At 45.9% G+C, this 72,089-nt stretch overlaps 2 non-coding genes across 2 annotated transcripts; both read left to right on the top strand.

Annotated features, from left to right (window-relative positions):
• The first annotated feature begins 1,588 nt into the window (after positions 1–1,588).
• On the top strand, positions 1,589–1,660 carry TRNAA-CGC (transfer RNA alanine (anticodon CGC)). Its single transcript has one exon. It is a non-coding gene; the product is annotated as a tRNA-Ala (tRNA).
• A 20,543-nt stretch (positions 1,661–22,203) lies between these two features.
• TRNAA-CGC (transfer RNA alanine (anticodon CGC)) lies at positions 22,204–22,275 on the top strand. Its single transcript has one exon. It is a non-coding gene; the product is annotated as a tRNA-Ala (tRNA).
• The last annotated feature ends 49,814 nt before the right edge of the window (positions 22,276–72,089 follow it).

Consider the following 72,089-nt stretch of genomic DNA (forward strand, 5'->3'; position numbering starts at 1 on the left):
TTATTAAAAAGTCATTGATTGAGTTCACGAGAGTAACAGATGGTTTTTTTTTTGCGTTTGAGCAGCTAGAATGTCTCCCATAAGCGACGCGTAGGGTTCTCCTTCAGGGAGAGAGCAAAGATTCGTCGCAGCGCTTTCCTCACTATTGTGTGAATACATGAGGCTGACTATGCCCGCATAATAATAATATTGTCGCGAGAGGAAACGATAGACAGGAACTTGAAGTGCACGGAGGACTGTTTACTCAGCCACAGCTGCGATTCACTTCTTCGCTCTCGTCTTCTGCCACCAACACAGCGTGTCAATATTGTTATGTGGGCGTGTTACTCCCCAAACCAAGATCTGAATGTGAGAGACGCCGTAAGGGAGGGCTCCGGAAAATTTGACCATGTGGTGTTATTGACATGCACTCACAACCTACAGCCCACGGGTCTTTGCAATTTCACTTCCACCATAATGCGACCGCTACGGCCGTGATTGAACCCGCGACCTGCGGGCCAGCAGTCTAGCACCCTGTAGCCACTGATCTACCGAGGCGAGCAGGCTATGCCCGGAGGAGACGGCGTCTTCTGGTCGTACAATTGGTCCGAGCTCACTGTCGTTTCACAAGCAAATAAAACCTTCGTAATGGTGAAACCTGTGGCGGCAGCAGTAATTACTGTTCACTATAATCTGCAACAACTATTCTGAAAATTAAGAGGAGTATAGCCATCACCACGCATTAGCACCAACCTGTTTGTACATAAAATGACAAATGATTGCTCGTTGGTACATTAGGCCTAACAGTTTAACACGAGAACAGCTGGTGTGAATAATCCCCATCACTAAATGAGACCTGGTGGAGGATAATTATTACCAGTCATATTGTCACATCGTTGTGACATTGACGAAGAAATAAATCGGCTTTCTTAAGCTGAAACTTTATTTGGGCGAACCTGCGTCCGTGGAACAAATCTCAAACTACGGTGTTACACCCGTAACACTTATAGCGGCAACCAGAGCATAGACCACCAATAAAACTGACAAGCACTTAAGGGCGCCGGCTTTCATACATGTGCTAGCAGAGGTTTCGCCGTTATCACTTGTGGCCACATAAAGACTGTTCGCGTGCTGCGCGAATTCTTAGCGGAATGAAGTTAAACAATCGCGAGGCTTCTGAAACAATGCCGCGTGGTCCACGCCGAGCATCGCAAACAGTCCTAATTCGGATGCACCAAAATAAACAAGTTTCAATATCTTTCAACGTTGGCTGCCAAATAGCGAGGCGTATACGTTTGCATGGAATACCATATAAGATACCCACGTTTCCATACTATAACGTGCCCACGTGTTCCTAAACTCAATGCTGTCTAGAATTATTTTTGTAAGTAGAGCCCCTATGAGAGAAAGAGGAAACGTATGCTTGCTAGTATGCATCAATATCCGACATTGACCGAGGATATATATTTCCATTTGATATCTGTAATGGCAGGTTGCCGCGAATTCTTTGCGTACATGAGTGCTTCAACCTGACCTCACACTTCACTAAATAAAAAGGCAAAATTCTAACTATTATGACACGGCACGCTGTGACAGCATTTTCTGTTCTGGGGGTGTAGCTCAGTGGTAGAGCGCTCGCTTCGCATGTGAGAAGTCCCGGGTTCGAACCCCGGCACCTCCAGCCGTCTTTTTTTTTTTCAAGCCTCTCTTTTTTTGCGTAGCGTCCAACTAATTTGAATGATCTTTCCACTCACTGCCAGTTCGATCTCATGCGCCGACAAGTATTGGCTGCATATACAGGCAAAGCTCAAATCACTGAAGATTCTGTTCACTCGCTTTTAAGGGAAGCTTTCGTGAGTTGAATATTTCATTGTACGTGAAAAACAGGGCTCCAGCGAATCTACTTAATATTCAGGTGCGCAAAAATGCTATCCTACCCTTGGAGGCGTCCATCGGAACGTGACTTTTTATCCCCCCATATTACAATAATTCATGCAGCCGTGGCTTTCAGGGTTGCCCGGTCAAAAAGGCGAGAATCATCCGTGAAATAGGAAAAACGAGCCAAGATGCCAGCTTGAGCCAAAAGTAGCTGCCCGTGTGCGAACAAAACATGTGACGTTTCTTTATAAAGAGTCAATTCAGGTGCGTCTTGTTGGAAGTGTAAAAAGATTGCCCGCAGCTTCCCTCGGGGGAACACTGAGGAGGATGCGGAGCATATAATTGGTTAACGGGGTGTTAAAGTGCGACTTACTTGGGTCGATGGCTAAATTGGTTAACGTGGTTGTGAAATGGGGTGTTAAATTGCGACTTACTTGGGTCGATGGCTAAATTGGTTAACGTGGTTGTAGGAGGGGGTGTTAAATGAGTGAACACGTACACACGTATGCGAAAGGGCGGCGCTGGTCGAAGGGACGTCGATCATTGTGTTTGTGGATTCGTTGGAATTCATTTCACCGCGACCTTGGACGTCGACGCGCCGTACAAACCAACCGACGAGCGGCAACTGAGCGAGCGAGCGCCGACCTTGAGTATATATACAGCACGACGGCGCATGCACTGTCAGCTGTTGAATGTTCTCGAAGCGCGACGCCACATGCGCGTCCACTGGAGAATCAGGAGAATTGTAGATGTCGAACGCGGTGTGTAGAGGAGGAAGGGTGCACAGATGGTGGAGGAGTGAAGCGCGCGCGGTGTGTAGAGGAGGAAGGGATGCACAGATGGTGGAAGAGTGGGCGACGGCGCGACGGCGCATGCGCGCGCGTCAGCTGTCGAATATTCGAGAAGCGGTGTGGACGGCGCGGACGGCGCGGACGGCGCACTACAAGGCGCGAGTATAAGATGCTCCGCATCTAAAAGTGGTGCAATATCTTTCAACGATGGCTACCAACTAGCGAGGCGTATAGGTTGCAGCCTGAAGAAAGTGAACGAAAGTTGAGTAGCAGGCATCTCCAATGGCTTGACGTTGTCTCTTCGCGCCTACTTTAGTTACGAAAAAGAAAAAAATAAGTATATAAACGATTATTCAAAACAGTTTCACCTGCTTTTCTTCGCCATCGGGGCACCCTAGAGAGATCCGGCGTCCCTGGGCTGGCGGACGCCCGTCATGGCAAGCCAGCCCCCGAAGAAGGCGCTGGCCTTCGACGTAGTCGTCCCCGAGGGGACTAGTCCCGAAGACGTCGTTGACGAGACGTCTTCAATAGTAGGAATCGAAGAAGTATACTTCGTTCAGCACTTTGGAGGCCGGAACTACCAAGTTACCGTCAACAGTGAGGCCGCACTGGCCAAAATCGTAGACGCGTCGCACCTTATCATCCGAGGAGAGTGCGTCACCATCGTACCCCTGGGACCCCAAGTGACCCAAGTGACCGTCCTGTTCCCGCCGTGCCGCGTACCGAGCGAAGTCCTCGCCCAAGCACTCTCTCCCTTCGGGAAGGTGCTGCACATCACCAGAGGACTAATGGGATCGCGCCCAACCGTGACCACTGGGACGCGATACGTCCGCATGGAAATGAAGGCTTTGTCACCGGTGCCCAACTACCTCAAGGTCGCTGGCCATCGAGTGACCTGTGACTATAAAGGCATCCAGCGAGTGTGTCGTCGATGTGGAGACAGTGGGCACTTCCGCATGAACTGCACAGCTCCGTTTTGTGGAAGGTGCGGCGTTTATGGCCACGACGGGAAAGGCTGCTCGCTGCCGTGTCGCCGTTGTGGGGAGCCGCATGCCACCGTGGCCTGCACCATCAGGCCACCGTATTCCGAGGCGGCATCCAAAGATTTCTCTCCACTTCAACCAGGAACGCCATCTAAGAACAAGTGCGACGGTTCGTCAACGCGAGCCGTGGTAACCGACCACGACCAAGGTGTGCCAACTGCGACGCTGCACCAGACGCCCACTGCGTTCCCAACGATTCCGGGCCTGGTAATCCCTCCAGGTACTGAAAACTTAGGTTCCCCGCGTCCCGTGGCCATTTCTGAGGAATTGCAGGCCAAGTCCTCGTCAGACGAAGCGCCTCGTGAGGACGGCGTCTCGGATGGGAATATTGCATCTGAGGCTCTTCGCGTTGCTGCTCTGTCGACAACAAGTTCAGGTGTCATCGAGGAGTCTACATCTCAAGACGACGACGCCTGCATCTACGAGGACTCCAACAGCACCGCGAGTGAGGCGCCCCTACAAATTGACGAGGACACCAGCCCCAGTGGCATAAGCCAGGACAGTGGAGACGTCTTTGTGCCATCCTCGCTCAAAAACCCGGACACCAAACGCCACCGGATAACTACTCGTGACTTAGAAGCCCCCACCAGAGACAGAAGTCTCCTGCGGACTTTGACGCGATCCCGGAAGCCCCGAGCCTCCGGTGGATCGCCTGGCCGGAAAAAATGACTCAGCCACTTGCGGGGCATTGGCTCCCGCACCTGATAAAGGTACCCCTGCATTTGCGTGATCCTATACTATGTTTTCAATTTCCCCATGGCTCTTACTCTAAAGGTTATTACTTTTAACGTTCAAGGTTTCCGAAATCCACAAAAACAGGCTGAGGTATTGGCTTTTGCACGTTCAGTGCACTGTGATTTGCTGTTCGTGCAAGAAGAAGAAGAAGAATAAACATTTATTAATAACAAATGGAAACTGAGCCTTCTTTGGGTGGGGCCCTCAGTCCAGGGCTCCATTGCCTTGCGCGACCCTGCGAGCCCGCTGGACCAGCTGCTGCTGTTCCTGCCGGCGTAAGCTGAGCAGTGCAGACTCCCAAGAGGAAGGGGTGGGATTGGGAATGGGAGGCACGCCCTGTGGGGCAGAGCATTCCCACGTGGAGTGGTACACCGTCGGTACGGATCCACAGAAGGGGCAGTAGGAGGGGTAGAGAGTCGGATGAAAGCGATTTAGCATATAAAGGCAAGGAAATGAATTGGTCTGCAGTTGCCGCCAAGCGACAGCATCTGCTCTGTTAAGTGAAGGATGAGTGGGAGGATACGTATAACGGCTCTGTCGATAGTACTGCAGCGTAGCGTTGTAGTTTAGTGGTTCTGTCGATGCGTCGTCTGGATTGGACAGCTCTTCCAATGGAGCCCGGCCGGTCAGCTCTCGGGCAACCGCATGAACGCGTTCATTACCATGGAGAGAGGCGTGTCCAGGAGTCCAGACGATACGCACAGGACGTAATGCGGACGGTGAGACAGAAGAGAGGATATTGTGTGTATGTGCAGCCACAAGTCCTTGAACGAAAGCACGGCAAGCAGCTTGTGAATCTGTTACAATAGTGACAGGGGAGTCATGTGACAGTGTCGTAGCGTAAACAATTGCCAGAGCGAGAGCTCCCTCCTCTGCCAGACCACTGTCTGTAGTGCGAAGTGTGGCAGACGCCACAAGGGCGTCTGTGTCATCTGTCACGGCTAAACACATGGCTGACTTCTCTGGGTAGCGTGCTGCATCAGTGTAAAGTACTTGTAAGTCTGATGTACCATCACCAAATACGCGTGTCATAGCCTGAACTCGGGCACGTCGACGACCGGCGTGGCGGGAGGGATTCATATTGCGTGGAATCGGAGGCACTTTGATGAGTGCGCGGACAGTAGAAGCAAGTTTATATCGCGGTACTTGTGCGGGTTTTTGAGGAATCGGGTAGCCAAGACGAGACAGGATGGCGCAGCCCTGACGGGTCTGCCTGAGCCATTGGAGCTGACTATTGTGCTGGGCCTCGATGAGTTCGGTTATGGTGTTGTGGACTCCTAATTGAAGGAGGCGTTGTGTAGATGCGTGTGGAGGCAAGCCGATAGCCGCCTTCACAGCTGTCCGTAGAAGGATGTCCATCTTTTTTATTTGAGCTAGAGTGAGATTGTGAAAGGGAAGATGATAGGTGAGCCGACTAACTATGAGTGCTTGTACTAAGCGGAGGACATCTTTCTCACAGAGGCCTCTCCTGCGATTGGTGATGCGTTGGATCATGTGTGTAATTTGAGTTATCTGCTGAGCCAGAAGGTGTGTAGTGTACGAGGCCTTGCCGTCGGACTGAAGGTAGAGGCCTAAAATGCGAATTCTTTGTACCAGAGGGATAGGATGGCCATCAAGAAACAGCGAAGTGTCAGGAGAATCAGCGGTTTTGCGGCGCCTCTTGTATACTAATAACAACTCCGACTTATCCACTGAGCACGTAAGGCTGCCGGCAGCAGCATAGTCTTGTACCACAGACACAGCTTCCTGTAGGGCGTCCTGAATGGTTCCGTCTGATCCTTTGGTCGCCCAAATTGTAATGTCATCTGCATAGATGGCATGCTGGATGTTGGGAACCTGTTGTAATGGGGAAGGGAGTTTAGCCATAGCCACGTTGAACAAAGTGGGCGAGAGAACCGAGCCCTGTGGTGTTCCTCTGCCTGCGAGACGAATGACGTCCGAACGGAGGTCTCCAATCCCAATAGTGGCCGTGCGGTCAGAAAGAAAGGACCTGACGTAATTGTAGATACGTGAGCCACACCGAGATGAAGCGAGATTGTCAAGAATAAGGTCGTGGGAGACGTTGTCAAAAGCACCCTTCAGATCCAGGGCCAGAATAGCTCGGACCTGGTTTGAAGTGGGGCTATCCAACACGTCCTCCTTAAGCTGTAATAATACGTCCTGTGTAGAGATACCAGGACGGTAGCCGAATAGTGTATCAGGAAAAAAGTTATTGTCTTCGAGAAATGGTTGTAGTCGAGAGAGAACAACGCGTTCAAAGAGTTTAGCTACACATGAAGTTAAGGATATAGGGCGAAGATTCTGGAGGGGTAGCGGCTTGCCAGGCTTTGGAATAAGTATGATTTCTGCGTGTCGCCACTCCTGTGGTAGCGTGCCGTTTTTCCAATGTTCGTTGTAAAAAGCGGTTAAATATTCGATGGACTGGTCATCTAAATTACGCAGAAGTGTGTACGTAATCCCGTCTGTACCGGGTGCTGTGTTGCGCTTAATGCTTTGCAAAGCTGCCCTAACCTCTGCTTCTGTAATGTCCTCATCTAGAGGCGTATCGTGTACGTGTGGATAATCACGGTAGGCGGGACGGGGGCCCGTGGATACATAGTGTTGCTTTAAGGTGTGCAGCAGAGTGTTATCGTCGAGCCCTGATTTGTGGAGAATGGTGCGGATTGCGTTAGCAGTGTGTGATTTTGTCTGCGTGGGATTTAAAAGAGCACGGAGTATACGCCACGTTCGAGGTGTACTTAGTGAGCCGTTGAGTCGATCACAGAAGTTATGCCAATTGTTGCTAGTGAGGATGTTCGCATAGTCCTGTGCCTCAGTAGCTAGTTTGGCGATTCGGAGACGAAGTTTTCGGTTATGTTTCTGTCGCCGCCACCGCCGTGTCAAGCCTCTGTGGGCATCCCAGAGATGTAGCAGATGCCGGTCCACATCCGGCGTTTCTGTCGTCGCAGCGATGAGTTTGGTAGCTCTTTGAAAATCGGAGTGAAGTTTTAATATCCAAGCCTCTAGGGAAGGAGAGTCCTGATGGGTAGTTGTACGATTACGCCTAAATGCATCCCAATTCGTTAGTTTTATGATGCGCTCTGGGGCACGCGTGGCTGCTACTTGGAGCTCTGTAGTTAGTATATGGTGATCACTGCCTAGATTCACCATGAGGTTGCACCAGGAATGGTTACTAACGCCCTTGACTATCGTGAGGTCGGGGCATGTGTCCCTGCTCACACTATTACCTAGGCGAGTGGGTTGATCAGGTTCTGTCAGCAGGGTCATGCGATGAATCGCGAGAACCTGTGCGAGTCGTCGGCCTTTAGGCGTTTCTGTTGCGTAGCCCCAAGCCGGATGGGGGGCATTGAAATCTCCTACAATAACTATTTGTTTACCCAACTTGCAGATTTGTGCGAATAGATTACCGAAGTCATCGTTCCTGGTGTTAGGTGCACTGTAAACGTTAAGCACGTACAGGCTGCTACTGGAACGAGAGCACGGGACTAATTCGAGAAGTACGTGTGAGATGGAGGTGCTTTGAAGGGTGTGTTCTATGACAGTGACATGCTTAGAAACTAATGTAGCTGTGCGATGTGGTGTATTGTTCGTTACGTCCGTGTATGTGGTGTAACCCGGAAGCGTAGGGGTACATTGTACTTCTTGTAACGCTATGACATCGGGAGTAATCTGCTGCGTCGCAATAAATTGCATTAGAGCTCCGCGTTTCCTACGATACCCCCTGCAATTCCACTGCCACACACGTAGGAGTTGAGGGGTGTCACGCGTTGACCTACGGTTTCTCGCCATGATCATGCAATAGCGGGGCCTCGGTAGTACACGGAGGCATTTCGGAATGTGCTAAATCTTGGTGGAGGGTGGTGGGAAGCGGGACTGCAGCAGCTGCGGCTGTTGGGACGGTTTTTCGGGACGGTGATAGGAAACGGGAGGGGCGTATGTAAGGATGCGGTCGCTGTGTTTCACGTGTCGGAGACGTGGTGCGTTTTGGTGCAGATGGCGAAATATCAAGTTGGCCAAGTGCAGCCTATATCTGCTGTTTAACATCCGTTACAATCTGCTGGATAGCAGGTTGCAGGGCCTGCTGGATCAATTGTTGTAGTGGAGCTGTTAGTTCAGCCATAATGCTATCCTTCATTTTCTGCATTTCTTCCTGCATCATAGCTGCGAATTCGTTCCTTAAAGAAGTAGCCATTTCGTTCAACGCCTCTCGTGTGCAATAGTCGGATCGTGCCGTAGTTGACGACATGTCAGGGTGAAGCTGAGTGTCTACTGACATGGGTTGTGGTAGTCTAGGTGGCGTCGGTTGTGGTGTTCTTTCCTGCGTTGATGTTTCTGTGAGGGAGTGGGACTGGTGTGGAGAGGGAGGGAGAGGAGGGAACTGCCCTGCCCAGCTTACCGTTTGTGCTTTCTTGTGGGAACCGCTTTGCTGGCCATGATGATGCGTTGTCCCGTCCGTGTGCCAGCCTTGAGATCTCGGCTGGCCAGCGAAACCACTCCGCGATGACGAGTTTCCTCGCTTGGGCCCCGACTTATCCCTGGAATGGCTCCTTCGCCTGGCTGCACTCCCGGACGCACTGCTCTGCCGTCCGGGGCTGGGAGATGGTGGCTGGGCCTTCTTGGTGGGAGTAGCTGACCGGGGTGGTTTGCGTCGGTCGACAGGTGGCAAAAACCGCTTTGGGCATGGTTTGGCAGCCGTCGGGTGGTCGCCACCACAAAGCATGCAAGAAGGGTGGCACTCGTGGTTGTTGGGTGATAGTGAATCCCCGCACACTCGACATTTCGGTGTGTCAGGAGGCTGTGGGCACACATCTTCGCGGTGTCCAGTTTTGTTGCACTTTCTACAGTGGGGAATAGTCCGTTTGTAGAGGTAGCAGCGGAGAGCCTGTCCGTACGCGTTCACGAAGAAAGGGACTCGCTTGCCACAAAATGTGAGCACCATTGCTCCGGAGTCGCCGAGGCGTCTGCACGTAAGGACCTCGTAGCCCGGTACATCAACTTCTGTCAGGAATTCGTCTGGTGTGATTTCATGGCCTATTCCGTTGACCACCCCTTTGCACGAATTATCAGGCGCAATACCATAAGAGGTGATGTGGTAGGTTGTTGCGTGCACTGTAATTTTGGTGATTTGTCCAAGTGCCATGGCGATGTGTTCAGATGAGGTGCTTATTGTTAGCACATTTTGATTTTCGTCAACTCGAAGCTTGATATCAGGCTTCTCACTGCGTATATTTGCTGCATGAACTACGGCGAGAAGTAATGTCTTGGGGCTAACCTTGCTGAGATTTAATCCACCATGGGGACGAATTGCTAGCTTGTAGTCCTCGGCAGGTAGCGGTGGGAGTCTTGGTAGACGCGTCCTAGGCCGGCTCTGGCGTAGAGCGGGCTCAGACGGCGTGCTGGGCAGCTGTTCAGTCGGTACGTTATGGGGTGGCAGCTGTCGGCGTTTGTTCGCTCTCTTGGTAACAGTGATCCATGGATTTGCGTTGTCCTCATCGCTCACCTGCGTATCGGCGTCTTGACTGGTCTGCGTATCCATCATGTGGTCCGTGGAGCGAGAGGGCAATGAGTGCTTCTCGTCGGCTGCGACGCTCCCAGAGACGCTCGCCATCCGCTGTAGAGCGGGGCGGCGTTCTGTCCAAGCCGCGTCTCCGGCTTGTTAGGGTTAGCGAGGTGGACCTCTTCAAGAACTTTCGAAAGCGTTAAAACGTTTAAAAGCGCACTCACAGGTTGAAGTCCGGTATAGGCTTGACAGTGGTGATGCTAGGAACAAGTTCCTATCGTTGCAACAGGTCGCCAGGAAGAAATTCTTCTTGAAATTGAACCTGAGCCGGAGCCGATGTGATTCGCGTCCGTCGCATGCTCTCGCTACTCGGCGACCCCCCTGTTCGTGCAAGAAACAAATTTTTTCAAGCTTTCTGATGTACTCGCTTTCAAGCGCGCGTTCAATTTTGATTGTTTCTTTTCGTACGCCAGCACGCGTTCGACTGGCGTTGGAGTCGTTAGTTTTAACCGAGGTCTTTTACGTGACCATCATGTTTCCTTCGATGCCTTCGGACGCGTGCTGGCGTTCGACTGCACCTTTTTTTCGTTAAGAATAAGATTTGTTGCCGTGTATGCCCCAGCGGCACGCGAGAACTCAAACGCGTTCTTCCAATCTCTTGATGCGTTCCTTTTAAATTCCCGTTATGTGGCACTTTTAGGGGATTTCAATTGTGTCTTAGACTCGCACGCAGACGTTTGAGGTCCGGGTCGCGGCTGGTCAAACTGGAATGCCAGAGAACTCGAACGTCTAGCTCAGCAATTAGAATTGAGTGACATTCATCAAAGTGTGCATGGCAGTAATTATGCCTATACTTGGCGTCGAGCAGCCGAATTGATCGCGTGTATGCATACCCCAGTCTCATTACCTACGTTCACGACACCGGGGTAATGTCATTGCCACCGACACCATGCAGTGTACATTAGCGACCATCGGCTGGTTATGTTATCTCTCCGCCTGCGAGCGGGGACGCCAATGGTTCACAGACCATGGCGTCTCGATTGCCGCGTCCTCCAGGACTCTCAGGCTACGGAGAAATTATCCCGAGCGTTACGCGCATCGCTCATTGGGGCCGATGTAGCTGATTGGGATCACCTCAAAGAACAGTGGCGGCATCATTGCAGTGCGTCGGGCAGAGGACTTTGCACCCGTATGTCGAAAGATGCGTCATTGTTAATCCATAAGATGCGCATTGCCAGTCGAGATCCCAGTCCTTCCACTGTAATGCGGGCATGGCAAGAGGAGCTCGTTGAACGGTACCAGCGTATTATGCACGCTTCTTCACTCTCGGCTGCAGCTTGGCGCTGTAGACGTGCACCCTGTGCGCACCCTGAGGTGCTAAGGTATGCACGCAGAGCTCTGCTTTGTCCACTAGGCTCGCCTGCCCACTAGCTGAACTCTATCCCCCCAGCTGCTGCGGGTACGCGCGACTTTCAGGAATTCACTCAACACTTTGAGTCAATAGCTAAATCTAGTGCTAATGTCTGTTACCCAGGATCCGTTTCTTCGCATCGTCTGCTAACAGATTTACCTCATGATTCCAACATGTCAAATGACGTCCTCCTATCACCGCCATCCGTTGACGAAATCAAAGGCGCATTAGACGCAATGAAAAAGGGATCGGCTCCAGGGCCTGACGGACTCCCTGAAGAGTTTTATGTACAGTTCTGGCCTATCATTGGTCCAACTATGTCACGCGTCATTTGCAAGTGTTTCCAAGATATTACACCTCCAACTTCTTTCCACAAAGGCCGTATAACATTATTTCCCAAAAAAGACCCGATGTCCACGCGACCAGAAGATTGGCACCCTATTACCCTGCTCAATGTAGATTACAAGCTCTTGGCTAACATTTTGATGCGCCGAATCAGTCCATTTCTTGCAACATTAATCGCTCCCCACCAGGTCTGTTCTGTTCCGGGCCGAGAAATACACACCCATACGTGGTTAACGCGTGACATCATTCAATACACCATTAGCCGATGTGCGCAAGGACTGTTGGTTTCATTAGATCAAGAGAAAGCTTTTGATTTCATAGAGCATGGCTTCATACTAAATGTTTTACATGCATACGATTCCCGGATAAGCTCATTGACCTTATCAACGCGATGTACACTAATTTAGAAAGTACCCTTTACTTAGATTCCCGTGAGAGTCACGCATTTAGAGTCACGCGTGGGGTCTGTCAAGGGTGTCCCCTCTCCCCAGCGTTATTTATCCTTGCATTAGAGCCCTTCTTAAGGGCCGTTGAACATCACCCGCAGATTCGTGGCTTACCTCTGCCCGGTAACACTCAAGTAAAGGTCGCTGCATATCCAGATGATATCACACTATATGTACATAATGAACAGTCGCTGCAGCATGCTCTTGATACATTCCATGATTTCAGTATTATCTCCGGTGCAAGGTTAAACTTTTCTAAAAGCCAGTATTTTTTATTGGCAACCCCAGCGGTCGTACCAACATCACGTCGCCTTTACAGTGGCCTCCTGAGATTTCAATACTCGGAGTTACTTTCACTGTATTTGGTATACAGAATAGCATCTGGTCATCCGTTGTACAAACTCTTCTAAATGATATCAAAGCAGCCAGGTACTTCGAATTCCCCCTCTTGGAACGCCGATACTTAACTCAAACGGTGTACCTAGGAAAATTTTGGTACCTTTGCTATTCTGTTAAACCACCGCTCCACGTCTGCAGGAAAGTGCAAAGCTGCATCAGTTCATTTTTTCGGCCTGGTGGCACAGAATTGTTATCACGTTCAGCGTTAGCTCAACCGCGAGATCAAGGCGGTTTTGCATTCCCCGACGTTTCCGTCGCGCCTTCTACATTGTGCCTCCGCACTCTATTGCGAATACTAAGCAATGATGACATGCCCGCTGAGACACTGGCTCGCTACCATCTGGGGCCATCACTACGCGTCTTCTTGCCGGATAGCCAAATAAACAAAGGTCCCCAATTACTAAATTACCATCTTTGTATCGAGCCCTTCTGGCATTTCACCGACGTTTGGAAGCTACGTGCCCAGAAATAGAGGTGGCCGATTCTAAAGTGGTGGACACAATGGCTGCCCTTCTACGGCCCTTGGTGCCCCAGCATCGTCAATCTGTAATGAACCGCGCTTGCAAACCAACAACTGCCGCAGTGTTGCCAGGGCATCTCAGAGACTTTGTCTGGAGGTTGGGCTGGGGCTTGCTCCCCACGCGAGATTGGCTGAAGCGATGGCAGGTAGTTCGCACTTCCACTTGCCCCAACTGCGTCATGGCAGAGACCAATCGACTTGCGACGTTTGAATGTGTGGTTCCCCGCCTTTTTTGGCGTGTGGTTAATGCTGGTTTTCGGGGACAGGGTGTGCGAACTTTCGTGTCCAACGGCTGATTTCCACGGAGCCGCTTCTCCGCTCTCTCAATAGTTGCGGGGCTGTTCAGCCTTTGGAGAAACCGATGTAGGGCCGTAGCTGCCAATTGCTGCCGGCGTGCCTTGTGGCCGATACTGGGGAGAACGAGACGAGAGATCCTCGCGTTTCTCTCCGAAGAGCTTTTCTTCCTCGGGGAGCAAGAGTTTCTGCGGCATTGGTCGTGTCCTTTCGTCAAGGTGGAACACGATAGGATACAACTCATTTTGCGACCGACTTGGTGCTAAGCAGCGCCCGTTGAGTTGTTAGATATGATTTCATTTGTTACAAATTGTGTTTCATTTGGATCTATTGTATCGTTATACCCTTGTATCGTGATATCACATTGAATTTTTGTGTTCATGTATTCCAAAATAATCATGCATATTAGAGCAAATGTCTTCACTGTAACGTAGTGATGTTAGTCGTGAAATATAGATGTGCCGAAGTGTATGTGCCCTGTTACTAGAATGGTATAAAGCCTTTGTGTTCTGTACTTGCTGTAAATAAACTTTTTCTAAACAGTTTCTGTCAGTCTAAACGAGGTGCCCCGAAATATCGGCGCACAGTGGCTGATATTTTTTACAAAAAGGAAGGGCAGATATTTCAACCTAAGATGTCCTACAGTTTATTACAAGGACTAAAATTGAGAAGTTCGATATCTGGAGAAAGTATATATATGAACGTTTTTTTTTTCATAGCATGGAAACAAGAAGCAAGCAATATGGGAAACAAGAAACAAGCAATGTCCGCTTGAAGTAACACCGAAGAAGGGGGCGGGGTTGTTACTTATTTTATTTTCACCAGCACAACAACCTCTTTGATAGCACAAATACTGTTATTGGGTGCTCGCAGTGGTCGCCCTCATTAGTCGGGAGTCGTAACTGGTAATAGGAGCTGGACAGCAAGGCTTGGAGAGAGAGGGGGGGGAGGGGGGGTGATGACACATGCTTAGGGGAAAGGAGAGGATGATAGGATTGTGAAGCACCCCGTAATTAAGGGCATCGCAAGTTTTAGCCGTTTAGTGTTCATTAACGTGGACGCGCGTAGCACAGTATACGCGGGCCCTTGGCATTTCGCCTGTACCGAAATGCGATGGCCGTGGCGGTGTCGAACACATGACTTTCGCTTCAAATGGAGAAAGTAGTAAAGCGTACCGCACTTAAGAGATGTGCGCACGTAGAAATATGTAATAAGCGTTGCAGTCTGTGCACTTGACCCGCGAGCATCCGACATCGCATTCTTTCTTGGCGGCTATTAGCTAGAACCGAAATTCCGCTTAGTCACATCACCACTGTTCTATTTCCGAAACGCTCGATATTTTTCTTAACGTGTGCAGTGCGATGAGAGTGCTCGTCAAAGAACACGATGTGGTGAAATTTCCGGAGCCCTCCACCACGGCGTCTCTCACTGTCAGTTCGTGGTTGTAAAGCGTCGAATTTCAGCTAATATCACATACTTTTCTTGGTGACGATCAATAAGCCAGTGTTCCAATGGCCGCAATACTTTCGCTTATCAGCGGCACGATAAACGGGTGAACTTGCTTTCTCCCAAGTACTTCTGATCAAATACCAACTTCCTGTTCTCTGTACTTTCTCAATATATGCTTTGAAAGTTAAAACCGGGAGAAAATTGATGGTTTCAGTTCACGTTCAGAGATATAATAATTACACACGACGCATGTTGGCAAAAGGTAAATTAACTGTCCTAATATTTATTAAAAAGTCATTGATTGAGTTCACGAGAGTAACAGATGGTTTTTTTTTTTGCGTTTGAGCAGCTAGAATGTCTCCCATAAGCGACGCGTAGGGTTCTCCTTCAGGGAGAGAGCAAAGATTCGTCGCAGCGCTTTCCTCACTATTGTGTGAATACATGAGGCTGACTATGCCCGCATAAAAATAATATTGTCGCGAGAGGAAACGATAGACAGGAACTTGAAGTGCACGGAGGACTGTTTACTCAGCCACAGCTGCGATTCACTTCTTCGCTCTCGTCTTCTGCCACCAACACAGCGTGTCAATATTGTTATGTGGGCGTGTTACTCCCCAAACCAAGATCTGAATGTGAGAGACGCCGTAAGGGAGGGCTCCGGAAAATTTGACCATGTGGTGTTATTGACATGCACTCACAACCTACAGCCCACGGGTCTTTGCAATTTCACTTCCACCATAATGCGACCGCTACGGCCGTGATTGAACCCGCGACCTGCGGGCCAGCAGTCTAGCACCCTGTAGCCACTGATCTACCGAGGCGAGCAGACTATGCCCGGAGGAGACGGCGTCTTCTGGTCGTACAATTGGTCCGAGCTCACTGTCGTTTCACAAGCAAATAAAACCTTCGTAATGGTGAAACCTGTGGCGGCAGCAGTAATTACTGTTCACTATAATCTGCAACAACTATTCTGAAAATTAGGAGGAGTATAGCCATCACCACGCATTAGCACCAACCTGTTTGTACATAAAATGACAAATGATTGCTCGTTGGTACATTAGGCCTAACAGTTTAACACGAGAACAGCTGGTGTGAATAATCCCCATCACTAAATGAGACCTGGTGGAGGATAATTATTACCAGTCATATTGTCACATCGTTGTGACATTGACGAAGAAATAAATCGGCTTTCTTAAGCTGAAACTTTATTTGGGCGAACCTGCGTCCGTGGAACAAATCTCAAACTACGGTGTTACACCCGTAACACTTATAGCGGCAACCAGAGCATAGACCACCAATAAAACTGACAAGCACTTAAGGGCGCCGGCTTTCATACATGTGCTAGCAGAGGTTTCGCCGTTATCACTTGTGGCCACATAAAGACTGTTCGCGTGCTGCGCGAATTCTTAGCGGAATGAAGTTAAACAATCGCGAGGCTTCTGAAACAATGCCGCGTGGTCCACGCCGAGCATCGCAAACAGTCCTAATTCGGATGCACCAAAATAAACGAGTTTCAATATTGTAACGATGCTGAGGCAGACAGGCTAAAAAAAACAAGCAACTTTATTAGGGCGAACTTGTGCCCACAAGCCTAATGACTATCGTCGTCGAGTCCGAGTAGACGAGAGGCACAGATTCAACTAACTTCCTCTTCCTCGTTGTTGGAGCGCCCGAACGCGTGACGCATGCCAGCTTGGTCTTGCTGGTGCTCTTGCCATGATGATTGCGGCGGCTACTTGGACGTGGCTAACCTGTCGCGGCATTATCCCCCTCCTCAGACGCATCGTCCCGATGCTTGAGAGAGTAAAATGATACATGCGCCCTCTCACTCGTTTTCCGACGATCTGTCGTGATAGGGCTTCATGCGGACTACGTGTACCACTTCCGTGGTATTGCGGCGTCTTGAGCTCACGTGTCCCGCGGATCTGACTTCATAAGTGACGTCGCTGATACGGTTGAGTACTTCATAAGGGCCGAAGTATCGACAAAGAAGCTTTTCAGAGAGTCCGCGGCGGCGCACTGGGATCCATATCCACACTTTGTCACCGGGATGATAAAGTGCGTCACTGCGTCGCTTGTTGTACCGACTAGAGTCGACGCGCTGTTGACGGCGTATTCGGTATCTTGCCATTTGTCGTGCTTCTTCGGCTCGTTGCAAGAAGTCATCTAAGTCAGGTGGATAGCTGTTTTCGTCCTGTAGGGGTAACATGGCATCCAGTGGGGTGGTCACTCTTCGGCCGAATACTAGTTCGAAAGGGGCAACGTGGGTTGTTTCTTGAACGGCGGTATTATATGCGAATGTTACGTAGGGTAATATTTCATCCCACTGTTTATGTTCAACATCGACATACATTGATAGCATGTCGGTCAGAGTTCTGTTGAGGCGTTCGGTCAAACCATTCGACTGAGGGTGATACGCCGTTGTTCTTCTGTGATCGGTATTTGTCATGCGCATCAGACATTGCATAAGGTCTGCAGTAAATGCTGTGCCCCGATCCGTAATAACGACGATGGGCGCACCATGTCTGAGCACTATGTTGTTCACAAAGAACTTGGCGACTTCGGCAGCTGTCGCACTGTACAGAGAGTCAGTCTCAGCATAACGGGTCAGATAGTCCGTAGCTACCACAATCCATTTCTTGCCTGCACATGATGTCGGGAAAGGTCCTAGGAAGTCCATGCCAACTTGTTGGAATAGGGCATCCGGAGGGTCTATTGGATGGAGAAGGCCGGCTGGTTTTACGGCTGGAGTTTTGCGCCGTTGACATTGACGACAAGTTTTCACGTAGTGCTGCACTGATGCGAGCAACTTAGGCCAATAGTACTTCAGGCGAATCCTGGCGAATGTTCGGCTCACACCCATGTGGCCGGATGTTGGCTCGTCGTGGCATGCATGCAGAATTTCCTGTCGCATGGATGTGGGCACGACTAGTAAAAACGTTTCGCCATTAGGTTCAAAGTTCCTCCTGTAAAGGACACTTCCTCGAAGGCAGAACGTGGAGAGCCCTCTGGAGAATATGCGAGGTACTTGAACGTCGAGACCCTGCAGGTGTTGTATAAGCGCCAGCAAATCCGGGTCATCTCGTTGTTGTTGAGCGATTTCGGATGCGTCGACAACGCTTAGAAACGGGAAGTCTTCCGCTTCTGGTACACTTGGATCGACGGGAGAGCGTGACAGGCAGTCGGCATCACTGTGTTTCCTTCCAGATTTGTATACGACCGTAATGTCATACTCCTGCAGCCTAAGGCTCCATCTGGCTAGTCGACCTGACGGATCCTTGAGATTTGCTAGCCAGCATAGAGCATGGTGGTCACTGACAGCTCTGAACGGTCTACCATAAAGGTAGGGTCGAAACTTATTTATTGCCCAGATGACTGCGAGGCACTCTTTTTCAGTAGCAGAGTAGTTTGCCTCAGCTTTTGAGAGTTTGCGGCTGGCATAGGCTAACACTTTCTCTTGACCATTTTGCCACTGGACCAGGATGGCGCCGAGGCCGACATTGCTGGCATCGGTATGGACTTCAGTGTCAGCCGTCTCATCAAAATGGGCAAGTATTGGTGAACCCTGTAGCCGTTTTCTTAATTCATCAAAAGCTTTCTGTTGTTCGCTTTCCCATGTGAAGGGCACGTCGTTTTTCGTTAGTTTTGTAAGAGGTTCCGCAATCTTTGAAAAGTTTTCCACAAATCGCCTATAGTAGGCACATAAACCCAAAAATCGACGCACTGACTTTTTGTCTTTGGGTGTAGGGAACCTCTGAACAGCGGCTGTCTTTTCTGGATCAGGACGAACACCGTCAGAACTAATGACATGTCCAAGGAATCTCAGCTCTTCGAAGCAGAAGTGGCATTTTTCGGGTTTTATTGTCAAGTTTGCTGACCGGATGGCTTGTAATACAGTGCGCAGTCGCTCTAGATGTTTGTCGAACGTTGCAGAGAATACCACCACGTCATCCAAATACACTAGGCATGACTGCCATTTCAATCCCGCGAGGACAGTGTCCATCATTCGCTGGAACGTCGCTGGCGCGGAACAGAGGCCGAATGGAAGCGCTTTGAATTCGTAGAGGCCATCTGGTGTTACGAATGCCGTTTTTTCACGGTCCCGCTCGTCTACCTCTATTTGCCAATATCCGCTTTTCAGATCCAAGGAGGAGAAAAACTTTGCGGATCGCAGCCGATCTAGTGTATCGTCAATACGTGGCAAGGGGTAGACATCTCGTTTAGTTACACTGTTGAGTTTTCGGTAGTCGACACAGAATCTAAGCGTGTTGTCTTTCTTCTTAACGAGCACTACGGGGGACGCCCATGGACTATTCGAAGGCTGGATGACATCATCCGAAAGCATTTCCTCCACTTGCTTCTTAATGATTTCCCGTTCTTTCTGTGACACTCGATATGGATGCTGGCATATAGGCCTCGTGTCATCTTGCGTTATAATTCTGTGTTTCGTAATTGACGTGCGCTGGACCTTCGAGGCAATTGAAAAGCAATCAGAGAATTCTTTTACTAAGGCGTAAATCTGTTTCTTTTGACTGTCCGGAAGACTCTGGTTGACGGTCACGGATGTGTCGATGTTGCAGGCCACTGGTCGAGTGGTTGACGTGGTTAAGCTGCATAGTTCTGTCGCCATACAGAAGTCGTGTAAATAGGCAATAGCCGTGCCTTGAGCGATGTGTTGAAGTTCATTGGAGAAATTCGTAAGTAGGACATCTGCACGGCCATTCGTCAAGTGAACAAGACCCCGAGCTACGCAGACACCTTTCTTCAAAAACAGCCCTACATTTGTATCCGCTATGCCTTCGCGGTTGTAAGATGCGTCATTCTCTACGAGCACCATTATGCTGCAGCGTGGTGGCACAGTTACGTCATCATGAACAACGCGTAGAGCAGTTAGGCGTCCCTCAGATTCCTCTACAGGTATAGCTCGTTCAGTCGAAAACGACACGCTGGACCTTCGCAGGTTAATTACGGCGCCATTAGCTCGCAAAAAATCCATTCCTATAATGAGGTCTCTTGAACATTCTGGTAGCACAATGAAATCGGCAACGTAAATAAAGCCCCGTATTTCAAGTCTTGCGGTGCATCTGCCAAGGGGCGTAATAATGTGACCACCTGCCGTGCGTATCTGCGATCCACTCCACTGTGTCAAAACTTTGTTTAGCTTCTTCACCATCTTGTGACTTATCACTGAATAATCAGCACCGGTGTCGACTAAGGCATTCAGCTCCCATCCTTCTATTCTCAACCGCAAATCTGAAGTAACGCTTTCGTGGTTGCACCGATTTACCGGAAATACTCCGTCGTCGCCCTCAAGCCATATCGGAGGATCTTCGTAATTGATGTTATCAGCGGCCTCACCTCCACAGGTCGCTTTCTTCAGTTTTCCGGGAGTGGACTTGGAGAGCGATGACCAGGCTGCCTTGAAGGTGCACGTGGGCTGGATGACCGGTAGCGCATAGGCGATGGTGACCGTGACCGACGTTGGCGTAGAGGTGGCGAGTTCTGGCGCGTGGCCAAGTACTCCTCAATCTCCGCTGGTCGCTCGCCGTTTCGGGGCACGGTGCATACGACGGGAAGCCTCTTAATCCAGCCTGTCGGTAAGGGCAGAATCTGTACAAATGACCCGCTTCGCCACAATGGAAACAAAGAGGCCTGCGCTCGTGATCACGCCAGACGTCACTTTTCCTGGGCCTAGGATCCGCATAGCGATGCGTGCTACGTGCTCCTGGGGGCAGACAGGTAGCCGTTGGTTCCCGTGGACGAGGTGCGCTGCGTGCTGTAGATGGGAGAGGAGTCGCCGCCATCGCAACTGCTGCATTGTTGTGTACTGTGGGTTGTCGGAGAACTTCAGAGTACGTTCGGATAGGTCGAACTGGCTGCAGCTCACGCTCTGGTTCTCGTATGACCTGCCTCAGTTCGTCACGAACAACGTCTGTAACAGATAGTGCAGTTGAAGTCTGGGGCATTTGCAGTCTGCTCAGTTCTTCCCGAATAACTGATCTAATGAGCTCTCGCAGGGCTTCAACGTCGTTTCGCACGCCTCCAGAGAATAGCTGTGCAGATGCGCAGTTAACATTCCGGTTGTACTGCCGAGCGCGCTGTTCTAGTGTTCTTTCGATGGCCGTCGCTTCGGAATAAAACTCAGCAACAGTGCTTGGAGGGTTGCGGACGAGAACGGCGAACAGCTCTTGCTTTACTCCGCGCATTAGATGGCGCACCTTCTTATCTTCAGCCATGTTGTAATCCGCACGCTTGAACAGACGGACCATGTCCTCAATGTACATGGCAGCACTCTCGTTTGTGAGCTGGTTCCTGGATTGAAGAGCAGCTTCCGCTTTTTCTTTTCGGTCTACGTTCGCGAATGTAGCCACCGCTTGTCGTCGAAATACCTCCCAGGTAGACAACGAGGTTTCATGGTTTTCAAACCATGTCTTTGCGAAGTCTTCCAGGGCGAAGTATACGCGACGGAGCTTCTCTCTTTCGTCCCATCCATTCAAGCGCGCCACTCTCTCGAACAGGTCCAGCCAATCTTCCACATCCTCGTACGAGTCGCCGTGGAATACTGGCGGCTGGTGCGGTTGGCTAATGAACACTTGTGCTGGTGTTACCTGGGTAGTCATTGTGGTGGCATCCATTGTTTGAATTCCCCTTGGTGAGAAGTGAAGAGGACCGAACTCAGGTGAGTCACCTCGAAGACGGCGACTTGCCCTCTGGTGTACAGGAGTCACTTCCACGGGGTTGATAGGCTGGTCGTCGGGGCTACGCTGTCTTGAGCTCGCGGGGCTTCGATTCATAACCCAGCAACTCCACCAGAAATGTAACGATGCTGAGGCAGACAGGCTAAAAAAACAAGCAACTTTATTAGGGCGAACTTGTGCCCACAAGCCTAATGACTATCGTCGTCGAGTCCGAGTAGACGAGAGGCACAGATTCAACTAACTTCCTCTTCCTCGTTGTTGGAGCGCCCGAACGCGTGACGCATGCCAGCTTGGTCTTGCTGGTGCTCTTGCCATGATGATTGCGGCGGCTACTTGGACGTGGCTAACCTGTCGCGGCAATATCTTTCAACGTTGGCTGCCAAATAGCGAGGCGTATACGTTTGCATGGAATACCATATAAGATACCCACGTTTTCATACTATAACGTGCCCACGTGTTCCTAAACTCAATGCTGTCTAGAATTCTTTTTGTAAGTAGAGCCCCTATGAGAGAAAGAGGAAACGTATGCTTGCTAGTATGCATCAATAACCGACATTGACCGAGGATATATATCTCCATTTGATATCTGTAATGGCAGGTTGCCGCGAATTCTTTGCGTACATGAGTGCTTCAACCTGACCTCACACTTCACTAAATAAAAAGGCAAAATTCTAACTATTATGACACGGCACGCTGTGACAGCATTTTCTGTTCTGGGGGTGTAGCTCAGTGGTAGAGCGCTCGCTTCGCATGTGAGAAGTCCCGGGTTCGAACCCCGGCACCTCCAGCCGTCTTTTTTTTTTCAAGCCTCTTTTTTGCGTAGCGTCCAACTAATTTGAATGATCTTTCCACTCACTGCCAGTTCGATCTCATGCGCCGACAAGTATTGGCTGCATATACAGGCAAAGCTCAAATCACTGAAGATTCTGTTCACTCGCTTTTAAGGGAAGCTTTCATGAGTTGAATATTTCATTGTACGTGAAAAACAGGGCTCCAGCGAATCTACTTAATATTCAGGTGCGCAAAAATGCTATCCTACCCTTGGAGGCGTCCATCGGAACGTGACTTTTTATCCCCCCATATTACAATAATTCATGCAGCCGTGGCTTTCAGGGTTGCCCGGTCAAAAAGGCGAGAATCATCCGTGAAATAGGAAAAACAAGCCAAGATGCCAACCTGAGCCAAAAGTAGCTGCGTGTGTCTGAACAAAACATGTCACGTTTCTTTAGAAAGATTCAATTCAGGTGCATCTTGTTGGAAATTAAGTGTAAAAAGTAGTGCAATAACTCATCAAAAACATAATTGCCGAGATAAAAACATATAGCGTTGACTTTAGGGATATTCTCGTGGAGGATGACGAAAATTATTGCACTGTCCCCGAAAAGGCACTCCATTCGTGCATTCCATTCGTGCATGAGGAGTGAATGCGCCGGCCCTGTGGCGGCAGCAACAATGTGTACTGCATGAGTGCGGTCAAAACCGCAGCTGATGTAATTGAAGCATAAGTTGTAGTCACTTTCACGATTGTTTCTTTCGTGTTAGTGAACTCCGAGCAAATATTATTGCCGAGTCATAGTCTATAAAGAAACGACACACAGTTTTTGACCTATATCCTGTTTCTAATACTGATGAGTACAGAGCCTTCTCTAAAGGATGACCTTCGACTATTCTGTTCGCCTGCAATTACAGTCGAAATTCACCTTCCGCAGTACATGTCTTCTAAAATTACGTATCAAGCAAAGATTTCCCCGAGTAGCAGCCACGTACCCAAAACTCTCGTTATTTGTGTAATGCAAGCGCAAAATTAACATCAATATTCGGAGCTGCAAACAAGATTTGTTCAGCATGCTTTCACGCCGCATATATTCGGTATGCCCGAACGCCAATTTCTTCGACTTCACAAGATATAGATCATTTAGTTCAAACTGAGTAAAGTAAACGCTATCCATGGAGCAGCCAAGTACCCCAGGCATTTCTTGCGCCACCAGCCTTAAAAAGTAACAAAATTTATGCAAGCTAACCAAACCCACAATCCTGGTTTGTGTTATGCAATCTGATCGCTTATAGAGGTCACTTGTCATTTTACTTTGCTAATTTTCATTATTTCCTGAATTCGAAACCACGGCCATTACCGTTACCTGACCAATTATGGCATGGAGGAAGGAAAAAGTATGCAGGGAGCACAAGACAACTTGTCCTCATGTATCGGATAGTGGAAGGGCTGCTGAATGTTTCACCTAAATGTACCTATTATTCCTCTAGACCAACCTAACTTCAAGGCATGGCTATCTACAGGCGCCATCCACTATAAAGATGCTACGCTGAGGCTGGACACTATCGTAGCCCGTCATGCCCGTAGCTAAAAAATCGGGATATTGTTTTGCGGCTTTTTCTAGTAAATGAAATATGAAAATGAAAAAAGCACCACATATGTGGTGATTTTTTAAAAACCTCGTTTTGACTTGTGTGAAAAAGTTTATCCCACAAAAACGACACTTGCAGCGTACGCACAATCTCTTCCGTGGATGACGAAAGAGATTGCACGTCATCAACGTAAATTAGGTAAAGCGAAAAGGAAGTACAGGCGGTATCCATGCTCAAGTGGTTCAGATAATATATTGGAGGTACGCGAACAACTGAAGAACAGTATTAAAACAGCCAAAAATTTTCACCAACGTTCGTCTTGAAAACTTTCTTAAATCATCCGCAGAAAAATTTGGGCGACACATTTCGCCAAAGAAGAAAGATCCTTCTGCTCTATCAATCGATGGTGTCCCTGTTACAGATAACGCAGTGATTGCCGAAGCTCTTAATGCTTATTTTGGTTCTGTATTTGTCGTAGACGACGGCCGCGCACCGGAATTTAGCAAATTTGATCATAGCGAACCTCTGGGTCATGTGTCTATATCTGAAGAAGGCATACTAGCACTACTATAAAATTAGACGATAAGAAATCGCCAGGCATAGACAGTATACCAAATGCATTTTTAAAGCGATATGCTGAATGGCGTTCTAAATATCTATGTCTGTTGTTCAAGAAATCCCTGTTTAATGCGGATCTTCCATGCGACTGGAAGTACGCGAAAATCACGCCGATTCCTAAAACAAACGCGCCATCAACTCCGTCATCATATAAACCAATTTTCTTATTATGTATATGCGCGAAGATACTAGAGCACATAATTTTTTTAACATGTATCCAGCTTCCTTGAAAAGAAAGGCTCGATTGGTTCCTTCCAGCATGGCTTTCGCCGTGGTTACTCTACAGTCACCCAGCTCATCGAAACTGTCCACGACTTAGCAGCAGCCCTACACAGACATACTCAGGTCGAAATTATATTTCTCGACTTTGAAAAAACCTTCAACCTCTCACATAGAAAATTAATATTGAATTTAGAACTAATACTCAAGAACACCAAATTGCTAGCTTGGATAGAAGCCTACCTCTCATGTAGACGACAAGTTGGGGCCATTGCTAATGAAACTTCGCGTGCCATTCCAGTCCTTTCGGGTATCCCGCAGAGATCTGTTCTTGGTCCTTTGTTTTTTCTTGTATACATCGATGACATTGTTCGGAACATATCCGATAAAATAAGGCTCTTTGCTGACGATTGTATTATACACCGTGAAATTACTACACCCCACGACCAGATAACATTAAATAAATCTTTGTACCAAATTCAAACATGGTGCACAGACTGGCAAATGACCATCAACAAAAAGAAAACTGTTGCAATGACAATTAGTCGCAAAAAGCATCCTTTAACGTTTGCTTACTGTTTCGATAATGAACCTCTGAAAGAAGTAACTATTTATAAGTATCTGGGAGTTATCATTTCTCACGATCTTAAATGGAATGACCGCATTGACTACATACATAGACAGGCAATGAAAAACTCGGATACTAAAGGAGGCGCTTGAGTAAACCCTCTCCAGAAGTTAAAATATTAGCCTAAAAAACATTTATTCGGCCACTCCTGGAATATTGTGCCACTGTTGGGGATCCATACACAAAAAGAAACATTTCAGTATTGGAAAAAATACAGCAGAAATCAGTTAGGTTCATCTTTTTTCAATACAGCTGGAAGGCATCAGTAACACCTCTTCTAGAAACGGCTGAGCTGGAAAAATTAGCAAATCGTCGTTACCGTGAACGAATGAATCTATTTTACCTTCTTTATCATGGACACTTAGGTATAAAAGAGGATACATATCTAAAAGACTCACACCGGCGGCCAACTCGGTTCCTTCATAATAAAAAAGTAAGCGAGTTCTCTGGTCACACCAACTTTTTCCAGTATTCTTTTTTCCCGAGAACTGCAACCAATTGGAATTCCCTCCCTTCAGCTGTGGTGGAATGCCCGTCGCTATCATCCTACCTACAGGCCCTTCAGTCCATGGGACATAGCTCTGGCATAGTTTCACATGAACCCTGACGCTTTTTTTTTCTTCCATATGTTTACGTTTTCATGTTTTAACTTGTTATTTAAATATCTTGCTGCTGTGCTTCTTGAACTCGTTGTACTCTTCTTCTTTTGCTGTTATTATCGCCGCAATGCTTCATATCTGTTTATTGTAACCCTTTTTTTTTTTTGTACTCATTGTGTCCACTGCTGCCTAAGGTCTGAAGATCAGACCGGCCGTACTGTAATAAATGAATAAATAAATAAATAAATAAATAAATAAATAAATAAATAAATAAATAAATAAGTAAATTATGACAACGAGAGCTATGTGCGAGTGGCCGTTTGACTCCTGCGTATTGAGACTAGGCGACGAACAAAGCTAGACGATTATTTAAAAATAAAACATACTCGCACTAGCTACAGTATATCCACCTTACCACTGACCCCTGCCACTCAAGAAAAAGAGCGGCCATGGCTCTGCTATCACAGGTGAAACGTTTCTGCCACTTGATGCGTTATTGTGGTGTGATCGTGGTCCCGGTGTTCCTTGGCATTCCCTCTGAAGCGGTGTTGCGAAAAAAAAAGTGGCAGCATATGCACGGGGTGAATGATGGAGAGTGGGGAGAAGCATCCGTCCGTCCATTCGTTTTTGCTTCCGTCCGTCCATGCGTCCATCTGTGTGACCGTTCGTGCATCCATTCGCTCGTCCATGCGTGCTTGTGTTCGTGCATCCGCATGTGCATCCATGCGTCCGTCCCTGTGTTCGTCCATGCATCCGCCCTGTGTCTGTCCATGCGTCTATTCGTCGGTGCAGCCATCCGTGAGTCCGTCCATGCATCAGTCTGTGTGTCCGTTCGTCCAGCAATTCAACACTCCAAGTACCGCCATCTCGCATCTTTTCATCATATATGCGTCTGTCTGTGTGACCGCCCGCACGTCCATTCGCCCATCCGTACATGCGTCTGTTCGTGCGTCCGCACGTCCATCCGTGCGTCCGTCCCTGCGTCCGTCCATGTGTCCATCTGTCCGTGCAGCCATCCGTGCGTCCGTCCATGCATCTGTCTGTGTGTCCGTTCGTCTATCTATTCAACACTCCAAGTACAACCATCTCGCATCTTTTCATCATATATTCCCATGTAGAAGCACCGCCATCCGGCGGAAATTCCAAGGACTAAACGAGAGGTGGCACACGCACACTTTCTTACGGCTTGCGCTCGTGTCTACTTCCCACCTTTAACCACCTCGAGTTCATGGTATATACTAGTTCACTCTATTCATGGCACAGCGGCTCAACGCTCGATAACCCTTTCTAAAACCGAAGAGGTTACGCCCAGCGAGTATAACGTAGCAACCCTTTCTTGTCAGGTAGTGCTCAATGTACATGCCAATGGCTGCTTATGGAGAATGAGAGACAGGAGAATTCGGCTTTTAGTTAACGCGCACGCTGCAATTTTTTCATTGTTCAACAACGCAAAGGAGAAATCTCCCACCGGCACGACCTTGCAGGTCAAAACGTAAGACTGGTTAGACGCTACGACTACGACTACTACGAGGGACAAACGGGTGCCATTTTAAGGAGCTTCGCCCATAAAATGATCGTCCAGCCATATGATATGGCGTCGGCGAAATTTCATGCCTAAGGAACCGCTAAAAGGGGCTCGTGAATGTTTGACAGAAGACGCAGCACCAATGACTCCCGATTACAACGTTTTGTGGAGCATCGCTGTCTACCATAAAAATTTACGTTTACGCATTCTTTGAACCAAAGGCGATTTTTTGTCGCTGCTGAGCCATGCACCTTCCCCAAGCGGAATGTTCGAGTTTCATTGAAATTCAACATTTGGGTTGCTTCATTTTCACTTTATTATTAGATATTGTTCAGTTGCCTGTTATAGTAACGACCGTTTCGGCACAAACTTCCTTGTATTTTTGTGATTTAAGCGTGAAAACCACAAGCGTCTTTCGCTTACGTCGGCTGACTTGCCGATACTTCATTCCCTTTGAATATCACAGCCTGCGAAGAGAAGGTGTTTTATACCGGTCTTGTGACGAGCTTTCTGTTAATTGCTGCATGGTAGTGTTACAAATTCATGTTTTCTTTTTCTCAGCTCTCACGTATGCTCAGTACTCACCCATAGTAAAATACTAAGTACTCTAAATCATTACCCACTTTGTTTTCTAAACACTCATGCATGCTGTTTCCTTACTAGGTCTGGGACGATATTACGCTCTTTCATAGTGGAGAAATATAGTGAGTACTATAAGTCATCAAACATGTTTTCTTGACGCGCTGCTGTTTCAAAAAGTAGAGCACTGTCCAAATTGGCCAGTAATTCACCTTCATTTACTTAGTGGTCCATTATAGAGAACATTGCAAGGTGTCGTCCACTCTACAGCCCTATACCTGCCAGCGGATACAGCAAGCTTCATGCATGCGCAGTGAGAGTACTATCGGTAGTGTTTTTTCGCCATCCACTTGAATCGCTGAATACCGCAGACGAAATATTCACAAAGCACCCCGTTCACGTGACAAAAAAGCAACGCACCTGACACCCACAGCGACGACAGGGGCGTCAGGAGGGAGGGGGGGGGTCAAACTTTTTTTATTGCCGGGGCAACACAGGCAAACGTGCACGCCAATCACAGCCTTAGAAAGGCCTATAAAATACTCATCATGTAACTTAGGCTCATAAATAAAAAGATGGTGGTCATAAACCTAAAGCAGTGTGATGAGAAATGCAGTCTGGGTAGCTTTAGTGAGCACAACATTTATCGTTCAGCAGTGTGGCAAACAGCGCCAGAATAAGGAATTGAAGCTGTGAAAACATGCGACAAAATAAAAATATTGGTTCACTTCATCTGTTCCACCATTTACATTGACATGACAAGGAGGGCACACCGAGCGATTTCTGCAACTACTGACATAAAGCACCACAAGAAATGCACAGAATGAACATGGGTGGACATGTTACGTAAAATTGGGGAACAATATATAGTAACTATAGTTTTTACACAACCTGAATTAAATATTGTGCAAGCAATATTTCGCGCAACAAACAGACGCTTAAAATAGCGGAACACTGATAATTACCTGTTTCAATTGACACAAAGATTATACTGTGCATTACATGTCATATTATATGCCACATTTGTTATCCGAACTTTGCGAGAATCCTTACATTCAAGTGTGGCAGCTTGGCTAGTTCATATGGCATGACGATAGTTGTAGCGCGAGAACAAAACGATGACACAGAGATAAGAAGGACACGAAGGACACGAGCGCTAAGTTCCAACTGAGTTTATTGCGCACAGCGCGAAAATATATAGAGGAGACAGTAACCATGTGATAAAAACCATATGGCACAAAGAGAAGAACATGAGTAAGAGAAAAAACAAATACAAAAAACAAAAGCACAGAAAAAAAGGCAAAGAAAAAACCTACAAGGAAACGAAACAGAAAAGTAAAGATAATATAACTACTTGCGCGCACCGACACCCAAGCAATCCCTGTGTCTCTGCCCGAGAAAGAACTAAGGTTCCTCGAGTAAAAAAAAATTCGAACAGCAAAGTAAGCAAAACCGAAATCTAAATATGAATGTGCAAAAACATGCTGCGTATACCTTTCATTCCTCCTTGTAAGCGGAGCCGTTCTCGGCTTGTGAAACGCTCTTCGGTCCGACGAAGGCGACGCCATCTACGAGATTAACGATTAAGATGTCCGCTCCGATCGGGCGGGTTGTTGCAGTGATGCGGATTTGAAGACAAATCTGTAGCTCCAAATGGCCACTGTACCTGTCACTTACTGTATTTTTCTGCGATTACTTTACTTTTACTTACTCTCTTCACAAGCAGACGCATGGGGAGGGGTATGGGGGGGGGAGGGGTGTCATGCATTCGGTGTGCATGTACACAATCTGCTCAAACTACCACGGATACTTACATCACAGAGAAAAGATGATGCGCCCCCCCCCCCAAAAAAAGGGGGTGATGTGAACCCCCTCCCTCCCCGAAAACAATCTATGTACATGCGCGTTCGTACATTCCACCTTTTCGAAATGCTATCGCCGTTGCGCATAGAACCTGATCCGCGTCTCCACGCCAGGCAGACCAACAAGTTGTACCTGCTTAAGTACAACGACGTGTGTCTAATGTGCTAGGAAAATAGTTTTCGTCTGGATCGCTAACGTGCGCCTTTGATGTATGCCTTGCAAGTCCTTGCGATACGCGCGATGCTGACGCCATTGTATATATCTCAATCTCAATAGCCTCTCTGTCGTCTATTGAGATTCAGTTGTGAGTGAGTGCTTGTAGTTTCCTTCTCCTCGACGGATACGAGCTCGGCTGCTGACTAGAAAGATGCGGGGTTGTATTTCCATGAAGTTGTGAGTGTCGTTCTTCCCCGTCGCTTTCTTCCGTGGTGTGCGTATTTAGCGCCTAAAGCCCTTTGAAGAAGGCCGAAAAAGACAATTTGAATAACAACCACAAATTTCTAAAACCTCGAGGCGTTTTTATACGGCTTTTCTTGATGCTAAGCCATTATTTGACCAAAATAAACTACACTCGATGGAGACTCCAACAGTTATGCCGTCAGTTGCCGTAACTAATACGTTTCCCTTTATTTTGGCACTCTGTAATGTCGTTGACTTCCTTGTAAATTTCTTGACAGTGCCCTTCATCAGTGAATAACACCTGCAATTGCTCCCGATGCCTGTGGAGACAAGCGTACCCACTTATCTTGCTGGCCAAACTCCCCGCATCCATAGATTGCACAACTTGCAAGTGATGTATGAAACGGACTATGGCACCAGTGAGGCAACCAAGTTAGTCGCAAAGCGAATGAATGATCTCAGCTAGTCGGAAATGGCTGTTTTGATCACAAAAAGACTGCGCTGGCTTAATCACTCACTGCTCCATTTTTCAGTCTCGAACCTCTTCACCAATTAGATGCACAGTAAGAGGACGTCACCTTATTTTACTGGACAATGGCATTACGAGTACACCGGAATCGCTCACGGCGACGGGTGCAGGTTACAAGCACGCAGGTGTGAATATCGGTAGCCTTGAATGAATGAATGAATGAATGAATGAATGAATGAATGAATGAATGAATGAATGAAAACAACCTTTATTTAATCCACAAGGACGCGACGAAGTCGCGCACCCAGTTATGCCCCGCAGCGGGGGAGACAGGCCCAGCCTGTACGCCACTTCGCGGGCTCGCCGCAGGGCCGTGAGCCTATAGAGTCGAAGTTGCAACATATGAGGAGTACTCGCCACAGCACTGGCGTGGCCCTGTAGTGAAACTGGTTTGTTTGGGTCGCTTATATTGGCCGCCACTCGGAAATGATCGCCCGACTGATGCTATTCCAAAGTGTGAATGAGCTTCTAGCCGCATGTGTTTGGGCACACCTAGCGGCTTTTCTTTTCGCAACAAATAAACGCGAGTGGGTGATGCATTGACTTATAAGTTATCATGTATGGCAAGGCTGAACAAAAGAATGAATTAAGCTTCGTGTCCCATTCATCAACGGGGGAGGTGATAAAGGCTCCAAAGATATAGACTCTAAACGAGGTACAACGAAAACGCGACCTATTGAAATTGATAACATAGCAATCGGTCCACTCAGAAAACTATTACGTCACCGAATCTGTAGATGATAAACGCCTACATGTACTCGCGCGTCATTGTGCGGCTGAGGCATCCGGCCTACCTTCCACATCGCACGCCGATTGCGTGTCAACAAGCACGTGCTTTCACGTGCACGCACACAGCGTATATATGCACGCACTAGTAGGCGTCATCCTGCGATTCTTCAGATAGCTTCATCCAGGGCGCGGCTAAGGTAGTAATTTCCGGCCACCCATCGCCCCGATGAGAACAGCAGATGAGCCCAGGAAGGGGAAGGGGTTTCCTGCAAAGGTAATATAACGTCCATATCTCCATTTGCGAAGCGCTAACAAGGAAGCGTTGTTCTGTGGCTGCGCAGTTCGTGAGAGGAATAATGAAGGTGAAGTCGCGACGGCCCGCCTGAGGAAGTGGACAGTTCTGAAAATATAAAACGGATGCCGAGAAAGAAAACAGTGGTTAAGATCTGGGCGCTTACGAAAGAGGGCAGGCTGGATGGTGTCTTCCTTAACAACAGAGAACCCACAAGGACAGGCGGTGTCCTGTCTGCCCTCTTGTCGTTCGTTCATGTGATGTTGTTGTTTCCCCCGCCCAGTTGAATTTCTTTTAGGTGATATCTTCTATACCATGGCTGCGCCCGTCAAAAGCGGATGTAAAAAAATGAATGATAAGAGACCAATGTTCCAACTGTAATTTTTATACACAACAGTACCTACAACAGCATACAAGAGTATATGCAACAGTATATACATCTGGTGGACTTACGACGTCTTTGAAAAGAGTGTCACAAAATAATTTTAGAACTGCTGACGTAATCTTCTAAACTGGGGGCCGTGTCAATGTTTTACAACTTGTGTCACATATCCACGCTCTTGAGAACTCTGCTTTTTTGGATCATGTACGACGGCATGAACAATAAGAACTGTATCAATTGATTTCGCTTACTTCCATTTAGGTAACATACAATACGAGAGACGCGCCGATGCACTGGACAAAAAAAAAGAAAAAGCTGGTGCCTTCGAACATATATTTTTTTTTTCCTCCGGGCGCTCAACAGACCCTAACAATAATTGATTTCACTTTACTCGTTATTTACAGCAATTGATAACAGTACCATATCCCAGTTTTCAGTTGGTTATGTAGGAGCGTTATGTATATACGTAACAAAATCTAGGCAGTCATTCGCGTATAATGTGTGAGTGCTATGTTTTCTAAATTCGACTTCGTCCCTCAAATATGCTGGGCTATATGTCCGATATCGTGTTCGACAAAAAGTAAACAAAAGCGCATATTGCATCGGTGTGGACTGGGGGTTAATAAGAATGGCGCTGAGTTCATGAGACATATAACAATAATTGAATACTTTGATTGAAGCATTCCTTATAGGCGCTGCCATTATTTATTTGGTCATTCATTCATTTCTTCGTTTATATAAACTTTATGATATCCTGTGGCTAAACAATCATATGCTGTCAGAAACAAAATGATGCAGGCATTACCATCATACCCTTCCGTTGAAAACGCAGACCTTAAAAACAGAAATTTCCATATATTTGCTGAGTTCACTCACTGCAATGTGTTAAGACGACAAAAAGCACTGCCTTAATTAACATTTGGAAGTTTACGAAGGACCCGTCATCTTCGTCTGCTGTGGGGACTTGGCTTGTCTGAGTTCTGTGTCTCGGGTGTCATAGCGACGAAGGACCCGCTATGACGGTCTAGCGGCTGCTGTGCTCCACTGCTGATCCGCAGGTCGCAGAATGGAATCCCGGCCATGACAGCCATGTTTTCGATGGAGCCGGGAATGCCTAATTGAAACCCGTGTATGTGAATTTAGGTGCGCGTTAAAGAACCTCAGGTGGCCAAAAGCTGCAAGGTCTTCCACGACGGCGTCTTTCATAATTAAATCGTGGTTTTCGCACGTTAAACTTCAGCAAATATTATTGAAGGTAATCAGAATGGGAATCAGGGCAGGCTGGTATATACGTGGTATTTTGAGATATCATTTAAGTGGCTTCTGTGACTGTCGCCCACGCATTAAAGGCACACACACGCACACAAATAGTACATGTATATGTGTGTGTGTGTGCCTTCATTTTGTGTTCGTCTTTAGTGCATGCGCTCTTACCATTCATAAGCACTGGGGAAGCATGGGAATAACGCACGCACTACAAGAAACGTTTTTATAAACTACAGCTAGGCCCATATTCACCAAACATATTATACCGAATGTTTACGAAAAAAAAAACAAGCGCGACGTTGCACAAATCATTGGTAAAACTGTTGAAAATGGGAAAACAACGCTTACTAAAGGGCAGTTTTGATAATTCTGACTCGAGTTGCTTTATATGGATGGTCCTTAATAGCTTTCACAACCTTTATCTCGATACACGAGATGTCAGAATGAACCCGTCAGCAGCAGTAACTCCTTCTGGGGGGCACCGCTTGACTGTAGCTGCATTTTGCCGGAAAAAAAAAAAGTTACTATGATTGCCGTCACGGTTATTTCTGTTACCTATGCAGTAAATGTCGCAGTAGATATAGTTGCTAGAGCCGAGCCTTCCCGTAACTGCAAAGCTACCTTTCCGACGATACAGCTGGCGTAACAAATGGCTAGGCAGTCATTCCTGCAAACAACGTGTTGAGAAGCGGTTTGCTTGAGCTCTAACGCGAAAAATGTTGACTAAGATATTTTAATACAAACACGCATAACAGACCAGCCACATAACTCTTCACCAATCGAATCATAATTGGTACCGTCATTAGTCGGCGAATATGCAGCGCAGGGGAGCGCTCTTGTGAATTATGAGACAGGTATGTTACAATTTACTTTTTTTTGTGTGAGTCTGTCTGACTGACTTCATGCATGCAGTCAAGAAGTTGTTCGCATGGGTTCGAATTACATCAGTAGACATAGCAGTCTTCAATTTTTTCTCTTTATGTCATGTGAGGACACGCTACACAATAGAATCCGGAAGCGTGATGGCCCTCGATGGCATGAGCACGTTATGCTGTGTCATCATCTTTGTTTTACTTTGTGACAGTTGTCTTGTCCACTTGGTTGTGCCTATATAGATGCATATATGTAGCTGATATAGACAAGGTTATTAAAAGTTCTCGTACATTGTATATGAAGATGGCGGTAACGAAAACATCGCAAATTGTCTTTGTACTCAGTACCTGCCCAATGGAAAAAGAATAACACTGAAAGGAAAGAGGTTAAGGTACGAATATCATATAATGACAAGAACACAATCTTTGTAGCCGTATACAGTTGCTGATGCAGTGAGTTGTGTGTGTGTGCGTGTGTGTGTGTGTGTGTGTGTGTGTGTGTGCGTGTGTGTGTGTGTGCGTGTGTGTGTGTGTGTGTGCGTGCGTGCGTGTGTGCGTGCGTGCGTGCGTGTGTGTGTGTGTGTGTGTGTGTGTGTGTGTGTGTGTCACTGTCGGCGAGCTTTCTATTGACCTATTTACATTATATTCGGAGCTGCATTTTTCTCTCTTTTCTCTCTTTACCAACCCCTTCACAGCAGCGCTTTCGGGCTGGCAATCATAGTACATTAGCACATACGTAAAGTAATAACGGACACCCTATGTAAATATTACTGTAGAGAAAAGTAGAGAGCTCAGTGTCAGGGGTGTCCTGTTTCGAACGAAGGCTATCAAAATCCGTAGACCTATTCAACACGTCGCTAATGCTCAATTTCGTCCGGCACGTTAGTTTCTCCATAATATCTCTATAATAACATCATGTCAATATCGTTGTTTAGTGAAGTCTTAAGCACACGCCGCGTTATAGAACCTATATATATTTATTACGGAAACAATCAAAACAATACATCATGCAAAAAAAAACGAAAGTGCATATAGTCTTACAGCCAGTTCCTCGTATCCGTATGCACAGCGCAAAAAGCGTCCCATGGCATCTGGAAAGCATAGCCCTTCCTTTGTTTTCTTCAATCACTGACCGACAATCACTGGCCACACAACCGAGGTCTCTCCGCCATCCACATTGTCTCTCAGGCATACACAATGGTGGTGTTGTTGAAAGTGACGACCTTCTTCCGATCGCCACCGGACTTCGGTCGCTGACTGTCCGGTGCCTTGAGCACCGATCGCAGAGGTCTCACTCCGAAGATGACGCCGCAGGCATGGGCCGACCTGAATTGGTGCGCACCCGTCACCGTCCTCTCGTATGACCAGCGATTAGCACGCGCCACTGCAACGGGTGCCGGTGGGGGTACGGACGAAGATCGTCGTCTGACCCTGTAGCCTGGCGGGTACACCTCCACCGGGAATAGTAGGATCGCGGAGGTCGGATGGTGCTGCCTGCAGCCGTCTGGTGGGCACTGTCTGCGAGAAAGCCTTCGATAGTGGGCTGAAGGGACGAACGGGTTCATATTTGAAGTGAAGGACAGTTATGGTCCGAGCATGCGTAATAAAGATGAACTTCCTTACAGTAGGCACCAAATGACGATCAAATGAGCATTCTTTGACTGGATGAGGCAGGGTGGAGAAATTTTCCAGCGTACATACCAACACAAATCATTTAGCGGGAATTGTAGTCGACGGCATCTTGATGAACCTTCAATTTGCTGGTAAATTGGGCCGGTTATGTCTCGCAAAGCAAGATTGTAATCCAGCGATACTCGTCTCCTCGTTCAGGCGATGCTAGCAATCCACAAACGTCCACACATCCAAATATTCTCGCAAGCGACGACACCGAAACTCTTGCGCACTGTAATCGCTAAGACACTTCCTTGCAATCCAAAACTTGTCTTCTCACTGACCACGCGGCAGAGCAGACAGCGAAGAGCAGGTGGGCACTTCCCTAACGTCAGGTCATCGACACCCAATAGCAATGATTCACCTGAAACATGTAGGTGCTTGCACTGCGACACTCATGAGCTGTCGGCGTCCGACAAGCAAAGCCACGTTCTACAGCAAAGGATGCAGCGAACAGAGGTGGAGCGTAGTGACAAGAAAAGCAGCGAGACGGCAACGAAAGGTGAGTACACGAAAAAAAAAAATAAAGGGAGCGAGAAAAAGAAACAATGAGTGCTGCGAGGGGGCGGTTGGTGAGTGGTCGACCTCTATACTGCACAAGCAGCCTGATCGGGCATTGTGTTGATAGACCCCCTCTCAAACGCGCGTGGTTGCGCGCGGATGCACCGCGTCCGCGGTGGCGCCCGGCATAGCCCACATCCGAACCGGCCCTCTCCCAGAACAAACGCCGCCGTAGAAGCTCGTGTTGTTATCGGCACCAATCTGCATACGCTGCTCGTTTGCTGACACGGGCTCGAGTACGTGCGCACAGACACACAACAGCGCACACGTACACGCTCACTCAATCGCCTCTAGGCTTCACACGATCGGGCTCCTTGGAGATCATAATAATTACGTCTTCACTTCCGGAAGCGAGCGGCCTCAAAAACGGGCCTTCTGCGACCCGAAGCTGAGAAGGAGGTCTGTTTTCCCTGACTGTACCTGGAGGAAAGATGAAATGGGGGGAGGGGCAGGGTGCTCCATCTTGACGTACGTAGTGACGTAAAATGAGCCTACCCTTCCGCACCTCCAGGCCCCGAGGAAAGTTTGCGCATAAGTGACCTTTGTACAGCCAGCGTTTTCGGTTTTTCTTCACCCCTTGACCTCCTCGAACTGAAAGCTAGAGTCGGCCAGTTTCGGTTATCTCGTCCTAACACCGCTCACCTCCGCTCTCTTTCGTACGAAATATTGCCTCTTTCTTCCTTTAAAACTTCCCCGAAATCAGCGCATCTGCTTCAACAGCCATGTCAAGCCATTAAATTTGCATTATACTAATAAATAAACAAGAAAGGCGTAAGGGAGAGAAAGGCTTACCTCTGTCTACGGTTCACATTCTTCCTCAGACATAATTTTTATAGTGCCACGTTGCCCTCTTCGCTACACAATGGCGACTAAGCAGGCAACGGTTACACAGCAGACACGTTGAGAGGTCACGGAGTCATCGTCTAAAGGGCGCCCTGACAAAAAGGACCCCTGTGCCCTTTATGCGTACTATACAGTACGCTTGTCTGGTTCGGTTCGTTTACTTAGCGAGCAGACAATGCGATATTCTTACACGCGGAAGATCTCGTTTATGCCGCCTTACTTCCCGTCGTTCGCTGCATCGTGACCGATTACATTTATCCTCGATGAACGCTTTCGAGATGCTTTCGGGAGTTATTGTTTTAAAGTACTGCCCTTGTGTCACTCAAATTGCCTGCTGACGCTGATATTTCGACGCCATTCCTGCACGATGCTATGCACAATCACTGGGACTGTAGGAGTCGTGAATCTGACGTGCTCATTATTTGGTTAATAATAAGGGTGTGCGAATAGCTAAACCTAAAACCAAGTCGAATATGAATCGAACAATGGTAATAGTGAATCGAACACAGTTCTAAAACGAGTATTATTCGAATAGTTGTGGAATAGTAAAACTGCCATTCTCAAGACAGGTCTAGAATTCAACTTCCTATCTCAGCGAATATATAGAAACCTAGACAAAATAACACTACAGTCACTTAACTGACAAAACATCCGTAAATTATGTGATCCGAGATAAGTTTGTATACAGTATATAGCGAATAAAGCCTTCCAAGTATTTCTTAACTGTAGGTTGATTACAACACTAACTTAGGTACTGAAAGAATGTTTTGTCACCAGCTTCTTAGTAACACTATAATCTAAAAGTTAAATATATCATGAATGAATATCGGGAATCTCATTAAAACGATAGTGCATCGAGGGCACATCTGCTTGGAAATTGAAAAGAAGAAGTCCCTTATGAGGCCATGAGTAAAGCTTCGATAGGCTCGTAAAAGCCTGAACTGCAAGTGTGTGGGTAATTAACTAATTAAAGCCCGAAAACTGATTATTTGATCTTCAAACGTGTTCTGCCTTGTGGGCACACCCGCCCCTACTGATTATTAAAAAAATACTCGAAAAACATTCGGCATTACATATTTGTCTAACTCTATTTCAGTACCTAATCGAATAAAACGCCATGCGATTTGTTATTCAAAGTATTCGAATACTCGCACACTTCTAGTTACCTGTAACGACCTGAGGACGTACCTGTGAGCATGGTGAGCACCCGTTAGACTTTTTAAAATCGAAGTTTATTGTCCGTGCAATGTTTTATGCGGCAAATGAGATGAGGCTCTTATCTGTCATACTGACAACCCCTGAGCAACAACAAACGATTACAAAATGACGTACTGCTCAAGGAGGAGGTAACTGATGCGCCCTTTTGTGCACTGTTTGTCCCATCCTCAGCGCTTTCAAAGACTAACATCCAGCAGAGTTTTTTCATACTGTATGTGCCATCACTTCCAAGTGATAAGAAATGTGTAAATTGAGCCGAGGTATTTGTTTTTTTTTTGTTGTTGTTGTTGTTGTTGTTGTTATTGTTGTTGTTGTTGTTGTTGTTGTTGTTGTTGTTGTTGTTGTTGTTGTTGTTGTTGTTGTATGTAAACTTGCTGTACCGACCTTGTTACGACCAAGACAGCCAACCGAGAGGATAGCATTTAAGTTGCGATCGAGTTGCGATAGCGGCTATAGGCGCGGTGAACTCACAAGTGCTTGTAACTCTAGATTCTGATATGTAAATGTACAGGTGCCCCAAAAGCAAAACGGGGCCCGCGAGCTGTGACAAACCTCAACAAAACTGTGTGTTAGTGAAATCTATCAGCAGATGCATTGCAGATAGCAAAAGTGTGTGTGCTCATTTGGCTGACTCATGCCGATATTGTGAGTCACGCTGCTACCGCCACCACTCGTCCGGGGAGCTTTTAATGCTCTGTGCACGCGTCTGCCCGCGTCATGAAGAATGCTTCCAAGCCGGACGCTTTAGCCACCGCCACAACGTCACAACTCCTCCCTGCAGTGCATCTCTAGGTGCATGAATGTCACCACGTTCGCTATAGGCAGCGCATCTGCACGCGTTCAGTATTGTGCAGTTCGGCGCTTTAGATGTTTGTGCGTTTGTATGACTGCGTCGTGAAGAAAACTTTGGAGGTACGAGCTCTTTTCTTTTCTTTGTGCTTTGCCACGAGCATGCCAACACTTTTGCCCCTGATGAGGTTGTGATGGCAGCAGCGCGGCATCAAAACATCGGGATGAAACAGTCGGATGTGCCTACCAATCTTAACATCTCAAGCGCATTAGCTGATAGAGTGCCTCGACAAGCAGTTTTGTCCTCTTTGACCACAGCTTGCGTGTTCCGCGGTACCTCCGGGACACTTGTACCTCATGCAGATCAAAACTTCATATTGCTATCGGCACGTCACCAGAAATGGTGTCTTAAACATGAATTCAGCGTTCTCTTTTATATTGCTCACAACAGTACCAGCCCAGCCACTTCCCTAGCTTTTGTATGTCATCGGGCTTAACCCAAACGTTCGGACTTGCATTCGTTACAATATATTCGTTATCATCTGGAATAACGTGCCATTCTCCAGATGTCTCTATGTCATATGGATTGAGTACGTAAAATGGGACAGAGAGAGGCCTTTTTCTAGAATTGGACATAAAATAGGCTCACAGTGATGTTTTGAGCTATTTGTTTGTTGTAATTTCTGCTATAGTGTTTCATACAGTAATACTTAGAGGGGAACCTGCCACTAGTGTCTACGCGGGCTCCGTCAGCGGCACTTGTACTTTTATGAGAACTATGGCATGTACAGGCTTCGAATCTGCTTAGGATGGATCACGTTTTTGAAATTCGCGATGCTTGTTTGCTAAGTGTAACACAGAATGATATAAAGTTATGTTTAATTGAAGCATGCTTCATTTTTTGTACGCAAACTTTATTGCAAGATGTTTTTGTGACGAGGTGGTAGAAGTGAAACCTGGACACAATTAACCACCAGGGTATGCATTGCTTTGTTATTGCGTTCCAGATTTGGCATCAAGACCTAATGAATTATTTTTTACAACATTTCAAAACAAACATTCTTTTTTTGCCCTCAAAAGTACACAATATTTATTTATGGAAATAACAGCACAGTATTAAGTGAGGAGCGATGCCAGGTGCGTCTGCTGAAGGGGTCTGCCCCAACACACCTCTCGTTTTGTTGTGAAGTCGAGTCAAAAGAGCGTGGCGGTGCGTCTACTTCACGTCGCCATCGTTTCTCATTTGATTTTAACGAGTTTTGGCAAGACGTACTAAGAACAAACGTGAACTCGATGTAATATCCTACACCGGCATGAAACGCTACATCTATGCGCAGTGTTTAGAGGGCGACACTTCGCTTAAACTGTCAAACGCGACTTATACAGCTCCAGCGTTGCAATAAATTTAGAGGCAGAGCAGTTTTTAGCTTCTTTGAACAACAAAGATGCCACTTCAGTCTTTTGAACCCACCCCACTACCCACTCTACGTGAAGAACGAAACCGAAACCGTAGAAAATGATTCGTTGACAGTTCACTGGCCAGCGCGATTCAATCCAAAGTCTGTACTTTCCATACTTTCCATGAGAGTACACGATCACAGTGCCAGATTCTTCTCTAGGTATTACTGTATGAAACTCTTTGGTTTCTGCCCTTTCGTTGTAGCTTGACGGTTATTAGGTGCTTTGCTTGGTGGCGGCTCATTATAGTTCTGTCGTGGTTGTCGCGTTTCGACTGGTGCTGACTGAGTATCCTCTCGCCTACTCAGATGTCGGCGTACACCTGAAACAACACAGAGGGGCCAATGTTCATCCTAAGTACACGGCTGCGACGTGCCCCTTATTGTCCTAGTACACTATCGCTACATAACTGCAAGAAAATTACTCAACTACTTTAAGTTTACAGCTACCAATACATTGGTAAACAAACTCTCGGTTCTTCCTGTCTAACCAGTAAATGAACAAAAAAACGGCAGTGGTGCTGGATCAGCAGCCTCCCTATAATTATAGTTGTTTGGATTAATCTTACGAAAAGCACGATATGATTATGAAAGACGCTGCGATGGTGGCCTTCGCAGATATCATCCTCCTGGTATTCTTTAGCGTGCACCGAAATCTAAGTACACATCTCTTAAGCATTTTCATCTACATCAAAGATGCGGCCACCACGGTTGGGATTCGGTTTCGCGTCGTTCGGGGCAACAGGCCAGCACCATGCGCACAAGGTGACTGCAGCGGGGTGCTTCGTATTAGAGCTCGTGTCACTTGTTCTCTTCTTGCTGCCTTTTTCTTTGATGTTAGTTCATTATTAATTTACCATAAGACAATATTTTACTTGAACCAGTAAGGGATGCGTTTATTTTCATCACAACCTTTTTATGCTCTTCGCCTCTTTTGGATGTTTATTACCACACTATCATTTTTACAGCACTCTGCAGAATCAGCATAGAAATCAGCAGACAATGGAAAAAGGCCGACTAAATACAATACGCTGATGAAAACGATGCAACACAGCGTTGGCCTCGTCCAGGATGCGATGGTGCAAACGAAATGAAGATGGGCAATGGAAATGGTGAGCGGGAAGGCTGACGGCAACGGTCGGTGCCCTTCGCCTGTGTGCACGTTCACAGTGGTCGAGGCCGACACTGACGACAGCACCGTACGACGTAAACAAGCACGAGAGTATCCGCGCGGCCGCGAACGTGGTCACCTTCAATGCTGACCCCCGTGTGACCCCGATGCGCTTGTGTAACCACTCGCTGTGTACAATACTTGCGATCATGACGACTTCAGACGGTGTTGCGCCTCATTGCCGACCTCGGACTGGCAGGTTCGACAACGAAACCGAAGGCTTTATTGTGTGGAGCGGTGCTGCTCGCCGAGGAGCCCTCAAACAGCCGCTCGCTCGTGAATCGCATTTAAATGTCCATTGCAGGCCCGAAGGCCTCTTCCTGCCACCGAATTCACTGAAGCCCTAACCTTGGGCTGAAGCCTATTCCCAGCTAAAAGCCGTCTTTCAACTGATATATTGAAATTTAATTGCACCGGCTCAATTGAGTGGGGGAAGGGAGAGGACAACAAAAACCCGAGAGCAAGAGCGCTGGTCTAGCCGGTTCAGTATCACATTTCTCAATAACCAGATATATACTGGCGCAAATTATGTTGGCGCTCCCAGTGGGAAAGAAATTTTAAACTTAGAGACAAAAGTGTCGCTGTTCGGATGAGTTGATGTTTCGTAATTGCTCTGTGTATTGCGCGACACATGCGAGAGAAGTACCACGGCACACACGAAAACAAATGTAGAATATGATAATCAGAATAAATGGTAAAAAAAATCAACACCTGGAAGCTTAGCGCTTGCTTCTCTCTTTGTAGGTCTGTGTTCCACTTCTTGAACAGGCCACGCCAATGCATGCGACAGACGTGAGGAAATGTACCGAATGGTATATCTAAAAATCCGTATACGATGGAGCGGAAGGACGTGGTGCATGTAACGCCATTGTGAGACATTCACTTTTGCTCTCAATCGGGCCCGAATCACATCGAATCTCTCGATCATGATTGGCTTATTTACGCAAGCTGCTGGAGAGGGAAAATCACTGTTGCACAATTTTATCAGTTCCGGGTTTAATCGCGATCATCAGTGCGCCATGTGGCGCTGCTAAAATACTACTTGCTGCATAAAGACACAAGCACAATCACCACGTCAATTGGCATAAACCAGGGCATTTATAGTTTGCTTGGTTCCGTGGGACTGGAGACGAAATAATGATAAGGAGCGGTATCTCCCTATCCAAGACATAAGCGTCATTATGCAACGCTTGCGGTGTGCCCAAGGGTTATCCAAGCTATGTATGATAAATGTAGGAAACATATTTGCGAATATTGTCATACCAAAATTCAAAGGTTTATTCTTCTTTTCTTCGTATGTGAACCTTGTGCTGCATCATCAATTTGTTACGCGGGGCTGGAGTTAGACCATAAATGCCAGCGTTGCGTTCGCACGCATATGATTTTTCTACCAATCGTCAGCTGTTTAGAAGTTCAATACGTGTACTACGAGGTTCGATAGATCTAAAGAAATGTAAAGAAATCAAAGGAAGTTCGCACTAGGGGCGCGAAACACGAACGTATTGTGAAGCTAGGCAGCCATCTTTCTTTCCCTTTCATTTTTTTCTTTCTTCATCTACTCTTTCCCTTTCTCCTTTTTCATTTTCTCGTTCTTTAACTTTCTTTATTTCTCTGTGTTTCTATTTACTTCTTCCTGACTTTCTCATTTTTTTACTTTCTATACGTGGTCGGGCCTGCGTTACGCTAAGCGCACTAGTTGACTTTTTTTTTCTACTGATGATAAGAAGCAATCTTCATCAAGGCGCTGCAAGGACAAGAGGAACAAGGCTTTTCCTTGGCGCGAGCACGCCTTGATATGCTACACATGAAGCGCTATGCCAAGGGATGACGACGCCAAAAGACGAGGAATCCGTGCTTAAAAAGTTGGTCTTCACCCTACAGTCACCTTAGGCGAATGCAGAGAGAACACGATGGGTTTTGGCTTTTCCACCTGCTCACGTTGATATTAGCGACGTATTTTGGTGACGGAAACACGTCGTGAAGTCTAGGTGGACCCCGTTCAATATAAGAACACTTTCTTAATAATAAAAAAGAAAAAAATGTGGCCATCTGTAATTCGTGAACACTAAAAATAGCGAAATTGGTGCCACCCTTTCCCAGTCCTTCTTTTTTCCCCTCGCTCATATTTGCGTGCTTCTCATCGGCTCACCTTTTTCATCAAGCCTCACCCTCACCTAACTTGGTAGAGCGCAGCCCTTACTCTTCGAACGAGTTTCGCTCTTGCCTCTGTTTGTTCTCGTGGTTCCTGGGCAGATACTAAATGTCAGTACCTTGTGGTACATACCCGCATACAATCGGCACATACCCGCCCGTGGATATGTGCCACTGTCTGGCGGTAAGTGTTTTACGTCGTACACGACGTGATTGTGACATTAAAAATGTCTTGTCTAGCGCTTTATATTCGTCAAACCCTCTTACCCTCCCATGTTAATTGTGGTTCAAGCCAAGTTAAGCGGCCACCACGAGAGCACCCAAACGTAAGCAGCTAAATAGATAGATAGATAGATAGATAGATAGATAGATAGATAGATAGATAGATAGATAGATAGATAGATAGATAGATAGATAGATAGATAGATAGATAGATAGATAGATAGATAGATAGATAGATAGATAGATAGATAGATAGATAGATAGATAGATAGATAGATAGATAGATAGATAGATAGATAGATAGATAGATAGATAGATAGATAGATAGATAGATAGATAGATAGATAGATAGATAGATAGATAGATAGATAGATAGATAGATAGATAGATAGATAGATAGATAGATAGATAGATAGATAGATAGATACGCTCAATGTCGCCGATGATGATGATCATGATCAAAACTTCATTACTCCCAAAAGAGGGGGCCGGCCGAGAGTTCAGTCCCAATGGATCACCGCTGACCTTCTCTAAGCAGCAATGTCACCGAAGTTCGCTAAGAAATGCTTCGCATTTAAAATAAGAGGCCTTCGAACTTCCAACACATCGTTTTATTTCCTCCACTCAATCGACCCGTATCTCAGAACAATACTCCAATTCATGATTCCTCGAGATCTGCAAACGCTATGCCATAGTCTTCGTCTAAACGCTGCCTACAGGAACAGCTTACGGTACCGCTTTGGTCAAGCAACGAGTCCATACTGTAACAGCTGTGGCTCCATCAAAACTGTGGAACACATCTTGTTTGATAGATCCTATGCTGATGAGTGTGCGCTGTATGAACATTGCATGAATTCGATAACTGAAAGAACTTCTGAACTTGTATATGTATTGGGACCTTTAGCCTGCATCACACGACAGAGGCTTGCTATGAAACTTTTAATCACGTATTTGGACGGTGTCGGTCTGCCCTACAAACTCTATAGCTGTACCTTCACACCATGCATTGAGAAACTATTAACGCATGACGTCACCCAATGAAGAAAGGATACCGCCTTTTTTTATTCTATCTAGTATATTAACATTTTGTCACCTTTTTTTTCTCGGTATCACTGTCACTGCTTTCAATCCTCAATCCTCTTCCCCAGGCAAAGTAGCTAGCCAGGGATTTGTATAGGCCGGCTAAATTCTAAGTTTCTGCAATAAAGAGCTCTCTCTCTTTCTTTCGTACTGCGTGTACCGATTCTGCCACTCACAAAGAGAAAACTCACCACACTTGCACATTGATTCTTGTATCTATCAAAACGCCGGAAATACTTTTTTAAATATTCAGAAACTTCAAAAAACATTCAGACTTAGGAAAGGTGGGGGATTGTTGAATGGAGCACCGAACGGAATAGGAGGACACCATTCGCTTCTATATTGGAAGTTTTCAAATATTTGGACGGCCCTTTACGGCATCGTGCACTGTCAGCGAGAAAGCGGACAGAAGAATGCAAGACACTCGGTAACTGCGCGACCCACTTCGTGAAACGTATACGCGCCATCAGCACGGGTGAATTCACACGCTGACGTACGTGTGCTGACCCATTCGTCATCGTTTAGCTGAGATAGCTAAAACAACGCGGTTGATGCTCGTACACTTCAGAGTGAGGTGTTATTATTGCGCGTCGCGTTGAATTGCCCGAAAAGTACTGGGCGCTACTTGCCGCAAAACGAGTCGCCAGGACTCGGAGTTGCCTGTGGACAGCCTGTCAACAGGCGCGGTAGACGAGAGGTGCCGGTGGCATCGAACACGTAAGCGATACGTGCAAATCCGTAACGTTCTGTCTGCAGCAAGGTTAGTAGATCATTTGACGTGAGCTTATATTAAAAAGGAAAGAGAAGTTGAGCGCTCGCAGGGGCCAGGCTGCCATGGGGACACAATTATGATCTGGGGACATGCATTCACCCCATGTTGTAGCCCACCCGGGCACCTGTTAAGAAGTATGAATAAATGCGTCAGTATTTCGCGTTATTTACTAACAATTGACGCATTATTGCAGCAAATTATTGTTACAATCAGTTAACTTGTAGTAATCAACATTAATTAGGTTCTAATTGAACATACATTCATTGTGAAGTCTTTCATGTTTCACCATCTGCAAAACAGAATCGAATGCAAAAGTGCAAAACTAATGCGAATTCGTTTTCGACTGTTCGTTCTACAGTACAACGCTCCTCAACAACAACAAAGGTATAGAAGAGATGATAAGAAATCACAAGTCAGAAAAAATAATCAAGTGCCAAATTAGTCAACTACTTCTTTCATAGTTTTTTATCGCGTTTCATTCAGTGAATATTGCCTGCTATTTGCGTTCAGTGTTTTCGGTGTCAAAAATGATAGGTTTGATTATATATTTACTCAAAATATCTTAGTACACCTTTCTGTATGTATTTAAAGTTGTACGTAAAATAGTACTTTTATGTAAGTTTTTTTCACTTTCTTCCATTTTTGTTGCCATTGCTTATGTGCCAGCCGTTGTTGTTTCTGGTGGGAGAACCTCGTCAGGTATGAATGCCTGTAGTCTTTTCTTTCCGAAGCCTACTTTTTCGCACTTGAATTAAATAAGAAATCAAACACAGACCGAAAATTGTGTTCACTTTGAGCAGAGGAAAACAATTCTTTTGACGTGGTTTGCTGTAAGCGGTAAGTCAAAAACTCGTAGGACAAGATGGTGCCTTCAGAAAATTGGTCATTTGCAAATGTACACTAGAAATTGAAGCTACATGAAAAGGCGATTACAAAGCAACAAGGTTCAATTCCTCTAAACATCAAAGTATCTTGATCTTCCTTAGACACTGGTTCACACAACAATGCGCAATTTTAACTTAAGAAGAATGTAAACTTGGTTTCGGAGTGCATACTGAGACCATTATTCACTTTACGCAGCAGCACTGACAAATTCACTTTAAAACATGCCAAAGTGTATACACTGCCAGCCCCTTAATGCTGATCAACACTGCGTGCACCATAAACAATTCACGAAGCCGCACATTCATTTGTCAGCGAAAAAGGCCAACAATTTCGGTGCCATCTCTACGGTTCATGGCTTCAGCGCGATAGCACAAAGCATCGCAAAACTAACTGCACATGGGCGCCACCTTCTTACTTGAAAACGAGCAAGAACCAGCAGAAGTAGCGGAAGTGCTCGTAAATCATATGAACACCTCCAGCCAATAGCCGTGCAGCATGCGACCCACCCATGCTAAGGGATAAGTTTTCAATACGCGCCCCACGACATGGCGGCTGTACTTCGACTTCCGGCGCCATCGTGGGCGGAGCCACCAACTTATCTTGGTGACCCCGCCTTTCTCGATCAAATTTTCTCGGGCCTAAAATGAAGTTCTTGTCATTTGATGTCTCGCTTATCTCTCTCATTGCCATTCATTATCTTTTTTTATTGCGATAGACACTCTCAGCTGGATTTTGCTGTCGCCGTTATTCACCGTATATATATATATATATATATATATATATATATATATATATATATATATAAAGAGAGAGAGAGAGAGAGAGAGAGAGAGAGAGCACATTTGAAAAGGAAATTGTCTTTACTAACGTTTCGGCCGTGGCTCAGACTTCGTCAGAGTAAGTAGGTATGATACAATGCAGCCGCTTTTATAGGCTCACGTGATCAACTCTCGGTACAGCAGCTAGGACAATCAAAGTGAAAAAAATGGTAATCTGTCAGAACCTTGTGTTGACATGACTGACATGCGACGGGTGCATGAATATACAAGTTTCAAATTTCCTTGCGCATCAACACGTGGGGCACAGTATGGTTGGCATGACATATAAAAGAGCTCTGAAGTAAAGAAACCACGGTTGACTAATATACAATTTAAAATACACTAAAATATTTTACTAATCTAAGAAGTCGTGTTGTTATAGTGCGAGGCAGGTGAGCTTTCCTACGTTTTCATTGATGCCTGAACGAATGGTGTTAAATTTGTGGATCAAGAAGGATTCCCTCACTTCCCTATCGCGATTTGTCTTGAAACCGGACTGAATAATAGTGGCCCTAATTTTGTCGAAACCATGGCCAGGCATACTGACGTGCTTCGACAGTGGTAGATTAGGGAGGCTTACGGCATGTGCACGGTGATTATTAAAACGAATTCTGAAACTTGTCTCTGTTTAACCTATGTACTGAGCTTTGCATGTTGAACACTCGAGAAGATAGATGACGTTGATACTATCACATGTGTAGTTCCCATTTATCTTTAAAGAAAAGCTGGACGATGTACTCAAAACTGTTTTATATGTCGTCATGTGCGCGCACACTTTGCAACGTGGTTTGTTGCAGGGATGATAGCCTTCATGATGTGAACACGTGGTTTTAGATGAGGTTAGTAAATCATGAAGGTTCCGCGATTGCCGGTAGACCACGCGTGGTTGTTCTGTAAGGATTCCTTTGAGCTGCTCACTCTGTATTAAAATGTTGAAATGTTTCTTTAAAATATGGTTCACATTTGGAGCTGAGGCCGCATGTGTCAAAATTAGATTAGTCCGCGAACAATCTTTGGGTCTTTTGTTAGTACTCAGAAGGTCTGAATGGTCGAGCTCTTCTGCACGTTTCATTGCGTCTGTGATTAGGCTGGCCGGATAGCTCTGTTTTTCGAGCGTGCTCCGAAGTTGTTCGCAGTGGCGGGAAAATTCGCTGCTATCAGAGCATATTCTTTTAAAACGGACTGCTTGGCGGTAGGGAATACTAGTTTTACTGTGTTTCACGTGACTACTACTAAAGTGAAGATATTGCTGCCTCTCTGTGGGTTTCCTGTAATGATTAGTTATCGGCTTCCCGTTACGTAGAGTGACCATGATTTTCTTTAAAGATAAATGGGAACTACACATGTGATAGTATCTACGTCATCTATCTTCTCGAGTGTTAAACATGCAAAGCTCAGTACATCGGTCAAACAGAAACAAGTTTCAGAATTCGTTTTAATAATCACCATGCACATGCCGTAAGCCTCCCTAGTCTACCACTGTCGAAGCACGTCAGTATGCCTGGAGATGGTTTCGTCAAAATTAGGGCCACTATTATTCAGTGCGGTTTCAAGAAAAATCACGATAGGGAAGTGAGGAAATCCTTCTTGATCCACAAATTTAACACCATTCGTTCAGGTATCAATGAAAACGTAGGAAAGCTCACCTGCCTCGCACTATAACAACACGACTTCTTAGATTAGTCAAATATTTTAGTGTATTTTAAATTGTATATTAGTCAACCGTGATTTCTTTACTTCAGAGCTCTTTTATATGTCATGCCAACCATACTGTGCCCCACGTGTTGATGCGCAAGGAAATTTGAAACTTGTATATTCATGCACCCGTCGCATGTCAGTCATGTCAACACAAGGTTCTGACAGATTACCATTTTTTTTCACTTTGATTGTCCTGGCTGCTGTACGGAGAGTTCATCACGTGAGCCTATAAAAGCGGCTGCATTGTATCATACCTACTTACTCTGACAAAGGCCGTGCCACGGCCGAAAGGTTAGTAAAGGCAATTTCCTTTTCAAATGTGCTCTCTGCAAGTTCATTCAATATAGAAAATATCCGGACCTGTCGTGCCTTCCCTTCAATTTCTATATATATATATATATATATATATATATATATATATATATATATATATATATATATATATATATATATATATATATATATATATATATATATAAACGCGAGACAGAGAAACAATTAAAAAGACCCCGGCGCGCGGAATTGAACCTCTGAATTGTGAGTGCAGAACGTAAGCCACTGAGCCAGGAAAAAGCACCTCCTTCAACGTTAAACCAGCAAGCTATTTGTATCTGCCACCTCCTGCGAACGACGGGCGTCTCGGAGAAACACTATCGTATTTCAAGCATTACCAGCGAGATGGCGCAATGAGCATGCGTCGCCATGATTGTCACGACACGGCGGCACGCACTCTCCTCTCCAGCGCGTATTTTTCCCCACGGAGAGGGGACGCTCTCGTGCGGGCTCACTTATCTCGCGGTGGGGACAATCGCACACCTTGGGCTTCAACCAAAACGATTATGTTGTAGTTAACGGGCACACAATGGTCGCTGCACTCGTAGCACAGTCTCCGTTTCTGAAAGGGAGCGCTTTTCAGACACAGCGAAGTTACAACTAAAATGATTATTTGTGCTCATCTGCACTTGTGAGTACGTTCCGAGCGTCATTTGTGCGTGAGAAACGCGGGGCACGTTTCCATCTCCTTGCCATTCTTCGCGTGACCTTTCAATGCGAAAAAAGTAAGGATCACGATAAAGCGCCATTTTTGCGTCCATCAAATGCAATGACAGAAATAAATTGCAAATCACAGTGGCGTGTCCAAAAGAACTGTGTTTATTTTTTTCGATGACAGTAGCAAGGACTCTCCAATTACAGGAAAACAGGAGCTATCGGGAGATGACTTTGGCCAGGAATCCATCAGCCACTAATTTTCAGCATATAAGCGAGTAAATGTTTTGCAACTGCTTTCGATGGCAACACCGCACTGGCACACAGCTGAAAATGAAGGCATGAAGTTAGTTCAGCGCAAATAGGTTCTGTTTGTAAGACGAGTGATTTGAGCGCATACTTCTCCTTGATCTGGAAACGTTGAAGAATGTATAGTTGGGCATGTACACATTCGGTATCTAATGACTGTGTTAGAGTAAGTTGGTTACAATGCAGTGCAAGACGCGGATCTCAAAGCACTGGCCCCTCTATATAACTTTACTATTACTCAATGTTTGCCCTGAGCTTCCCTTCAATATGTTATGCCATTGCACGTAGTGTGCAGTATTGAGTTTCAAATCAAGGCGCTGTAATACGCATGACATGTTTTCTAGAAATGCTTTGCCACTCATAAACAATAACAGCGTAAGGTAGGGTTGTGTAAATGCTAAAAAAAGTGAAAGTAGTACATTTTATTTTTCTCACTCCTTCCCAATGCCTAAACTCTCCTTTGGGCAGAGAGTATGTGCTGCATAAATATGACCATGTTCCCACAGCTCAATGGGGTGTTTCAAAATCAAATAGAAAATGTACTACATGTCGCATTTTGCCCCAACCTGCAAGGCGAAACAAGGCAGGGTGGGGGAGAACGAGGCAGTGTGAAAAAGTTATACCCCTTCATATGTTGCAGTTGAAGCACGTGAAATTCTCTCCGTGGGCCCCCGCTCAAACTTCATGAGCCCACTCCTTGCATTCAACGCAAAGGATCCAAACAGAAGCCGGCGCTGCATTGCGACCGAATTCCTAGCAGGTCAAGCACCCCTAGTCTTTCCTTTTGCTAATGTTATCTCTTGTTGGGCGCTTGCACTTTATTAGATTATTAAATTATTGGATGCTGACGCACCAACTTCGCCTCTTTGTGCCGTTTGCGGCACGGCGTTTCATGGTTTTTGACTTCGTCAGTCGCGCTTTCTGAGGCGATAAATTTAGGCTTTTTATCAGTTTCTGTTTTCTAAATTTTGGTATGACAAAAATTCGTTAAAGCTCAATTCTAAGACGTGTTTGTGAACGGCTTGACTTAGAGATTCTTTCAATTTTTTCATGAGCCTGTTCGGAGCATTCTGGGGAACGCGGAACAGCCTCGATATAGCAGCGAAACAGGGAGTCCTGTCTTCAACAACAGTCAGTTATTTTTATGTCATTTTCCACCTATGAAGGTCTGTGTTATATTCTCTTGTACGCATAGTTCGGTGACCTCACTCATCGGTCGAATCACTCGAACTCACACTCAGATAGAGCCGTGAGTCTGGGTCTGAGTGAGTCCAGGCAAGAAAAAGCTTGGTGAGTGTGAGTCCGAGTGAGTCCGGCTGAAGAAAATTTTGGTGAGTGTTAGTCCGAGAGGTCTAGGCACAGTAAAACTTTGGTGAGTCTGTGTCAGAGCCAGTCCAAAGCGATAGATATACTTCTTCATTAAATTTCAGTTTTATTTGCCAGCTTATGGTCTTATCTGTTTACCCTTTAGCATTGCCATCAGCCTTGCTTGTACTCGCGACTATTTTCTCATATTCCAAAGTGGTGTTCTTCATACACCATAATAATATTTATTGATCAGAGGCGCGAACTAAGTAGATGGGTGTTTTCATCAGCCCCTCGCCAGCTATTTCGGGGAAGCTTATCCTAAATATATCCTCAGCTGTCACCCTTCCAAGAAAAATTACTTTATTCATAACTCACTCGTTTACCAAGGTACTACATGAATCGGTGCCAAGAAGAGTACCGGTAACGTGAGATATTGGTTTAAGGAGCATGGACACCAGGTTTCAAAGAGATAATTCAAGATTAACGGACTCAAGAGTCGACTCATTCCGACTCACTCAAACTCAGACCAAGCCATGAGCCTGAGTCTGAGTGAGTCTGGGTGAGTAATGTTGTGGTAAGTTTGAGTTCCAGTGAGTTTGTTTGAAGAAAAGTTTCGTGAGCGTGAACCCGTCTTACGACATTTTTGGTGAGCGTGTGTCCGAGTGAGTACGAAGCGCAAGATATGTTTATAAAGCAGTCTATGGGTGAGCTATACAAGTTTTGACAACCTCTTATTTCAACTCTTTACCTCTTAAACAAAAAGCAATATATATTTAGTATGTGTAATTGGCTCTCTTAATAAAACACTATCTGAAACATTTTGAAGCTTTTTTGTCGCTTCTTGCCCATCTCACTTGCCCAAATGCAAAAAAAATTTGGTGTGGCTCCATGCACCTAGTGAACCAAAGCTTTCGTAGTGTGTAGATAGTCGTACAAAGTAACAAAAGAAATACTTAAGTTGTTGTACTGACGTCGTGAAGCTTCATGCATGGATCCAAAATTAAGGCTGAGCCCTATTTCGCCCCTTTTTGAAAGTTCACAAACACACCTACACCAGCCACGCAATTTTTCCACGCTGACACTCTGAGCAATTATAAACGTTTTGCACATAAAAAGATAGACAACTACCAGCATCTATGAATGAAGTTGGCAAACAAAGAAAAGTACCTTTGGTATTAGCTGCAGAGTTCAGAAAAATAAATATGTGGCATTCGGCCCCGTGTCTCATTTTGCTCTACCCTACCCTAAGTTAAGCTCAAGAAAAAGTTCAAGTGTGTACGAGTGTAGTCTAACGTGTTTTCTTTTTTTTGCTTGAATACCACACATATTTCTTTTTGATAACTTCTGCTATCAAATGATGAAGTCATGATTGTCATCCCTTTCCAGCAACACAAAAATTCAACACACACTTTTAAGCAATCTTGCCACGATACATAGATTGTTATCCTCTTATTTAACATCTTTGCGGTATTTTTCCCTGTTCTTGAGTGCTACAGAGATAAAGCTTCTTGGTCAATCCCTTAAGAAGCCCCAAATCTTAAAAGAACAGCTCTTGTTGCTCTAAACTGCGTATATCATTGTCGGATCCACTGTTTTGATGTTGTCAAATACACCGAAATCACGTCAGTGGTCATTTCACTCTATGTTTTTCCAACGTCTACAACCTCCGTTGTTCTACTCATGAATCACCGAAGTCAATGTTATGTTCATATTGGAACAGGGCAGAGACGAATCACGAAAGAAGACTAAACAACAATCCTTCGAATCATTCGCAATTTGTCTCTTCGCTTGTCTAGTATGAACACAAGGCAACTAGCCCAACTCTCCCTTTTGCTGCAGTCAACATAATACTTACTTTAATGCAGAATATCTCGCACGTTATCTTGCCTTCTCGCCTGTATTACAATGCAGCGAAACTCTAAGGCGAAAAAGAGAAACAGCCATTTTCACGTGCTTGATGTTACGAAATGTCGTTCAGTGTGTGTGTTTCCTGCGCAGATGTTCGCTTCAGACGTTTCCGCTAATTTTATCCGCGATGACTTCAATAACGTCGGAGCAATGTTCTTTTACAGTATCAATGTTTACATCAAACTCTTGCGCTGGCCACTGGTTGCTTCAAGTATTCCGCACATTGTAAAGTATGTGATTATTTTACTTATACAACTGCAGCTTTCCCAGGCAATTTATTCATGAGAACTGCCTGGTTCTGTCTAGCGTGTTTCGCAAAGTGGACAACCACGTATGTGCCACAAGGAGTATACCACCATTGACTTGTTGGACTGGTTGAAATGTTCACCTAAACTCACATGTACATATAATCGTGTCACCTAATAGGAAGTGGAAAGTTACCTTGTGATACGATGTACGTAAATGATGTTGGGCCCTCAATTTGACTAGAATAGTGCCGCTGTGCAGCTGCATGCTCTAGATAAGCTGGGAACCTTTCTCACATCACGTAGTACGAATAAGCCACCTAGCTTCCAATGCACTTCAGGTAGAACCATCCCATTCTCTTCATCTGCTCTGCTGCAGGCCATAATTTACTGCAGTGTTCTTCCGGAACACATCGTCATCATTCGAAATGCAGCAAACTTTTGTACCAAAGTAAGTGCCATGTTTTCTAATAGACTTGATATTTATCTATTCTATAGAAATGCCTTTGTTTTACTTCTTTGTAGTGGTTCGTGTCAACACTCAAAAAGCATTGCATAATGAAGTTATCATGTTCCGGTATTATTACCCCCTACACTTATGTAATCCTCCCACCCGCAAAGGTCCAATGTAGAGGAGCCTTAAAGCGATTGAATATAAATAATTAGTTAAATATTAATTATTTGTTCAATTATTGAATGAATGAAATAATTATTTACCAAGTGATGAAGTCATACACAAATGAGAAAAATCAGCCATAAAGAGTTGACGTAGTCGGCAGCCGCTGTGAGTAGCCGTGTTAGAGAAAACACAGACGAGAAAAAAACAGGTGCAACCAAGAAATGCCCGGAACAAAGGATCGTAAAGTAAGGAGCAATGAAGAAATAGACAACGAAACTTTCGAAATTTGAGGTGCGCATAAGTGGCAGGGCAGCACATGCAACCCTGATAGGGGAATCCAAAGCAAAACTTGGCTTGCAGCGCACTGTGCGAGAAGCGTTACTTGAAGCAGAACGATAGTTATAGCGCGAGAACAAAACGACGACACAGAGACAAGAAGGACACGAAGGACACTGTGTCGTCGTTTTGTTCTCGCTCTATAACTATCGTCATGCCGTACCAACTAGCCCAAACTGTCGCACTTGAAGCAGAAGTTTTGAAAGAAGAAATATTTCAAACACAATAGCATGCTTCAAATGCCAATAGTTTATACACACGTTCTGTGCACGAAATTTATATGCAAACATCTGCAGAAATGATCGCGTACACGGAATATACGTCACATTAAACTCACCATCATTTTCTCGACAACTTGTTTTTGCTCCAGAGGCAGATCAAACTGGCCCTGGCGGAAAAAAATGATGGTTCGGAACTTCCTATATGCCAGTGTGCCAAAAACTGCACTTTTCTAGCTGATAAAAGAATAGTAACTTTTTATATTGACACCCTGTTTGTTTTTACACTATTCTGTGATGGAGTTTGTAAGCACGATCTATAGCAAAAAATAACAAATGCTGGTTATCCCCTCCTCCATGTAGACCCCGTAGGAAGGTTCCTTCGGGGCATTTGAAAATATTGTTGAAAACTCCTCCATAGGAAATCGGTATAACGCGAAAGTAGAACGTCTCTTTAAGGTGCATTCACACGACGAACGAAATCGTGATTCGACCACGGGGACCACGTACTACTTCACCATACCTCACCCGTTTCCACGTTCCCACTTTGGTCTGTGCAGAGCGATTCGGGAAACGACGGAAGCGCAAATCCCAGTTGGGAACCTCGAGAAACAATGCTAAAATCTTAGCTTGTAGTGAATTTTCTCTTGTGGTGTGAATGCTGGCTGCGTAGGGTTTCTAATCACGTCACGTGTCACCTAACTGTTCGGTCCGGGATCACGTCCATCGTGTGAATATGATGAACAAGAAGTTGAATGTTTGCTGTACATTGAACAGAGCTTGCACAATGTCTGTTGCTCATCGTTGAGCGTGGATGATACCATGTTGGCGCTTAGTGATACATCTGCATTTCGTCGCGTCTCACATCTATGATCAGTGATTAAACGAACTTTTCTGGTAGTTGTAAAGGTGGGAGCGCAATCAGAGAGGAGCATTGCTGATTCGACGCAGAACTTCAGCTAAGGAAAAATGAGAGGGATGCGCAACGCACGTCCTGCGTTCCCTTCGACCCAGCCGCGATTTTTTCTCGGAACGGGGAATGCTGTTACGCCACGTAAGATTTGGCGCGTGTTCCTGAGCCATTTCAATATGGATGGGTGCTATGAGCACGGCCAACGCTTCGGCTGAGGCCGCCACCTCGCGGTGCGTCTCTAAATGTTCACTTCACATACTGGAAACATGCCGAATGAGACGAACTTGTAGCAAATGACACGCTGTATGTACTAACCGTGTAAGCTATTTTCAAGGAGGCATCACTTCCCTTTACCTATTCTAGAAACTTACAACACACGCCGAGCTAGAGTACCCCGAGAGGAAAGTTTTCGATGTAAAGACGCGCCTGTACGGCCTCCAGAGGGTGTGGAAGTGCTCGCGTTTTATCCGCATGCACTTTAAATCCATGGAGGGAATTGTTGTTTATCACACTCACACAGCAAACTAACAAAAAAAACATGGCTGATCCCTCCGTCATTGGAATCAGCATAACACGAAAGTGAAAACTGCCTTATTAGAAGTATGGTGCTCATTGTGTAGTGATACATGAGAGCTTGCCCAATTTCTATTGGTGCTTCGCAGATATAGCACTGTTTGACGGGGACCCATCCATAGAGTTTCCTATAATTAACTAGAGGGGACTCTAGAGCTGTGATTGTTTAGCGATCATGGGCATTGTGGGTATGACATGGATTCGCCTAGTCTTCGTGCTTGAGGGATACTAATCGCACTTGTGGCTTCGTTCATTGCTGCAGTTCGGTTTTTTTTTTTTAAAAAGAACGAGCCCTTTTGAACATCGTGTCCCCTTTTGAAATGGTTATCCTAAAAAGTGAAGGTTGTGGAGACGTAACTGCTGAACTTTTGCTCATTGTTGTTTCGTGACAAAGCAGCTTCAAGCCATGCGAATTCAGAAGAAACGTAAAGTAAGCAATCTTAATTTTCTTTCCAACAGTTTCGACAGCTGGACAGGTCTTCGTGTGAGTTCGCGAACAACTGTGACGCTGAAATAACGTCAGGGTTTGCCTGAGGGCAGCAGTGACCGTGATGGCAGCCGTGTTACAACCGACAGCTGTCGACATACAGCAGCCTAAGGAGCCACCAACTTTCAGTGCACTCTCGTGTGAAGGACCCCAAAATCTCGCGGGAGCATGGTCAATTACACTTTGGGCACGGATCAGCATTTCATAAGTTCTTCGACTTACATTTGAAGGCAGTAAGTACGCCGAAAGTTATGCCGAAACAACGTATTATTTTTGAGAAATTCGCACGCCCTAAAGCAAGGCGGGGAAATAATAAAGGGGAGATATACGAGCAGAAACAAGAAAAAAAAATTGGTTCCAACGAACAAGAGCTACAAATTTTCTAATCAAGAATTTCCGCTAGAGTTACCGTTAAAAAATTCCATGAAGCGCTTCATCAACTGTATATGTTGAGGAATATGTTGAGATGCTCTATATGCGTCACAACCCTATTCGAGAAGCGTAACGCCTACACATTTTTAATCCTAGTCTCAAGTTACCTGAAATACCCTGTGTCTCAATAAATTTCACCGTCACTTCCATCATGCGCGCCGGCGTAAGTCCCGACGCATTTAGAACAAAGGAACACTCTCAAATTTTGTTATGCTGCAATAATTCGCAACCTCTGTTTTTTTAAGTGTTTATTCTCTGCTAACTTTTTCTTACCATCCTTGCAGGATGGCCACCCGCCGAGGTGGTATAGTGGCCGTGGCAATTCACTGCTGACCCGGATGTGATTTGATTTGATTTATATGTGGGGTTTAACATCCCAAAACCACCATATGATATGACCCGAATGTCGCGAGATGCAATCCTGCCCGCTGCCTACACATATTGAAATGGGAGAGGTGCGATATGTCTGTTCGCTTCGCTTATGGTGCACACTAACGAACCCCAGTGACTTCAGTTATAAGGTGCCCTCCACTATACGTCGTGTATCATAGACCGATCTATTATTATTAATAATAATAATACTATTATTATTATTATTATTATTATTATTATTATTATTATTATTATTATTATTATTATTATTATTATTATTATTATTATTATTATTATTATTATTATTATTATTATTATTATTATTATTATTATTATTATTACACAATGTCCTCTAATGTGCCGCAATGTATTGCGAATAAATAAGTAATTTTGTTGAGTAGTATACATGTGAAGAAATTTCGTCCGGAAAGATACATACAGATTTACATTATAAGGCCACAAACTTACCCACTGAGTCCAAGCGGCTTCTTGAATGCAAGGAACAGTTTCCTGCACAAAATAGCACAATGGGTGAAAAGAAAAGGTATCAATGCTAGGTGAACACTGTAGCATATCGCGAAAATTCTGCAGCCGACTCAATAGCTGCAAAGCATTTGATTTCTCCATGTGACCTGCAGCATCGCTAAACAGTAAGGAGAAAGTGTTAGATGCTTCATAAAATACAGAGAGTACACTAATGTGTCCCGCGTCGGGATCGTCAATGCAAGCGGTGAAAAAAAAATCGGCATCACCTTATAACGTCATGATGGCGCCACAAATTGCTTAAATTTGTCACGTCATCACGAAGTGCCATATTGTGACGTCACGTGGGGGCATCATCATGTGACATCATCGTTTGGTGTATTGTGGGTATATCACCGAGGCAGTGTGAAACTACGGGTGAGGTGCAGAATCCTTTCAATAGGTGGTGGGGTGACCTACTCTGACTGGCCTGAAAAAATTCGGCAGATCCCACACACCTTGGAATCGATGTTACGCGAAGCATGCGGAGCGAAGGTGTGTTGTAATTCTCGATTGAGCGGAACATTACGAATGGCGCTTAAGATATGTACGAATGTTCAACGTGCCAACGTATGTTAAACAGTCGCATTATTACTGTTGTGTAACAATGCAAACAACAACATGGGTTGTAGCAACACCAGAAGCGTTAAAATGATGTGTAATGCTTGTGCCAGCGATGATGGCGGCCCTGGACATTGCTAGACAAATGAACTTCAATAATAATTGTCAGGGTTTCACGTCTCAAAACCACCACAGAGTTATGAGAGATGCCGTGGTGGAGGGCTCCGCAAATTTCGACCACCTAGGGCTCTTTAACATGCGCATAAATGTAAACGCACGGGCCTGAAGCATTTTTGCCTCCATAGAAAATGAGGCTGCCACGGCCAGGATTCCATCCCGCGACCTGCATGCAGGTCGGCAACCGAGTGCTTTAGCACCTTCTTCTTAACCGTCGGATTTGCGTCTCAAGAGGCGTCGCCGAGTCGAGTTAAGGCAAAGCAAAGGTACGGCTGACAAACTTCAGCCACGAATATAGGCTCCTTAGCATCACTACAACGGTCACCTACTTCGAGAAATTCGGGGACTCCAGAAATGCTTTTGCCCTCTGTGATGCTACCAACCTCAATCTAACAAATCACACTCCTAAACCAATTTTGACGTCAACCCAGCCCTTCCGAAGTGCAAGGAAGACGAGCTCAAAGCCCTGCTTTTGATATTGAGCTACTGTTTTTTATCATCGTCAAAAATTCCACAGTGCCCGATCGCCAAACATCGCATCATAACAGAAGAAAGCGTGGGACCACTTCGCTAAAGCCCGTACAGAGTTTCGAAGCGAAAGAACGAGGCTGTAAAAAAAACGAGTTGACGGAATGATAATTGACTACATCATTCAACCAAACTCAGGCTTTGAAATCAGTACCGCCCAGCCTGGCTCTTCCAACCTCAAGCTTCGTTCCAATAAATTATTTTTAAACAGCAAATGCTACGCGTACGACGCTACCAGGAATTCTGTCCATGAACTCATTCAGAATGTAACAGGTACTGGATTAAATCTCGCGAATGCACGACCTCCGGCACAGTAGGAAAACGATGAGGGAAGTGGCCCATCGCCTCATGCAGGTGCATTTTTCCTACGCACTCTTTTTACAAATGCAAGAAGTGTTCTCAAAAAATTCTTTTCCTTTTTCACAGTAAACGCCAAGTGCGACGCGAATATTGCCACCCTTCACTACTTGCACATTCACGGCTTGCACATGTGCGTGACTGTGATATATTTAATGGCTCCTTTAATTTCACTGTCTACTGGTGTAACCACACTGAGCGCCGAGGAGGGGGCGTCGTTCTCGCCATTTTAAAAGATATTCCGTTTTTTTTTTCATATGAACATTAAAACTGATCTTGAATGCGCAGGGGCTTGCCTAACACTCAGTCATACAAAGATAATCCTTGGCGTATGCTATCGCTTGCCTTTATCATCTGCCACCTTCATCAACAATCTACATGATGATATATTAACCTCGTTTCTTCTCGGTTTTCCTCACCCCCTTTGTTTTTATTGAGTAATTTTAATTTACCCAACCTCTTGTGGAACACACATCCACCCGGTACAATGTCCTTTTCAACTCAGGCGAAAACATTTGGCGAACTGTGTTCCGTGTTTTCCCTTTATCGACTCGTTACCCAGCCGACCAGAATTACTTCCACCACTGCGAGCACACTTGAATCAGTCTTAACTAGTCATCCAGATCAAGCTTCCCCTATAACTTTTCCACCAAATATTAGCGATGATTACTTAATAAGTTTTCGCATTAACGCTAGCGCTCCTAAAGCAACTAAGATTAAGAAACTTTTTCATGATCATATAAGGCTAATTTTGAGGCAATTAACAATGCATTGGGCTCATTTTCTAACAGTTTCTTGATAAACTTTCATATTCGTTCAGTTGAAAATAACTGGAGTATTTGTGCAGATCAGGTACACCTGTTCACAAAAAAATCATTGCTAATCATACAATCATTTACAACACAGATTCCCCTTGGTTAAAGTGATACATCAAGCGTCTCTCTAAAAAAAATAAACGGCTCTATCACTCAGCTAAATCGTCTTTTATTCAATCACGTTGGGAATCTTACAAAACTGCTAATCGTACTTACTTATCTTCAATAAGGGAGATAAAGATTATTAGTTAACTCACACCCTACCAGACATGATAAAAACAGACATTTGTAGATTCTGGTGCGTCATCAACTTCCTTTGCGAGGTGGTTCTCTGCACAACTCCGGCATTAAGAACACCCATGAATTACCACCCAATCTCACTGACCAGCACATGTTGGAAACTTCTGGAACACGCAATTTTGATCAAACTGGTTAACTTCCTGGACTCCAACTCATCGCAGCTTAGCATGGTTTCCGCAAAACACACTCAAGCAAAGCACAACTAATATCATTTACTCATGGACTACATTGTATATTAGATGGCACCTCATCTGCTGTGTGTTTTTAAATTTCAGTAAAGCATTTGACAAAGTTTGCCATCAACTACTTCTAGTTAAACTAAGTCTTTTAATCTCGATAGCAGCTAATTGAAATGGATTGAATACTTTTTTGTAACATCCATCAGTTTATTATTCCTAATTATCATAACTCACCTTTAACTAAGGTTCATTCCGGCGTTCCTCAAGTGTCAGTACCAAGACCACTTCTTTTTCTAATCTATACTAACGAATTGCCATCAACATTGACATCTCACGTTCACCTATTTGCTGACGATTGTCTAATTTACCATGAAATAATCAGTTCTGACAATTATAAAGCTCTTAAATCAAATATAAACCATATATGTCATTGGTGTAATACCTGGCGAATGCTACGAAATATCAACAAATGTAAAATTTTACGTGTTCATAGAAATTCTACCACCCGTCCATTCTCCCATATGAATACCATACCCTTAGATCCTGTGAGTTTCTATGAATACTTAGGCATTCATGTAACTTCAGACCAAACCTGGTCTCTTCATATTGAACACAGCGTCACTAGAGCTAACATTACACTTGGCTATTTACGTCACATATTTTCTAACGCACTATGGTCCATGAAATTACCACTTTAGCAGCTATTAGTGCTCCCCAAATTAGAATACGCTCAGTGTAGGACCCACACAAGGAAAACTTCCTCTTCTCTCTAGAGCCCGTTCAAAATTATTCTGTTCGGATCATTTATTCTAAATATAACCACACTCCCAGAATATGGTTCATTAAGGCAAACATATGGCTTCCATGACTAGCATAACGAAGAAGAATAGCTCGCTTAACACTGTTTCATAAGATATATCATCATTCGTTTCTTCAAAATGACTTCATTTCACAGCCACATTACTTATCGCACCGTGTAGACCATCGTTTCAAAGTCGGAATTGAAGCAATAAATACCAGCACCTTCAGTCATTTCTTTTTCCCCACAACATCTCGGCAATGGAACCACCTACCCGGTGACATAGTCACCATTATTGATAACAAAATGTTTCGCAAAGCTGTAACGAACATTGGTTAACTTGAAATTGATGACATCTTGTTCTTTTTGTAGTATATTTGTATAAACAGAAATATATGTCATGTTACCTTGTTTGTTCATATTAGTAATTGCAAAGCATTTCCTTACTACATTGTATGTACTGCTACTTCTGGTCTATTATTTTATTGCACGGTCGTTTTATGTTCTTGCTGTGGTATTCACTACCCAATTTTGTATAGCTTCCCATTCACCCATCCCCTCTGTAATGCCCTCGGGCCTTGAAGGTACAATAAATATATAAATGAATAAATCCAAGGGTTTGTGCGTGTCTCCAATGGTATTAATCAAAATGATGGACGGAACACTATGCTTCGGCGTCGACTATTGCCGGCTGAACAAGATCACGAAGGGCACGTAGCTTCTCTTCCAGATAGATGGCGCCCTTGATCGACTCCACAGCGCGAAGTACTTTTCATCGATGGACCTGAATACAGGCTGCAGGCAAACCCATGTAGACACAGAAAAGACTGCCTTCACAGCACCAGGGGGCTTCTTCAGGTTCAAGGTGATGTGCTTTGGTCTTTGTTGGACGCCTGCGACGTTCCAGTGTGTTAGGGACCCCATGCTAGCTAAATTGAAGTTGGAGAATTGCCTCGTGTAGTTGAATTATGTCGTCGTGTTTTTCTCGAGCTTCAACGACAATCTCCGGAACTTTGCCGTTGTACTTCAAGCAGTCAAGACCTACAGACTTACCCTGAATCCATAAATGTGCCGCTTTGCCCCCGGGGAACTCCTGTTCTTGGACTACGTGATAAGCAATTCAGGAGTACGCCCTGATTCGCAGAAGGCAGCCGCCATTGCTACAATGTCACCACCCGCAGACAAGATGGCCGTGCGTTGAGTTCTCAGCCTTTGTGCCTACTCCAGGCATTTCGTCAAAAATTTTGCACCAGTTTTCAAGCAACTCACTAACCTTACCTATACCGACGTCGAGTTCACGCAGAAAACACGGCAGGAGGAAGCATTTCAAGAACTAAAATGATGCCTGCAAACGCCTTCGTTACTTTGCACATTTCGATGAGCACGGTACACACAGACGTAAGCATCGTAGTTCTCGTCGTCATCCTTATGGAGAGGATGAACGGACTGGAAAGGGTTATCAGTTATCCTAGCCGGTCACTATCTTAGACGAATGCGAAATATTCCACAACAGAAAATGAGTGCCTCGCCATCATCTGGACTACGTCAACGTTTCGCCTCTACCTCTATGAGAGGCCCTTCAAATTTGTAAGTGACTACCACGCCTTATGTTAGCTATCTAACATGAAGGGTCATTGAGGTCGCCTCGCAAAAAGGAGTCTAAGGCTTCAGGAGTTTGACATCACCGTCGTTTACCAGTCTGGACAAAAGCACTGTGACGCCGACTTCTTGTCTCGCAGTCGTGGTATTTACGTAAAAGAACGTCGTACTTACATTAAATGGTAGGTTTGGAAACCTCCCCTGGCATACATCCATCAAGTCGCAAAGGCTTCGAATAAACTGAAAGACAGTAATATTTAGCGATGTAATAAAACTATTTCGAAAACTGCAGATACACTAGTACGGGCTCTCTTTTCTAGGGGTGATCTTTCTAGTCTCATTATACATGTATCTTGTATGTGTGGATAGTCATGTTTAGAAAAGGTGAAACTTACTTTTGTATATAGTTACACGATTATTCTTACAATACAGTGGGATCCTCCATTCATGTATAATCGGGAACCTCAACGTATTAGTCTGCAAATACGAGCAGGAGACCATTTCTGATTGCAACAAATAAAAAAACAACACGCCTTGGAGTTGTCGTTACGCCTACGTTGAAAAAAACCTCAAGTGAAGGATCACTTGTCACTGCGGCAGGTTATCATTCGCACGCATATCGTCCATCACGTATGAGAGCCTTCATGTCATGTCCCTTTCGTGGAAGGACAGGCCCCAAAACCAGTGGTGCGTGCTGCTTCTTTAGCGAGGCATTGATGAGCTCAATTTCTTGTATGCTAGAGGAGATCATCAACAAAGAACGAAGACTGTAGTAGTCTGTACAATCTGTAGTACACAGGCTTCATGTATGGTTGGAAACTCTGTAGAACATCTGTCTCATACGCCAAACAGCGTCATAGAGTTTTTTGTCCGAATTTTCTGCGCTCATTTTGCAGAAACCTCCAACACCGATTCACCCGAATACGTTAATACCGACAGGTTGCGGTTTGCCGCATCATGGTACTGGGTGTATTTTACCTGCATTAAAGTAGCCTTGCTGACAATTACGAATAGAAGTTCGAAAGTACCCATGTACTGTATGATGTGCTAAAGCAAGCAAACTGTATTTTCTTGTGCACTCTATCTTTTTTGTGTTTAGGCTTAACCAAGGTGGCTGTACACCACACTTAGTGGGAGTGTATCACCCCTGTAAAGTCGTTTGCGCCTCGTGGCGTACACGTGTACCGTGCTTAAGCCACATTTAGGGATAACAGCTATCCTATCAAGCGGTGGGTGGCGCAGCGCTCGCACGCGATCTCCACCATCATAATTATTATGGTTACCGTGGTAGCGCCAGCCGTGACGCCTGTCAGCGAGGTTAGGTGGGCGGACAGAAAAGCTTGGTGAGTAATTTTGGCGCGTGGCGGCTGGCGCGAACGGTGCCTTTCTGCGGTGGGTCCATGGTGACAGCACCGCGGGTCGTCCGCCGTGGGCTCTCGTGGGGCGTCGAGCGTTGGCTACGCCGCCTTCCCGCTACCTTGTGTTTGTTTTTATCTTTGAATTAGTGTATTGAAATATTGTGTAAGGTTTTTTTAGCGATCACTAGCGATGTACTCATTCGGCTGACCATATCATCGATGAAAAAGTATTTCAATATACGTGTTGTTTTGCTTGGGTCCGATGTCGTTTGCTGTGTTCGTTTGCTTCAAGACCGTGCCTTAGTTCGAGACCCCACAGCTTCCCACCATATACACCTGAATTTCGAGCATCTTTATCATAAATTTTATCATGATTTATGCTGGAATTGTCAGTAGAATGCGACATTTTGATGCTGAATCTCCTTAAAAGCTCCTTCTTCACTCCTTCTGAAGTAAGGCGACGAACCACTTCTTTAGTATAAAGCACGTGGCACGTCGATATCATTTGACAGCTAGATCTCTCCTCCGAACCTGACAGTGAAATGTTGGCTAGACCCTGTGAGCTAAAGGAAACCTCCGTAATATCAGGGCTTATCTTGGCCATTTAGCACGTAACATCTAGCGAACGTCGGTGAAAAAATACAATATTTGGCACATACAGCTCAATAGACCAAATATAGTTAGAATGTTCTGCACCATATGTGCTTTTGTTTTGTTTATCTGAAAACTATGAGCTATAAGAGACAAATATTTCTTCACTACATTAATTAAAATACTTTCAGTGAGGTCGCAGAAGCAGCAAGCGCCAAGAACGCGAGCCCTACGTGCTCCCTTGGTACTCGTTTTGTCAGATTTTTTTTTCAGGGCAAAGCTCTTAAGACACCCGTTCCGGCGTTGAACGGTGCTATCATTGCTACTGCCATCGCTGAGGTAACTGATAGACATAAAAAAATAAAATAAGACAAAATACCTAGAATTTAGCCCGGGCTCCCTGCGTGGCGGTCAAGTGTTCTACCACAGAAGGACGCTGGCGCCTGAAGCTAATTTGCGTAAACACTCTATACAGACTTCACGGCGGACAAGAAATCGCACTAACCTATGTAGCTTGACAGAAGAGCAAAATAACAAGTCATCACACACTTCTACTCGAGTCACGAGTTTGTAGTTCCATACTTTCCACCTATTTCAATGTGTTCGGCCGTAATTTTTTATTGTCTCGAGCCGCATGCAATATCAAGGAAGTGCACAAAATATTTTACAGATGCCTGTCTGATACCTCACTTAGCAGTAGAAAAACGAATAAAGTTGTAGCGTAGCGCTAGAGGCAGCCATTCGGCTAGGGGGAAAATTGACGGGTGCCGGTGGCTTGTGGCGCGCGGTGCCTAGAATGTCCATTTGCTTATAGCTGGCTGGACGCCATGGTCGCTGCTCTACTTTGGCACCTCGCTTCCTGTATGTCTCGTTCTTTTCATTGAACCAACGATGGCGGCACGTCTACGTCGGTCGCTGTCGCGTCGCTACAAAGTCATAGTAGGTGCTGTCATACTTCACTAAAATCAAGACTTATGGCGCAGTCGATACCTCTTCGGCCGATACATTGCAAAAATCCAAAAGTTCAAACGCGGTTCTCCTAGCCCCTCAATATACTGCACTCAATGTTTGCATTAGGCATTGTCGTAATCGTCGGTAAATTTGTGTTCGCTGTTTTAACTATCAAAATTAGGCTTTCATGCTGCAGCATTTGTGGGATCATTATTTTGAATCATCCGTGATTGCTTTTATCGCCGTCATTTGCTTAGTTTTGGCGCCGTTAGTTCCCTTCTTTAAATCAGGACGACACTTGCCTTATTTTCTACACCGAGCTTGGTTAACTTCTCTGCCTTTTCTTTCCATTTCTCTCTCTTTCTCTCTACTCCCGTTTGCAAGCTCTTCCTAATTTTCTTACAGCATATCTGACACTTTTGTCGTTCATTCCACTAACCCGCCTTTATTTTGGCGTGCATATTCTTCTTCAACTGAGCCACTCGTTAACTTCTTTGTACCACGGCAAACGACAATCTGCGCGTTGGAATTCGTCATTGTGAGATGTCGCACAAACGGATTACCTTGTTAGTAAGTTCAGGGCTTGGATTCGGCTTCAGCTTCTGGATGTCACGGCTGCAGTTTCGAAAGAAATGATGTGTCGCTCGACCTATTTTCGCTGCAGAAAAGAGAGCTGAAAAAAATGAGCAACAACGTGAAGAAACCATGTGCGTTACGAATAAGTGACATGTTTTGTCAGTTTTATCCCGTATTTGACTTACATTGCAAACTTCGCAAAATGGTAGCTCTGCGCTTAGTATTTAAATTTGTAGGCTTGAATATCGATAAACTACGTTTGGTAAACGACTCGTTGCTCACTACAGGTACCTAATCTGTCTGCTGACTCATATCCTAAAGCTTGAAATTGCTGAGGTGACGACGGGGCCATCAAGCCTAGACCTTCAATTTCAAACTAAAAACTTGTTTAACGCTTCTTTGTTTAGCTTTTTCCCCACAAATATAATCAAAATACGCTTCTGGGCCATATGTATATACTTGAAAATACTCGATAGTATGAATTCAATATTCTATAGAGGAATAATACCAACATACAGGGCAAGTGCTTGTCCTTTGTATCAGTGTTCATTCTGTCTTGTGTTCATCCGCTTTACCCAGCATTTACAAGCGCAAATTGAAGATTTTTAGCTAAAACTTGCTCTTCCCGTTTCAAAATTTCAATAACAGAGAGACAGACGAAAAAGAAGGCTGAGAGGTTGGTGACATATTAGCATCTGCTTTTCTACCCAGCACTGGGAGTTGGGAATAGGGGCAAGAAAGAGGGGGCAGAAAGAGAGAGACGAAAAAATGGCAGAATCCACGTACAGAGAGAATAAATGATATGCGAAGCACGAATAAGAAAGGTTTATAAGCCACTTTAAAATCAGCACAACGTTACGAGGTGGAGGTAAATGATGCCGTACATGACTACCGTGTCATGATTATCATGTTTGGAGGTGCCATTTACCTTCGCCATTCATTGACGTCACGTGATACCAAATTTAGTATATTTAGTATAGTAAATGCGAAATGGTGCATTTCGCGCCGATGTGCTATCCAGACAACACTGCGTCTCCCTCTTTTCGTGACGGAGAGATGGCGGATGAGCTGAAACGCGCATGCGTCAAAGCAACGCAGCGCGGCGCGTGCCTGCGAGTATATAGCAGGACCGGCGCCTGGCGTGGCAACCTCGGCGTGACGCGACGAAATAAGCACCGGTGAGCACGCACACCGCATCACGTTGAAATAAATTAGCGCCTTCACTGTGGCATGTAAGCATGTTCTCACATGACACTCTTCTCATGAGTATCACGTTTGAACCAGTCGCATACCTTCGTCATCTATGGGCGGCACGTAATACCAAATTTTGCATATGCGAAGCTAGCGAAACGGCCGTGAGCGCATCATTAGTGTGGCATGTGGTCATGTTGTTACATGATACGCATATTGTCACAGGTAATGGGTATGAGCCATCAACTGTAGGGGAATTCCTGGGAAGTGAAGAAAGAAGAGGGCTTTTGCGTCCTGGTCTGAGGGCAAACAAGACGTCGTTTCGTCGCTCTCTGTTATTACGTTCGTGGCACTGGTGGAGGTGCTGGGTAAATGCGCCTCGGCTGCAGATTTTCAGCCGACACACCGAGCTACTTGGAGACAGCTACAGCTCCTACGGCAAGAAGCAGTCGCCGCCTGCGAGGACTATCTCCCGAGTACGGTCCCCTCTCTCAAGACGAGATGGCAACTTCAACTAACAACCAGGCGAGTCAAACCAACGACGCCTATTCTTTTCTCCCGCATGTTTTTCATGCGCCGCAAACACCACGCTCATTTCATGGAGACATTTATGAAGATGTTGACGACTGGCTTGACCACTTCAATCGAGTTGCCAACATCAACGAATGGGATGAAGCTCGCAAGCTGCGGAGAGTTTCCTTTGCGTTAGAAGACTCTGCCAAAACGTGGTACGAGAATCACGAGGATTCCTTTGCGACGTGGCATGAGTTCAGCCGACAGTTTCGTGATGCGTACCGCAGCACTCAAAGGAAAGAGAGAGCGGAGCAGGCTATCTCGTCTCGGAACCAATGACCCAACGAGAGAGTTTCGATGTTTGTCGAGAACATGCTTCGACTCTTCAAGCGTGCTGACCCTGCAATGTCCGAGGAAAAGAAGGTGCGGCATTTAATGCGTGGGGTAAAAGAGCAGCTCTTCGCCGGACTCGTGCGCAATCCACCGACGACTGTGGCAGAGTTCATAAATGAGGCAACCACAATGGAGCGTACTCTCCAGTATAGGTCGTCACAGTATGAACGCCACGACCTGACCCCTGCTGCATGCTTTATCGGGGCTGACAGCGAGAGGCATGCCCTCGCTGAGTTCATAAGAAGCGTCGTGCGGGACGAGCTGCGCCAACTCCAAGCAGCGGGACCCCAACCACCCGTAAGTGATCTCGCAGACTTAATCCGAAATGAGATCCGACACGTGGTCACCCCATTCGCGCCAACAAGACCTGAGGCCCCTGTGCTGACTTATGCGGCGGCTCTGCGATCTCCTGCACCACATGGCCCTGATCCCATCATGGGGAGAATGGATCAGGCTAGCCATCGATTCCAGGGCACCTCTTCGACTCCGCCACCCGTTTCAAGGTTTCAGAGTGCACCAACTTATCGTCCGTCTGGATCGCGGCAGAACGCCACAAAGGCCAGCGTGTGGCGTACGTCCGATAACCGTCCACTCTGCTACCACTGTGGCGAAGCGGGTCACGTCTACCGTAACTGCCAGTACCGCCAACTTGGTCTCCGTGGCTTTCACCCAGATGCTCATTGCCCGCGTTACGGTGAGCGTCCCCGCGACATCGAAGCGTACCTTACGGGCCAGCAAGCTCCTCGCCTTGGTCCACGCCCCCAATCACGATCTCCATCACCTCGCCGCCCCACGTCACCTAGCATTCCCTCGTCATCCTATGCTCCTTTCAGAGGCCGGTCACCGAGTCCTCACAGGGGAAACTAGAAACCGCGGCTCCTGGGGGTGAAGCCGCGTCCCAACGAACTGTCAAAAAGCCCTCTTCTTTCTTCACTTCCCAGGGATTCCCCCTACAGTTGATGGCTCATACCCATTACCTGTGACAAAGAGCCTCCTTCGACGTAAAGACCCGACGAAGACCGTTCTGACTTTCCAGTCGTTTCCGAAAGTCACAAGACTGTTTCCGCCGACATCACCGTACACGTCGATAATCACGTCGTCACTGCCCTCGTCGACACCGGCGCCGATTATTCGGTTAAGGGCAGCGCCCTAGCATCCCAACTGAGGAAGGTAACTACGCCTTGGCAAGGACCGCCGTTGCGCACGGCAGGGGGCACCTCGTCACGCCAACTGGAATGTGCACAGCCCGTGTTCGAGTGCGTGCTTCGATGTTCACAGGGTCTTTCCTCGTATTACCTGTGTGCTCCCGTCCACTCATCCTGGGGCTGGACTTTCTTCGCGAACACGGCGCAATTATTGACTTACGAGACTTGCAGGTGTCGTTCGAGGACCCGTTTCATCCTGAACCGGAAAACGCCCGCTCATAGAAGGCTGCCCTACGTGTATCCTCCGAATCTGTTACTCTGCCTCCCCGCAGCAGCCTTTTTATCAACGTTGAATGTGACCAAGACGTCCCCAATGCTGTAATTGCAGAAGGAAATTTTGTCTCTACTTTTTGCACAACAAATCTGCGTTGCCCGAGTAGAAAGCCCAGTAGAAAGCAGGCTTGCCTATTAGTCACGAATTTCAGCGACGAGTATCACCATCTTACCAAACACACTGCGATCGCATACTTTGAGGATATTGCCGACGTCCCTGGTTCCTCAACATTATCTGCTCTTTCGTCGTGCGACGATTCCACCATGACATTTGCAAGCAATCTCGACGTAAACCAGGGTCTACCGTCTGCACAACGGGAACGTCTTTTGAAGCTACTTGGCTCATTTCCGGACTGCTTCGCTACGACTTCGAAAGTTAACCAAACACCGCTTGCCAAGCATCGTATCATCACCGAGCCTACCGAGAGACCCATTCGACAGCATGCCTACAGAGTCTCGCAAAAAGAACAAGACGTTATACGCCAACAGGTCCAGCAGATGCTCAAGGACGATGTCATCCAGCCATCGACCAGTCCCTGGGCGTCCCCTGTTGTGTTAGTAAAGAAAAAAGCTGGTACTCTCCGATTTTGCGTCGACTACCGAAAGTTGAATAAGATCACGAAGAAAGACGTGTATCCTTTACCACGAATTGATGACTCGCTGGACCGCAGTCGCAATGCTCGTTACTTTTCTTCCATGGATCTACGTAGCGGCTATTGGCAAATATCTGTTGATAAGCGCGACCGCGAAAAGACCGCCTTCATTACTCCTGACGGACTCTACGAGTTCAAGGTCCTTCCATTCGG

This window comes from Rhipicephalus microplus, chromosome 3 (assembly GCF_043290135.1).
Source record: "Rhipicephalus microplus isolate Deutch F79 chromosome 3, USDA_Rmic, whole genome shotgun sequence".
Classification (NCBI taxonomy): domain Eukaryota; kingdom Metazoa; phylum Arthropoda; class Arachnida; order Ixodida; family Ixodidae; genus Rhipicephalus; species Rhipicephalus microplus.